This window comes from Balaenoptera ricei, chromosome 4 (genome assembly GCF_028023285.1).
Source record: "Balaenoptera ricei isolate mBalRic1 chromosome 4, mBalRic1.hap2, whole genome shotgun sequence".
Classification (NCBI taxonomy): Eukaryota; Metazoa; Chordata; class Mammalia; order Artiodactyla; family Balaenopteridae; genus Balaenoptera; species Balaenoptera ricei.
Genome location: NC_082642.1, coordinates 113,536,587 through 113,608,675, shown reverse-complemented (window position 1 = coordinate 113,608,675; position 72,089 = coordinate 113,536,587). Strand labels below are relative to the sequence as shown.

The 72,089-nt window shown below is 38.4% G+C and overlaps 1 protein-coding gene and 1 non-coding gene across 2 annotated transcripts; one reads left to right on the top strand and one right to left on the bottom strand.

The window, feature by feature from the left end:
* Positions 1 to 11,810: 11,810 nt before the first annotated feature.
* Positions 11,811 to 56,085, bottom strand: TOMM70 (translocase of outer mitochondrial membrane 70). Its single transcript, XM_059921286.1, has 12 exons — positions 55,578 to 56,085; positions 41,291 to 41,464; positions 38,925 to 39,051; positions 37,185 to 37,294; positions 34,430 to 34,578; positions 31,942 to 32,149; positions 29,248 to 29,382; positions 28,084 to 28,191; positions 27,131 to 27,247; positions 15,382 to 15,479; positions 14,669 to 14,791; positions 11,811 to 12,263 (listed from the first exon to the last, which is right to left on the bottom strand). The coding sequence occupies exons 1-12, from the start codon at positions 55,902 to 55,904 to the stop codon at positions 12,110 to 12,112; spliced, it is 1,830 nt and encodes a 609-aa protein (XP_059777269.1). The 5' UTR covers positions 55,905 to 56,085; the 3' UTR covers positions 11,811 to 12,109.
* Positions 56,086 to 65,129: 9,044 nt separating this feature from the next.
* Positions 65,130 to 65,256, top strand: LOC132365616 (small nucleolar RNA SNORA31). The gene has a single exon (XR_009503144.1). It is a non-coding gene; the product is annotated as a small nucleolar RNA SNORA31 (small nucleolar RNA).
* Positions 65,257 to 72,089: the final 6,833 nt, after the last annotated feature.

The window sequence follows — 72,089 nt, the reverse complement described above, 5'->3', positions numbered from 1 at the left end:
ATAGTTTGTCATGAATTTAGGTCTATGACCCATTTTATTTTATTTATTTCTTAGTTTTTATTTTATATTGGAGTATAGTTGATTTACAATGTTGTGTTTCAGGTGTACAGCAAAGTGATTCAGTTATACATATACATATATCTATTCTTTTTCAGATTCTTTTCCCACATAGATTATTACAGAGTACTGAGTAGAGTTCCTTGTGCTAAATAGTAGGTCCTTGTTGATTGTCTTTTATATATGGCAGTGTGTATATGTTAATCCCAACTTCCTAATTTATCCCTCCCCCCCGCACCTTTCCCCTTTGGTAACCATAAGTTTGTTTTCTAAGTCTGTGAGTCTGTTTCTGTTTTGTAAGTAGTAAGTTCATTTGTATCATATTTTTTAGATTCCACATATAAGTGATATCATATGATATTTGTCTTTGGCTGACTTCACTTAGTATGATAATCTGTAGGTCCATCCACGTTGCTGCAAATGCCATTACTTCATTCTTTTTTATGGCTAATATTGCATTGTATATATTTACTACATCTTTATCCATTCATCTGTCCATAGACGTTTAGGTTGCTTCCATGTCTTGGCTGTTGTAAGTAGTGCTGCAGTGAACATTGGGGTACATGTATCTTCTCAGAGTATGGTTTCTTCCAGATATATGCCTAAGGATTGCGATTGCTCGATCATATGGTAGCTCTATTTTTAGTTTTTTAAGGAAACTCCATACTTTTCTCATAGTGGCTGTACCAATTTACATTCCCACCAACAGTGCAAGAGGGTTCCCTTTTCTCCACACCCTCTCCAGCATTTACTATTTGTAAACTTTTTTTAAACTATATTATTTTATTAATCTTTTTTAACATCTTTATTGGAGTATAATTGATTTACAATGTTGTGTTAGCTTCTGCTGTATAACAAAGTGAATCAGCTATATGTATACATATATCCCCATATCCCCTCCCTCTTGTGTCTCCCTCCCACCCTCCCTATCCCACCCTCCTAGGTGGTCACAAAGCACCGAGCTGATCTCCCTGTGCTATACAGCTGCTTCCCACTAGCTATCTGTTTTACATTTGGTAGTGTATATATGTCAGTGCTACTCTCTCACAAACTTTTTGATGGTGGCCATTCTGACCCATGTGAGGTGACAACTCATTGTAGTTTGATTTGCATTTCTCTAATAATTAGCAGTGTTGAGCATCTTCTCATGTGCTTTTTGGCCATCTGTATGTCTTCTTTGGAAAAATGTCTATTCAGGTCTTCTCATTTTTTAATTGAGTTGTTTGGTTTTTGTTTGTATGTTTTTTGATATTGAGTTATATGAGGTCTTTATATACTTTGGAGATTAATCCCTCGTTGGTTGCATTGTTTGCAAATATTTTCTCCCATTCTGTGAGTTGTCTTTTCATTTTGTTTATGGTTTCCTTTGCTGTGCAAAAGGTTTTAAGTTTAATTAGGTCCCATTTGTTTATTTTTGTTTTTATTTTCATTACTCTAGGAGGTAGAGTCAAAAAAAATATTGCTGTGATTTATGTCAAAGAGTGTTCTGCCTACATTTCCCTCTAATAAGAGTTTTATAGTATCTGGTCTTACATTTAGGTCTTTAATCCATTTTGAGTTTATTTTTGTTTATGGTGTTGGAGAATGTTCTAATTTCATCCTTTTACATGTGGCTGTCCAGTTTTCCCAGCACCACTTATTGAAGACTGTCTTTTCTCCATTGTATATTCTTGCCTCCTTTGTCATGGATTAATTGACCATAGGTGCATGGGTTTATTTCTGGGCTTTCTCTCCTGTTCCATTGATCTGTGTATTTCTGTTTCTGTGCCAGTAAAATACTGTTTTGATTACTGTAGCTTTGTAGGATAGCCTGAGGTCAGGGAGCCTGAGTCCTCCAGCTCCATTTTTCTTTCTCAAGATTGCTTTCGCTATTCAGGGTATGACCCATTTTGAATTGGTAATTGTTTGTATATGGTGTGAGGTAAGAGTCAAGCTTTTTTTTTTTTTGCTTATAGCTATCCAGTCGTTCCACTGAATTGCCTTGGCATCTTTATTAAAATGAATTGGCCATATATATCTTCATCTATTTCTGGACTTGTCTCTTCTTTTTCATTGATCTACTTATCTATCTTTACACCAGTAACTTACTATGTTGATTACTGTAACTTTTTTCTTTTTCTTTAAATGGTTTGCCTCTTTTTTAAATTTATTTTTTTAATTTATTTTGGGCTGTGCTGGGTCTTCGCTGCTGCGCGTGGGCCTTTCTCTAGTTGCGGTGCGTGGGCTTCTCACTGCGGCGGCCCCTCCCGCTGCAGAGCACCAGCTCCAGGCGCACGGGCCCCAGTAGTTGTGGCTCACGGGCCCAGCTGCTCCACAGTATGTGGGATCTTCCTGGACCAGGGCCGAAACCCGTGTCCCCTGCACTGGCAGGGGGACTCCCAACCACTGTGCCACCAGGGAAGCCCTGTAAATTTATAGTAAGTCTTTAAGTCAGATAGTATTAGTCCTCCAACTTATTTTTCAAAATGGTTTAAACTAAGTCCTTTGTATTTCCATACAAACTTCATAATCAGGTTGTAAATTTCCCCAGAAAAAAAGCCTTTCAGGGTTTTCACTGGGATTGCATTGAATCTATAGAACAGTTTGGTGTAAAGCTGAAGTCTTACCAATACTGAATCACTGACTCAGGAACATGAGATATCTCCTCAGTTATTTAGGCCTTCCTTAATTTCTCTCAGCAGCATTTGTTAGTTCCAGTATAAAAGTAATGCAAATCTTTTGTCCATTTTATCCCTGAAGACTACAAGTGTTTTGATGCTGCAGTATTGTTTTGGAAACATTTCTAGTTTTTCATTGCTAGTGTATAAAATATTTATTTCTGTATATGGTCTTTTATCCTGAAACCTTGCTAAACTCACTCTAGCAGCTTTTTATATGTGTGTATTCCATATGATTTTTCACATAGATGATCATGTCTGCAAATACAGTTTACAAAATAAATAAGCTTCTTCCTTCCAATCTGGTTCTTTTATTTATTTATTTATTCTGGCCTATGGCATTGGCTAGAACCTCTAGTACAGTTCTGAATAGACTAGTGAGTGAACATATTTGTGTTGGTCCTGATCTTACAAGAAAGCACTTAGTCTTTCAAAGATGCCCTCTGTGAGGTTGAGGAAATTCCCTTCTATTCCTAGTGTGCTGAGAGTTTTTATCTGCAAAGGATGTTGGATTTTTTTTCAGATGTCTTATCTGCCTTATTGAGACAAGCTTATCCTTTTTCTTCTTTAGTCTATGTTTATATATTGTGAATTATATTGACTTTGGAATGATAAACCAACCTTATATTCCTGGGATAAATTTTACTTGACCATAATATATTGTTTCTTTTAAAATATATTGCTGGGGCTTCCCTGGTAGCACAGTGGTTAAGAATCCACCTGCCGATGCAGGGGACACAGGTTCGAGCCCTGATCTGGGAAGATCCCACATGCCACGGAGCAACTGGGCCCATGCGCCACAGCTACTGAGCCTGCACTCTGAAGCCCGCGTGCCACAACTACTGAAGCCCATGCGCCTAGAGCCCATGCTCCGCAACAGGGGAAGCCACCTGAATGAGAAGCCTGTGCACTGCAACGAGGAGTGGCCCCCACTCACTGCAACTAGAGCAGCAATGAAGACCCAACGCAGCCAAAAATAAATAAATTAAAAAAAAAAAAACCAAAAAACCCTCTGCTTTATTTAAAAAAATAAATTGCTGGGTTTGATTTGCTTACATTTTAAGAATTTTCTTTCCTTGTAATACCTGTGTCTAGTTTAGGAATTAGGGTCTGCTGGCCTCAGAATGACTTAGGATGTATTTCCTTCTCTTCAATGGACTGAGAATTATGTGGTAATTTGTATCTCGTCTCTTAATTTTGATTATTCTGGCCATTTATCAATTTTGTTGATCTTTCAGTAGAACCAGCTTTTGGTCCCATTGACTTTTATCTGTTTTTCGGATTTGATTTTGCTTATTTCTGCTCTTATTTTCTTTCTTCTGTTTACTTTGGGTTTCATTTGCTCTTATTTTTCTAGTTTCTTAAACTGGGTGCTTAGGGTCATTGAAGACCTTTCCTCCTTTCTAATAAAGTTGTTTAATGCTATAAATTTCCCTCTAAGTATTGCTTTAATTGCATCCCCAATCTTTGATGTATTTTCATTTAGTTTAAAATTGTCTTATTTTCCTTTTAATGTCGTCTTTATCCAAGGGTTATTATTTATGTTAATTTCAAAATATTTGGGGATTTTCCAAATCTGTTGATTTATAATTTGATTCCATTGTGGCCAGATAACATACCTTGTATAATTTGAATACTTTTAAATTTAATGAGATTTGTTTTATGGCCCAGAATATGCTCTTAGTAAATGTTCTATGTGCAGTTGAAAAGAATGTGTATTCTGCTGTTATTATGGATGGAGTGTTCTGTAAATGTCAATTAAGTCGTATTGGGTGATAGTGTTTTAAGTCTTCTATATCTGTAGTCATTTTCTAATTTTTCTATCAGTTATTATCAGAGGGGTGTTGATATCTGAGTATAATTGTGGATTTGTCTGTTTCTCATTACAGTTCTCTCATTTTTTGCTTCAGGTATGTTAAAGCTCTCTTATTAGTGCATATTTAGGGCTGTTACGTCATCTTGATGAATTGGCCCTTTTTTCATTATGAAATAACACTTTATCTCTCTATTATTTTTGCTCTAAAGGGACTTTGTCTGATAGTAATAATGCCAGTCCAACTTTCTTTTGATAAGTATTATCAATCACGATATATCTTTTTCCATCAATTCTTTTAACTTACTTGTGTCTTCATATTTAAAGTGGGTTTCTTTTAGGCACCATACAGGTGGATCATACATTTTTTTAAATCCAGTTTGATAATCTCTGCTTCTTAATTGGGTTTTTTTTTGACCATTTATATTTAATGTGATTGATATGGTTGCATTTAAATCTACCATTTAAAAATTTTGTATTTATCTTATTTGTTCTTTGTTCCCTTTTTCCTTGCCTTCTCCTTCTTGGATTAACTGAATATCACTCTTTGATTCACTTTGTCTCCTCTGTTGGATTATAAATGATAATTCTTTGTGGTGTTATTTTAATTGTTCCATTAGGGTTTGTAGTATGCATCCTTAACATGTCAGTCTACCTTCAAGTAGTATAACACTTGATATGTAAGGATCTTACAGCAGTATACTTCATTTCACTCCTTTTTTATTGTCATATTTTGTACTTCAACATATATATATAAACCCCACAACACACTGCTGTTTTTGTTTCAAACAAACAGCCAGTAATCTTCTAAAGAGATTTTAAAAGTAGGTGTCTTTTATGTTTACCAACACATTATCATCTCTAGTACTCTTCATTAGAGTAGATTCATTTTCCTTCTGCTTGAGGGACATCCTTTAACATTTCTGGTAGTGTAGATCTGCTGGTGCTTAATTCTTTCAGCTTTTGTATGTATGAAAAAAAGTATTTTGCTTTCATTTTAAAAAATATATTTTTATTGATTATAGAATTCTAGGTTCACCTTTTTTTTTCCTTTGAATAATTAAAATATTTTGCTCTACTGTCTTCTGGCTTACTTTCTCAGAGGTGAAGTGTACTGTCATTTGTACCTGTTGTTCCTCTTGTAATGTCTTTTTTTTCTCTTTCTGCTCTTAAGATTTTCTCATTACTGCTTTTACAGAATTTGATTACAGGATGTGCTTTAGTGTAGTTTTCTTCATGTGTCTTATGCTTGGGGTTCTATGAGATTCTTGTGTCCTTGGGTTTACGTTCTCATCAAATTTAGAACATTATCATCAGCTACTGTTTCTTAAAAGTTTAGGTTTCTGGGCAAATGTTCTGCTCCACTGGCACTAATTTTAAGTCTTTTATGCTGCTCCTTAAGCACTGCTGTATAGGTTTTGGTGGTGAATGGGTTTAATAAAGCCAGGGGATGGAAAGGGAAAAGACGTGTTCTGTGATGTTTGCACTCACCAAACAAACATACTGCCAGGGTGGCAGGCTTAATATGAGCTTTTCTCCTTTATGCCTTATGAACACCTTTGTGTCAGAGTTTCTTGTCAAATTATTATCTTCATTCAGGTCTACTTCTTCTTGAGTGAAGATTGGAGGGTAAGTAAAAAAAAATAGCTGTTGAAGAGACTTCACTTCAGGAAAAAAAAAATGGTCTTGTTAAAATCAGGAAGTAAAAAATTAAGCCCCTGATCTACAAATTACTAAAAACACATACATACAAGGACATTACCTCTTGTTCAATGATTACTTGGTAGCTGGTTCATAATTCACCAAATGAATAAGAATCTGGAAGACTGGAGCATGGTGGGCAAGGTGCAGTTTGTGATCCTAGCGTTTCTTGGAATATTTTAAACCCTACAAATGTATTCCTTTGTGTGCAACTATTCTAACTACTATTGTGTCTGTAGGATCATTCTGAAAGTTTCTCTCTCAAAACAAAACAAAAACCATGCCATCCTGTAAAAAACTTTTTTTTTCACCCAGTTACTTAAAGGAGTCTTTTTTACTCACCAGTTAATTCTTGTTTTTCAGTTACTTTACAGACCCTTTTAGACAGATTCTCCCCCTCACCATTCTAGTTACACTTCTCTGGCAAAGACTACTAATGATCTATTTGCAGACCTGTCCATTTGGCCTCTTGAAATGCAAGACCATCAACGTGACCTTGGTCTTACTACCTCTCTGACCACTTTTTCATTGCCAACTTTGTCCCTTAGATGTTGATGTTTCCCAGTTTTATTTTAGTCCTTTTTGTCCTGATGATGTAATCTCATCTACATGCATGGTCTTAAGTATATGCTGATAATCCTCACACAGGTAGTTCCACTATTGGTGTCTCCTAACCAGTTTAACAGCTTCATCTTGCTGGAATCTAACTTGGATGGCTTGTTTTCAGCTCAGACTCATAATGTCCCTTAACTTAGTTTTTGTGTGTGTGTGTGTGTTTTGTGATGTCCCCATCTTCTAGAAAGCTCCTTACCTAAATCCTAATTATTACTCAAGGCCTAGCAGAATTTATTACTGTCATGTATTTCCATACCACAGTGTATATAACTTTATGGCACCGAAACTCATCCTAGTTTTGGAGCTCCTTGAGCCACCCAATGGGTGCTCAGTAAGTGCTGAGTTGGAGTGAATTCATTCCTACAGTTTGTACTTGTACATGTGCCAGTTTTCTGGTTAAATAACTTCTGTATATCCTGGAATGGTTCCCTTACCCTAAGGGATTCTAATCTGGGAAGATCTAGGACATGGAATAGCTTCATATAATTTAGAGCTGGATGGGAACTTCATTTACTTAAGATCACACAGCCAGTGGAAAGCTGTGTTAGTTAGAACAAAGGTCAACTGATTCTCAGACCAATAAGACTTTTCCCTGCACTATGCTGTTGTCCAAAATAGACACTGTAATCTTCTAAACTCATGAAAGATTAAGCTCGAGGTGAATTAGTAAGAGCTAAGAACACGTAGAGATGGGTAGTTCATTCTCCATAGGTCTCTTTAGTTTCTGCATGTCTCGCAAATAGAGGCACTGATAGCTTTTATTCCAGACTGTTATTTCAAAGATGTTTGTAATAAAGTGAACAGCTTTAGAAGACAGAGACGGTCTCTTTACTAACCAGTACAATAAGAATAATGTTTCCCTCTGATGCAAAAGTTAGGCAGGTTTGCGTGTGGCCAGCTCATTAAGATTTGGGTTTCCTAAACTTGGAGTTCCTCAGCTGTGATACAAACCCACTCCATGTGCAGCCTCCACCTAGATTACTCTGGGTCACCTCTGTGGGATGTGGGGTGCAAAGCAAACATGAAGCTCATGTTGCTTACCGTGCTCTAAGTAATTAAATCCATCGTCTCTGACCCAGGATCTCACGTCTTCTGCTAGCCTTCATGAAACTGTTGTTTGGAAGAAGGGTAAAATCTTAGACCCTTCACAGTTCTTGTAGATATTCTGAGAAATAAAATTGAGTAAAATTTGCTTAATATAGCAGTTCACTGAAATTTAGACCATGGGTCATCTGTGCAGAGAATCCCACCTGTTCTATCTGGTCCCCCCTTGCTTTAAACTTTCCAGCCCCCAAAATGGTGTCCAGGAGTCTGTTTCAGTCATGGTCTTCCTCCCCTCTATTTGCTCTAGAAGCCCTATCCGCCAAACCCTCTCATGGCCTCTAGGACAGCACTTGCAGAGTCATGGTATATTCCAGCACTAGAAAAGTTGCTGGAGAAATCGAACCACGTTTCCCTGGGCTCTGAACGGTAGCTGTCATGTTGGCCTGCAGCCTCTTCCAACGTTGAACTTCCTCCCCTCCTCTGGTTAGCACCATTCCTGTCCCAGTGATCAGCAGGCTCTTTAATCCCTTCTAGCATGTAGGCCATCTAGAAGGGTCTAATATTAGCTCTCAACCCCCAAAAGAATTTGTGCACCGTCTGCTTGAAATAAACCAGACTGTAGTTTTCATACTGCCTAATTTTAAGAGTTTCAAAACACCTGGAAAGAGCATCTTACTTCTGATGTTTCTTCTAGGTATTGGCAGAGGCATCTCAACTGTTACCCTCATGAAGAGCAGGCTTTTGGCCTGGTGATTATACCATGATCATATGTATTGTACATCACAAATGCTCTAGCTCTTGACTAAACCTCCACTCTGGGCCTAAAACACCTTTGGCCAAAATTTAAGTGCATGTGAAATCATGCTGAACTTTGCGATACTCAAAATAATTGCTTTAAACTGTAAGCTGTGTTGTATACAATAACCGAAGGAGTACTAGTTTCCTGTGGCTGTCATAACAAACTGCCATGTATTTCTAGTGGCTAAAACAACAGGAACTCACTCTCTCATAGTTCTGAAGGCCAGAAGTCCGAAGTCAGTTTCACTGGGCCGAAATCAAGATGTCAGCAGGGCCAAGTTCTGCTCTAGGGCAGAATCCATTTCTTGCCTTTCCAGCTTCTGGTGGCTGCCAGCATTCCTTGGCTTGTGGCCACATCACTCTGATCTCTGCCTGTTGTCGCACTGTCTTCTCTTCTCCTGAAATCTCCCTTTTACAAGGACATTTGTAATTATATTTGGGGTCCACCTAGATAACCCGGGATATTTTCCCCATCTCAAGATTCTTAACTGAATAACACCTGCAAAGTCCATTTTTGCCACATAAATAGGTAACATCCACAGGTTCCAGGGATCAAGATCTGGATATCTTTTGGAGGACCATTATTCATTCTATCACAGTGTGTTAAGGCTTACAAATAGATCAAGTTAAAATTCTTGTCACTTTGTTTGCAGATCACTTTTGCAGAGAACTAAAGGTAGGCTTGATTAATTATTACTGCTCCCATCACCACTCCCATATTATTTCTTTATAAATACAAAGACCATACAACCCAACTTACCCAGGACAGTCTTGAGTAGTTATTACTTTATGCTCAAAAATTTCTTGGGTAAATTATATAGTCTTCCTGTTTATAAACAGCCTTAAGAAGATGACATTAGTTGAGCTCTCCTGGGAAAAAGGACTACTTAAACTACCATTTGAGTCTCCACAGGGCAGAAAGTTCTATCTGAATTGTGTTTTAAAGCCAAAGCTGCTTACTATTGCTTTGAGATCTATTCCCTATTCATACCACAAATACTCAAGGGTGGTAGATATTTTCAGGTATCCTCTCTTAAAGGCTCCAAGTGGTTGAAAACTGATCTAAACTCACTGGTGAAACCAGTTTGAGTATAAACTTAGTCACAGGCCTCAGGTCTGATTGGTAAACTTCCAGGCTGTTGTGCAAGTATGGGTAAGGTATACATAGGAATAAAGTAAGTGGCTCTACTAGCAGTTCTTAGAGCTTCGCTTCACCAGGAGGAAGGATGGGGAAACTCCATCTTTAATACCCAAAACTTATTGTGCTTCAGATACTAATGTGTCCAGTATGTCCCTTTTTTCAAAGTTAGTTTGAGCCCACAAAGAATGATTATGAATTTACCCAATACTATGGTAAATGAATAAGCTACCTATCTTTCTATTTAAAGAATAGATGATTGAAAAGCTTGAATGTAATATTTATTTGGTGAATTTACATGTGAGGTCATTTACAATAGAAAAGACACAGACAGACGCAGCTTTCAGTGCGGTTTCAAATATTTTTCAGAACAGGCAATATAGTCCATGAGGATTTGGAATGTTAGTATTGAATGGTACATGCTTCAGTTTCCTTTGTGTGTTTTCTACTGAACCCCAAGGGGTAGGAAGCGAGAAGAGAGAAGAAAATATCAGTGTTAATGTAAATACAGCCATGCAAATAAAAACTTTTTAAAGTCAGAGGTTATTCAGAGATGCAGAACATTTCTGTATTCAGGGCTTATTATAGTAGGTGCAAAATTTAAAAACTAAAATGCAGAGCTCTCAAACCAAACATTCCATTATCCAAACCATCTTAAATTATGTTAACTGTCCCCCACCAATTATTGCCCCTTCAGTATTTTCCAGACTCTGACTTTGGAAGGGAGTCATTTCTAGTAGCTTCTAAAAAGACAGCATTTTGACAAAACCTTTTGGTTTCAATAGGATAAAGCACCCTTTTAAAGAGGGGTAAAATGCTCATTTACTCCCAACAATGTAAACTCTAATTAGATACCATTTCCAGAAAAGTACAACTGAAGGCTTGCTCTTTTTATTATACTCAGACTTAAGTAAACCTCTCCCCACCCTGAATATCTCAAAACAAGGGACTCTTTAAGAACACCTCTCCACCCCACCAGAAAAATCCAGCATATAAGCAAAAGGATGATCTATAAAGTAACAATTGGAAAAAATACAAAGTGATTTCTAAGTAAGAGGGTGAGGTAAAGGTAAAATGAACAAAACAAAACAAAAATCTGCTGTCAGTAACCTTAGTGTAGTGTGGACACGGTCAGTCAGCCAGGCCTTAGAGACCAAGGTTAGTTCAAAACTAAAATGCGCTCCACGCGTCCTCAGCATCTTTGAAAATACTGGCTCAAAATCCCTTAAGTACATGTAGCCATAGTTAAGAAGCATTAAACTTGTCACTTCAGGAAATACTATGTTCTGGATCTGAGACTTTCATCCTTTTTGAACTGTTAGGCCACATTTTCTTCACTAGAAATTTTAAGCTTATTAACTACTTATCACACTTACTTCGTCTTTACATACACAACCAACCTGCATTTTCTTTAAAAAGTACACTGTTAAATAGTAATACCTATTGTAGAAAATAGCCATGGGCAATTATAAATACATTTTCATTTCATCTTACCTCTTGCCTGGTCTGCTCTCCCATTAATTCTCAGTCTTCTAGCACATACATCAATTAGAATATCTTGCTTCTGCATAACTTACTGTATGAAAACCAGCTGCTGTAGACTTTAAGAACGATGTACATTATCCATTATAGTTGAAGGGGGTCAAAGGTTTAAGTGTCGCCACTGCATCTAACGTTCTGCAGAATCAGAGGCATTGTGCATGCTGACAGTGGTTAAAAGGGTCTCAATTTTGCTGTCGTAAAAACGAAATCCCCACTTAAGCTGTTTCCTTCAAAAAAAAAAGTTAACTAAAAGGGATTAATCAAATCTAAAAGAATCTTATTTTACAGCACTTACTATGTTAATTTAAAAACCAACATGCTGTAAAACTGTAAAATACTCATATATTATACACACACACACACACACACACACACGCACGTGCACACAAAGACAAAATCATCCAGAACACACCCTCCCACCCCCCTCGAAAAAAAAAGTCAAATCAACAAATCAAAATTTTTATTTGCATGGCCAATTATCATTTGTACTCTTTGCAACTTTATTTTAATATCCCTTTAACAGGTTTCTAAGCTTTGTTGCACAGGGAATAAAAGCTGCAACACTGCAAACTTTCTTCAACAGGCACTCCCACAACACCTAAACATGAAACATGTAACGAATGACAACAGCACAAACGGAAATACTAAGTTCCACCATTCAACGTAGTTCACAACAGTGTCTTTAGGGTTCAGTTGAAGAGGGGGTAAACTCCTAAAAGAGGGTCATTTTCCTTCCCCCGTATTTTATAATGTCGGTGGTTTTAATCCGTATTTCTTTGCAACTTCTGTCTGGGCATGGGCAGCATCACAGAGTGAGTATAGATGAGCCATCTCCATTTCTGATTTGGCCAGGTTAATAGCTTTGTTGAACATGTCAATGGCTTTCTCCATGTTTCCTCTAAAACAACAAAAACTTTAAATGTTTCAGATTTAACAAGCACTTCACAGAATGCAATGAAGTTTATAAGTGAAGCTACATGGAGCCTGACCTTTAAGTTTCAACTATGACTCTAATAAAATGCTTCTTTATAACAAAATAATGCCTAGCACACAGAAAATACTCAATGAATGTTAGCTACTATTACAAATACTATATGCTTATATTATGCTACTTGTGGTCTTTGTTTACAGATAAGAACAGTGAGACTAGAGAGATTAAATGACTTATTTAAAATCATAATCATATCTGGTTCCTAAATTCTGCTTGTTTCTACTCCATCATGAGGCTCCTTTAGAAAGCAGTGACATAGCCTCAGAGAACATTACAGGTGTTCAGGGGCCTTACCTTCACAGATCTGTGTGAGCCCTACCAGCATATCCCTACCCAACACTACTCCATACACACAGGTCTCCCTGAGTTCACTCATGCTCATAATGCTCAGATTATTTATTGCTTCTCTGCCTGATTCTAGCCAAATCCTCACCTTTTTAAGGCACAGTTCAAATACAACATCCTCATGAAAACTACTCTCCCCCTCCCTCGCTAGAGGAATTGGCTGCTCCCCCCCACTGTCCCCATGATTCCATTGTCACTCTGTGCACAGTCAGATGGATATATATTGATATTTGTTACCACAGTCTTACCAGATCCTTACGGGACACCTTTCAATTCCCAGAACCTAGTACAATACTTGGTAGCTAGTATCCATTTTTTGAATAAATGGATGAATATGCTTGGTCAAAAAATATACAATTTACCTCTTACAGTCTAATTGTGATTAGGCTTTATATACTTGCCAAGAACCAAGAGCTATTTTACAAGTAACTAGTACTGGCTATGTATATATGCATACATGCATGTAATCTTACAATAAATACTGTATTAAGTCCCCACTATATATATGCCAGTTAGAATCTAAGAAGTACAATGTACCTCTGGGGTGACTGTACTCAATCTCCTACTACATATATTGATACGGTACATAATAGACTTAATTAAAAAGAAAATAACTTTGAGAGTTCATGTTCAGATATTAGGTAGACAGCAGATTTGCTAAATCCTAGGATAATCAGCAATTTCATTCATTCACATTCACTTATCTATTTGTAAAGCAGGATTCAGAATGGATTTCTTAAAGTACAATTAACACACAAAATTCATGAAACCCCATAAATCAGGGGTCCTTAACCCAGGCTCTATGAACAACTTATATGCAAAGAGTTTTTGTATGTGCATTATTTTAGGAAAAATCCACAGCTTTGCTCAAAAGATTAAGAACTATTACCCCATCATATTCTAGTATGAGAATATTTTATACACATTAACAAACTGGCAATTAAGAAATAATATTTATATGCAACTGTCAGTACAGATGGATCAAAAGGATCGCAAAAATTTCCATCAGCCTACATATATTCTGCCTACTCTGGAGCAGAAAGACAGAGGACCCCAGAAGTGACTGCATGACAGGTTATTAAGACAACTCCTACTAGTTCCTGACAAGCGATGGTAGCAAGATCGGTTACTTTTGGCATCAGTGAAATATGGGCTCATGTCCTCTTTCTACTACCTGCTCACCATGTAACCTTAATTTAACCAGTCTGGGCATCAGTTTCTACACTCTTCAATTAAATGGAGGATCATATAACCTCAACCTTTATAAAGACTGGGGTAAAAATCAATTGAAATAATATTTGGAAAGCACCTAAAGTTCAGTACCTGGCCTAGAGTAGCTACTCAAATGGATGGCAATGCCAGTATCCAGATGGTATACTACACTAAATTCTATGGCATAAACAGTTATCACCTATTAATGGTGGATCTCAAGTGCAACTCGGGATAAACATTTACAGAAAACAAGAAGTTACAAGAAAGTCAGAATTGCAAAAATTCTTATCCAACTCCCTGATTTTAAAGAAAACTCAGGGGCTCAGAGGTGATGGTGCAACTTGCCTAGCCGCTTGGCTGTAGCAGGATCTAAGTCTTCGGGCAACGTGGCCGCCAGTCCTTATGCTGCACTGCACTGCCTAAGTACACCGCACATGTTTTTTTCCCTCCAACAGAAATAATACAGGAGAAAGGAGGAAAAAACACACATCAGGTATTGGAGAAAGATCAAGTTTCCCTTTCTAATGTATATGCCTGACTTAAACAACTTTTAAGTGTGACTTTTAAACTGGAAGAATAATTAAACAAGGCAAATCAAAGCTGTATAGTTTCAAGGGAATATTGCCTCAAAAAGCACAACACGTTAAGACTTAAAAATTTAATGATTATTGTCAATAACCTGTCTATAATGAGAAGAATGAAAAGATAAATACGGAGATGCCCTAACTTTCCTAAGGACAGACTCTAGAAGTTACCTTTGTACTTCAATAGTTCCCATGGTTTCATATGCAAAATCACATTTATTGTCAATTTCAATAGCCTTGCTGATAAGCTCCAAACCTCTATCCAGATCTTGCTTCCACTGAAGTTGAAGTAAACTGCAAATGCAAAACAGCAGTCAGATGTGACCATGGCCCAGTATCAATTCGGCTCTCAATGAATTCATAATTTAATTTACAAGGAAAAACAAAATCTAAAACAGTATAGAATCAGCATCAAATTGGTTTTTTTCCCTCAATTTACAGTGGTTTTGTAGTCTAAATTCCTTAGTATGAAAAGAGTGTCCAACGGTCTAGGCTCTATTATTAACTTACTTGGCACAGCTTAATGTTTTACTCTGTATAAATTTAACTGAAGTTTTAAAATGACAATTCAAGTATACTAGGACAGGAAAAACTTATTTTGCGTGCTTCCTATTTTGATACAAGTAACACCTGACAGGATGTTCAGAAATGAAATCCTTAAGCTAGGGTGAAAATAGCATATTTACTAATTATTGTATAATAATGAAACATAAGTAAAAGAAAAAGTAACAGTGAAGCATCCACAGCATTAAGAAATTTTTCAGTTAACACTGACACTCTCTACCACAGTCCCCTTTTTCTCAGCGACCAAAAGAAATCCATCTTACTACTATGCAAGAAATTTAGTTTCTTACTGGAACAAACAGACCCACAAAAATACATACCCTTTATGAACGTATGTTGTGGCATTATCTGGTTCCAAATTAATACATTTATCATACATTTCATCAGCTTTACCAAACTGTTGTTGATCTGTTAATGCCTATGTGAAGAGATACTTCGGTTAAATTTAGTTAAACTGTCACCCTAAGCAATTAAAAGTATACTGCTTATTAATTATTAAAATTTACTTCATGTAACCATTCATTACCAAATTATTGTTTTGGGGATTAAACTTATTTAAAATGTTACATCTTAATTATTGGGGTTTTTACATAGCAGCATTATGAATATGAAATCTTAACTGTTCTCTCTCTTTATTAAGTTTGTTAGTAATTTGCAAAGGAGAAGATCTAATAAACTCTAGAATACAGAAAATCCCACTCTTGGTGCAAATTCTAATATCAGATTCTCACAGGTACATTCATGTCACTTATTCATAATTTATCATAATATATCCTAAGGGAATTACTTTAAAAACAATACTTATTTGGAAGGGTAAGTTCAGATAGGTATGTTAACTGTTATCAGAGTCATTCCTTAAAAATGATTGGTCAAAGAAAGAAAGCAGCTACAATCAACTGAAGGCAAATCCCATGGCAGAAATGGAAGGCTTGGTTATGTGGATACCAGATCATGCTGATCAAACTGTAACTCTGAGAGTTAGCTGGCATCTAAGCTCAAGCTTCAGGGTTCAAAGAAAAAAGTCATACTATGTAACTATATATAACTATATATAACTCTCTCTCTATGTATAAATAAAATTTGCTATATATAGTGAAGCAAACATCAGAAGAGGGACCAAAAGATAGAAACTTTGGTGCAAACAGACTTGTAATAATGCTAGTGCTGATAAGATGATGCTCAAGTAGGGCTTCCCTGGTGGCACAGGGGTTGAGAATTGCCTGCCAATGCAGGGGACACAGGTTCGAGCCCTGGTCCAGGAAGATCCCACATGCTGTGGAGCAACTAAGCCCATGTGCCACAACTACTGAAACCCATGTGCCTAGAGCTGGTGCTCTGCAACAAGAGAAGCCACCGCAATGAGAAACCCTCACACCACAATGAAGAGTAGCTCCCACTCGCCGCAACTAGAGAAAGCCCGCGCAGCAACAGACCCAACACAGCCAAAAATAAAATAAGTAAATAAACTTATTAAAAAAAAAAAAAAGATGATGCTCAAGTAGGCCAAAACCTGTTTTGAAGGTAACATAATGAGAGAGAAATGTACAATCATGAAACCTCTGCAAAAGAGTTGTTCCTAGTATTTGGTTTCTTTAAAAGCTAGTCAGTGGCCTTTGCTCTTTTAGCTGCTTATAGAAATCTGCACCAAAAAAGCCCTTCTGAATTTCATTTCAGTGATGAAGATGGTCCTGTCACCTTCTGGCTTGTTCCTAATTAAATATAAGCCCTAAATCCAAGTGTACCTATTCAATACAAACATCATACAATTATAATGTGTGTTTGTCCTATTTTAACTTCTATATATTCTATAAAATTTTATATAGTACATGCTTTCACAATGAACAGAGCATGTAGTCAGCAACCAATGTATCATTTTTTTTTTTTCTATCTAGGAATTATAAGAACAAAGACTGAGCAGATAAGATTTCAAACTGAGGTTAATGAATTCCTGGGTTGCAGAAGTAAACCCACACACCTATGGTCAATTAATCTTCGACAAAGGAGGCAAGAACATAAAATGGGAAAAAGAGTCTCTTCAGCAAGTCGTGCTGGGAAAGTTGGAGAGCTGCATATAAGTCAATGAAGTTAGAACACACCCTCATACCATGCACAAAAATAGTCAAAATGCCTTAAAGACTTAAAACATAAGACATGACACCATAAAACTCCTAGAGGAGAGCGTAGGCAAAACATTCTCCGACATAAATTATACCAATGTTTTCTTAGATCAGTCTCCCAAGGCAATAGAAATAAAAACAAAACTAAACAAATGGGACTGAAAAAACTTACAAGCTTTTGCACAGCAAAGGAAACCATAACCAAAAAGAAAAGACAGCCTATAGAATGGGAGAAAATATTTGTAAATGATGAGACAGACAAGGGCTTAATCTCCAAAATATACAAACAGCTCATACAACTCAACAACAAAAAAAACAAACAACCCAACTGAAAAATGGGCAGAAGACCTTAATAGACATTTCTCCAAAGAAGACATATAGATGGCCAGCAGGCACACGAAAATACGCTCAACATCACTAATTATTAAAGAAATGAAAATCAAACCTACAACAAGGTACCACCTCACACCAGTCAGAATGGCCATCATTAAAAAGTCTACAAATAACTAATGCTGCAGAGGGTGTGGAGAAAAGGGAACCCTCCTACACTGCTGGTGGGAATGTAAATTGGTACAGCCACTATAGAAAACAGTATGGAGGTTCTTAGAAAACTAAAAATAGAATTACCATATAATCCAGCAATGCCACTCCTGGAAATGTACCTGGACAAAACTATAATTCAAAAAGATACATGTGGGGGTGGAGTCAAGATGGCATACAAGGAGGATGCAGAATTTGCATCTCCTCACAACTAGGGTACCTACCAGGCACCAGTGGGGGACCATGGACACCTAAGGGGACAGGAGGAACCCCCAGCGACCGGGTAGGATGTGGGGCATGGGGGGAGTGAAGGGGGAGGAGAAGTGGAGGTGGGACAGGACTGGTGCCCCTGAGGCGCGGCTGGGGGAGTGGAAGGGATCCCACACCCGAAGGGGAAATTGGGGAACCACTGGGAGGGCAGAGGATCAAAAGGGAGTGTGGCCAGGTTTCCCCTGCCCCCTTGGGCCCCCAGGAACCTACTGAGATATGGGCCTGATCCTCTGCCCACCTAGGCCCCCTCCAGCGGGTCCTGAGGGAATGGGAGGCAGGGAAGGGGGAGCAAAAGTAAAGGCTGGGGGCTTCCCTGGTGGCGCAGTGGTTGAGAATCTGCCTGCCAATGCAGGGGACATGGGTTTGAGCCCTGGTCTGGGAAGATCTCACATGCTGCGGAGCAACTAGGCCCGTGAGCCACAACTACTGAGCCTGCGCATCTGGAGCCCGTGCTCCGCAACAAGAGAGGCCGCAACAGTAAGAGGCCCACACACCGCGATGAAGAGGAGCCCCCACTCGCCACAACTAGAGAAAGCCCTCGCACAGAAATGAAGACCCAACACACCCAAAAATAAATAAATAAATTTATAAAAAGGAAAAAAAAAAAGGCCAGACCTATGGAACTGGCACCTCTGAGGGGTAGCTGGTGGAGGGGAGGAGTTCCTACACTCAGCAGGACCTATCCAGGGTTAGGAGTCCAGCAGCGATGGGGGAGACCCTGGGGGAGACAGTGGGAAAGGGGTGCGAAGGAACAGAAGGGAACACGGCCAGTGCTTTTCCTGTCCATTTAGGCACCGGGGAGCCTGTTGGGCTCCCAGGCCTAATACTCTGCCCTCGAAGCCTCCCTCCTGCCCCGCACAGCCCAAGCCCCGCCCCGACACCCCACCCACGGCCCTACCTCTACACTCCGAGACCCCCTTCAATACGCTGGGCCTAAACCCCACCCACACACCCTCACTCAGGGCCCTACCTCCAAACTCTGGAACTCCACACTCCGGACGCCCTCCTTTGGACATACTGCCTCTCCCCTTCCTTGATCACTCAGGTCCTAAGCAGAGGCCCCGCCCCATGCTCAAATGACAACCCCCCAACCTGCCTAGGTCCTGCCCCACCCTAAACCCCGCCCCTGCCTAAGTCCCACCCCACCTAAGCTCTGCCCCAACAGCCAAGGCTTTTTTTTTCAATTTTTCTTTTTTCTTCTTTTAGATTGGGGTTCTGTTTTACCTTGTTGATTCACTGTTGTTGACTGTTTTATATTATTATGTTTCCTAATAAATCTTTTATTTTTCTAATTTTATTTTATTCTTTATACTTTGTTAGTGATCTCTCCTTTTGGCTTGTTCCCCCCTCCCCTTTTTGTTTTCTTTCTTCTGGTGTGGTTTTATTTTACATTGTTGCAGTTGGTTCAATTATAGTTTTATTTTTCCTAATATTTTTTTTATCTTTCTAATTTTATTTTCTTTGATACTGTACTGCACATTTTTTTCTTTCTTTCTGTTTTTTTTTTTCTTACCGCACCACAAAGCTTGCGGAATCTTGGTTCCCAGGCCAGAGGTTGGGCAACGAGCTCCTGTGGTGGGAACTCCGAGTCCAAACCGCTGGACTAACAGAGAACCTCAGACCCCAGGGAATATCATTCCGAGTGAGGCCTCCCAGAGGTCCTCATCTCAGCACCAAGACCCAGCTCTATCCAACTGCCTGCAAACACCAGTGCTGGACGTCTCAGGCCAAACAACCAGTAAGACACAAATACAGCACCACCCATCAAAAAAAAATGAAATGACAAAAAAATACATTACAAACAAAGGAGCAAGGTAAAAACCTACAAGACCAAATAAATGAAGACGAAATAGGCAACCCACCTGAAAAAGAATTCAGAGTAATGATAGTAAAGATGATCCAAAATCTTGGAAACAGAATGGAGAAAATACAAGAAACATTTAACAAGGATCTAGAAGAACTAAAGAGCAAACAAACAGTGATGAACAACACAATTACTGAAATTAAAAATACTCTAGAAGGAATCAATAACAGAATAACTGAGGCAGAAGAACGGATAAGTGACCTGGAAGATAAAATGCTGGAAATAACTGTCAAGGAGCAGAATAAAGAAAAAAGAACAAAAAGAATTGAGGACAGTCTTAGAGACCTCTGGGACAACATTAAATGCACCAACATTTGAATTACAGGGGTCCCAGAAGAAGAAGGGAAAAAGAAAGGGTCTGAGAAAATATTTAAAAAGATTATAGTCGAAAACTTCCCTAACATGGGAAAGGAAATAGACAATCAAGTCCAGGAAGCACAGACAGTAAGTACCATAAAGGATAAACCCAAAGAGAAACATGCCAAGACACATATTAATCAAACTATCAAAAATTAAATACAAAGAAAAAATATTAGAAGCAACAAGGAAAAAGCAACAAATAACATACAAGGGAATCCCCATCAGGTTAACAGCTGATTTTTCAGCAGAAACTCTGCAAGCCAGAAGGGAGTGGCAGGACATATTTAAAGTGATGAAAGGGAAGAACCTACAACCAAGATTACTCTACCCAGCAAGGATCTCATTCAGATTCGATGGAGAAATTAAAACCTTTACAGATAAGCAAAAGTTAAGAGAATTCAGCACCACTAAACCAGCTCTACAACAAATGCTAAAGGAACTTCTCTAGGCAGGAAACACAACAGAAGGAAAAGACCTACAATAACAAACCCAAAACAATTAAAAAAATGGTAATAGGAACATACATATCAATAATTACCTTAAATGTGAATGGATTAAATGCTCCAACAAAAAGACATAGGCTGGCTGAATGGATACAAAAACAAGTCCCATATATATGCTGTCTACAAGAGACCCACTTCAGACCTAGGGACACATACAGACTGAAAGTGAGTGGATGGAAAAAGATATTCCATGCAAATGGAAATCAAAAGAAAGCTGGAGTAGCAATTCTTATATCAGACAGAATAGACTTTAAAATAAAGACTATTACAAGAGACAAAGAAGGAGACTACATAATGATCAAGGGATCAATCCAAGAAGAAGATATAACAATTGTAAAGATTTATGCACCCAACACAGGAGCACCTCAATACATAAGGCAAATGCTAACAGCCATAAAAGGGGAAATCAACAGTAACACAATCACAGTAGGGGACTTTAACACCCCACTTTCACCGATGGACAGATCATCCAAAATGCAAATAAATAAGGGAACACAAGCTTTAAATGACACATTCAACAAGATGGACCTAATTGATATTTATAGGACATTCCATCCAAAAACAACAGAATACACTTTCTTCTGAAGTGCTCATGGAACATCCTCCAGGATAGATCATATCTTGGGTCACAAATGAAGCCTTGGTAAATTTAAGAAAATTGAATTCGTACCAAGTATCATTTCTGACCACAAAGCTATAAGACTAGATATCAATTACAGGAAAAAAACTGTAAAAAATACAAACACGTGGAGGCTGAACAATACGTTACTAAATAACCAAGAGATCACTGACAAAATCAAAGAGGAAATCAAAAAATAACTAGAAACAAATGACAGTGAAAACACAACGACCCAAAACCTACAGGATGCAGCAAAAGCAGTTCTAAGAGGGAAGTTTATAGCAATACAATCCTACCTCAAGAAGCAAGAAACATCTCAAATAAACAACCTAACCCTACACCTAAAGCAATTAGAGAAAGAAGAACAAAAACCCCCCGAAGTTAGCAGAAGGAAAGAAATCATAAAGATCAGATCAGAAATAAATGAAAAAGAAATGAAGGAAAAGATAGCAAAGATCAATAAATCTAAAAGCTGGTTCTTTGAGAAGATAAACAAAATTGATAAACCATTAGCCAGACTCATCAAGAAAAAAAGGAAGAAGACTCAAATCAACAGAATTAGAAATGAAAAAGGAGAAGTAACAACTGACACTGCAGAAATACAAAGGATCATGAGAGATTACTACAAGCAACTCTATGCCAATAAAATGGACAACCTGGAAGAAATGGACAAATTCTTAGAAAAGCACGACCTTCCAAGACTGAACCAGGAAGAAACAGAACATATAAACAGACCAATCACAAGCACTGAAATTGAAACTGTGATTAAAAATCTTCCAACAAACAAAAGCCCAGGACCACATGGCTTCACAGGCGAATGCTATCAAACATTTAGAGAAGAGCTAACACCTATCCTTCTCAAACTCTTCCAAAATATAGCAGAGGGAGGAACACTCCCAAACTCATTCTACGAGGCCACCATTACCCTGATACCAAAACCAGACAAAGATGTCACAAAAAAAAGAAAACTACAGATCAATATCTCTGATGAACATAGGTGCAAAAATTCTCAACAAAATACTAGCAAACAGAATCCAACAGCACATTAAAAGGATCATACACCATGCTCGAGTGGGATTTATCCCAGGAATGCAAGGATTCTTCAATATATGCAAATCAATCAATGTGATACACCATATTAACAAATTGAAGAAGAAAAACCATATGATCATCTCAACAGATGCAGAAAAAGCTTTTGAGAAAATTCAACACCCATTTATGATAAAAACCCTCCAGAAAGTAGGCATAGAGGGAACCAACCTCAACATAATAAAGGCCATATATGACAAACCCACAGCCAACATCATCTCAATGGTGAAAAACTGAAACCATTTCCTCTAAGATCAGGAACCAGACAAGGTTGTCCACTCTCACCACTATTATTCAACATAGTTTTGGAAGTGTTAGCCACAGCAATCAGAGAAGAAAAATAAATAAAAGGAATCCAAATCGGAAAAGAAGGAGTAAAACTGTCACTGTTTGCAGGTGACATGATACTATACAGAGAATCCTAAAGATGCTACCAGAAAACTACTAGAGCTAATCAATCAATATGGTAGAGTAGCAGGATACAAAGTTAGTGCACAGAAATCTCTTGCATTTCTATACACTAACGATGAAAAATCTGAAAGGGCAATTAAGGAAACACTCCCATTTACCACTGCAACAAAAAGAATAAAATACCCAGGAATAAACCTACCTAAGGAGACAAAAAGACCTGTAGGCGAAAAACTATAAGACACTGATGAAAGAAATTAAAGAAAATACAAACAGATGGAGAGATATACTATGTTCTTGGATTGGAAGAATCAACATTGTCAAAATGACTATACTACCCAAAAGCAATCTAAAGATTCAGTGCAATCCATATCAAACTACCCATGGCATTTCTCACAGAACTAGAACAAAAAATTTTACAATTTGTATGGAAACACGAAAGACCCCGAATAGCCAAAGCAAGAGTGAGAAAGAAAAACAAAGCTGGAGAAATCAGGCTCCTGGACTTCACACTATACTACAAAGCTACAGTAATCAAGACAGTATGGTACTGGGACAAAAACAGAGATATAGATCAATGGAACAGGACAGAAAGCCCAGAGATAAACCCACGTACATATGGTCACCTTATCTTTGGTAAAGGAGGCAAGAGTATACAGTGGAGAAAAGACAGCCTCTTCAATAAGTGGTGCTGGGAAAACTGGACAGCTACATGTAAAAGAATGAAATTAGAACACTTCCTAACACCATACACAAAAATAAACTCAAAATGGATTAAAGCCCTAAATGTAAGGCCAGACACTATAAAACTCTTAGAGGAAAATATAGGCAGAACACTCTATGACATAAATCACAGCAAGATCCTTTTTGACCCACCTCCTAGAGAAATGGAAGTAAAAACAAAAATAAGCAAATGGGACCTAATGAAACTTAAAAGCTTTTGCACAGCAAAGGAAACCACAAACAAGACAAAAAGACAACCCTCAGAATGGGATAAAATATTTGCAAACGAAGCAACTGACAAAGGATTAATCTCCAAAATTTACAAGCAGCTCATGCAGCTCAATATCAAAAAAACAAACAACCCAATCCAAAAATGGGCAGAGGACGTAAATAGACATTTCTCCAAAGATATACAGATTGCCAACAAACACATGAAAAGATGCTCAACATCACTAGTCATTAGAGAAATGCAAATCAAAACTACAATGAGGTATCACCTCACACTGGTCAGAATGGCCATCATCCAAAAACCTACAAACAATAAATTCTGGAGAGGGTGTGGAGAAAAGGGAACCCTCTTGCACTGTTGGTGGGAATGTAAATTGATACAGCCACTATAGAACAGTATGGAGGTTCCTTAAAAAACTAAAAACAGCACTACCATCTGACTTAGCAATCTCACTACTGAGCATATACCCTTAGAAAACCATAATTCAAAAAGAGTTATGTACCACAGTGTTCACTGCAGCTCTATTTACAATAGCCAGGACATGGAAGCAACCTAAATGTCCATCAACAGATGAATGGATAAGAAGTTGTGGCACATATATACGATGGAATATTACTCAGCCATAAAAAGAAACGAAACTGAGTTATTTGTAGTGAGGTGGATGGACCTTGAGTCTGTCATACAGAGTGAAGTAAGTCAGGAAAACAAATACCATATGCTAACACATACATATGGAATCTAAAAAAAAAAACGGTTCTAATGAACCTAGGGGCAGGACAGGAATAAAGACGCAGACGTAGAGAATGGACTTCAGAACACGAGGAGGGGGAAGGGTAAGCTGGGACGAAGTGAGAGAGTAGCACTGACATATATACACTACCAAATGTAAAATAGATAGCTAGTGGGAAGGAGCTGCGTAGCCCAGGGAGATCAGCTTGGTGCTTTGTGAGCACCTAGAGGGGTGGGATAAGGAGGGTGGGAGGGAGACACAAGAGGGAGGGGATATGGAGATATACATATGCATATAGCTGATTCACTTTGTTGTACAGGAGAAACTAACACAACATTGTAAAGCAATTATACTGCAGTAAAGATGTTAAAAAAAAAAAAAAGATACATGTACCCCTATGTTCATAACAGCACTGTTCACAAATGCTGAAACATGGAAACAACCTAAGTGTCCATCAACAGATTAATGGATAAAGAAGATGTGGTACATATATACAATGGAATACTACTCAGCCATAAAAAAGAATAAAATAATGCCATTTGCAGCAACATGGATGCAACTAGAGAATATCATACTAAGTGAAGTAAGTCAGAAAGAGAAAGACAAATACCACATGATATCACTTATATGTGGAACCTAAAATATGGCACAAATGAACCTGTCTACAAAAAGGAAACAGACTCAGAGACATAGAGAACAGACTTGTGGTTGCCAAGCAGAAGCGGGAGAGAGAGAGGGACGGACTGGGAGTTTGGGGTTGGTAGATGCAAACTATTACATTTAGAATGGATAAAGAACAAGGTCCTACTGTATAGCACCGGGAACTATATATACTCAATATCCTGTGATAAACTATAATGGAAAAGAATATATTAAAAACAAACAAACAAAAAAAGAATTCCTGGGTTGTACTTCATACTGCAGAATTTCAACCCCTAATAATGCAGTGATGGTAGGACTTTTACATAATAGATCCAACACAATCAATCAATCTTCTATAGTCCCTCTCAATAAACCCTCAAAATGAAAGTTTTATCCTGTGGAACTTTTCTTATAACTGGACTAAAGATAACATGAAGGAAATTAAAAACAAAACAATCAACCCTAAGAATGTCGAGTTAGGAGTCTAATACAGACGGTCATTTTTAAATGCTTCCTATTTCTGTGATGTTTGGGGGGATAAGGAGGGAGAGGAACAACATTTCTTTGGAATAAGAAGAATAAGAGAAAATATACAGTTTTGAGATGGCTGGTTTTTGAGATACCAAAAGCAGCTTTCAACTTTAAGACTAAGAAAGAAACAGTTATTCAGAGATCATTTAGTTAGAGGAAAAACTCGTAACTGTGGCTATAAGAAGTTAATCATTTTCATTTAAATGGATGATTTAAAATTAATAAATAAGTTTTCAAAGACTTCAAACTATAATTTAAAAAGTGGGGCTTCCCTGGTGGCGCAGTGGTTAAGAATCTGCCTGCCAATGCAGGAGACACAGGTTCGAGCCCTAGTCTGGCAAGATCCCACATGCCACGGAGCAACTAAGCCCGTGCGCCACAACTACTGAGCCCACACACCACAACTCCTGAAGGCTTAGAGCCCGTGCTCCTCAACAAGAGAATCCACTGCAATGAGAAGCCTGCGCACTGCAACGAAGAGTAGCCCCTGCTCGCCGCAACTAGAGAAAGCCCACGCGCAGCAACGAAGACCCAATGCAGCCAAAAAAAAAAAAAAAAGTGGAAATAATCCAAATTTAAATCCTACTTTCCATAGCTTTAATCCTAAACCAAGGAAACCTTCAAGAATTTTAAACAAACCAGAGATTACAATGAGCTGTTACAGACTATCTAACCATTTAAAAGAACAGTGATCAAATAGAAAGAAAACCCTTTCCAAGGACATTTCTCTCACCAATTGCATACAATGGATTTTCCTAAGGTTAATTAAATTTTGCAAATCCAATCCAAATGAAAACATGAGGGAAATGCTCTATTTAAGCTTCCCCATGTGTTACAAGTTTAGCGCCACGTTTTTCAAATTGTATAACATAGGAAGCCCTCTTAAGGTGATCCAGGACCATCCTGGGGACCAGGAGAAACAAAGTAGGAACAAAGCCATCTGCTTCCACAAAAGCTGCAACAAGAGAAGCATTATTTTCTGATTTCCATGCTAGCATTCAAGATGTGAATGTAGTTCTTTAAAAAACAACTGGGGGCTTCCCTGGTGGCGCAGTGGTTAAGAATCTGCCTGCCAATGCAGGAGACACGGGTTCGAGTCCTGGTCTGGGAGGATCCCACATGCCGCGGAGCAACTAGGCCCGTGAGCCACAATTACTGAGCCTGCGCGTCTGGAGCCTGTGCTCCGCAACAAGAGAGGCCGCGATAGTGAGAGGCCCGCGCACCGCGATGAAGAGTGGCCCCCGCTTGCCACAACTAGAGAAAGCCCTCACACAGAAACGAAGACCCAACACAGCCATAAATAAATAAAATAAATAAAGATACATGAAATTGCTAAAATTAAAAAAAAAAAAAATATATGGGACATGCTCACCATCCCTCCTTAAAAAAAAAAAAAAAAAAAAAAAAAACTGGCAAGAGAAAAAATATGAAAAATGACATTTACCTGTGCATATAATGCATAGCCTTCAGCACACCTTGGAAATTTCTTTATGACGTCTTCAAAACCTTTCATAGCTGCTTGGATTTGTGAAGAATTGTTTCCTGTATATGCTTGGCGATACTGTGTAAAAAAATCAAAACAGGCCTGTCAAATCAAGAACTCAAAAACTCAGGAAATGTTAACATATTATAAAAGTCACACAAAATTACATAAATATTTCCAGAGAAGGGATCCAAAGGCTATGTACAATTAGGACTTCATTGCCACTAAACAATTTCAAGATGTTCAGTATTCTAGAAGAAGACAAACTAACTTGTAACAGGTTAACTTTGCATATAAGTAGGGGAATTTTAAATTCAATATAATTTATTATCACTTTATTTATTATTTACTTAATATTTTAAATTTATTATTACTTTATAATAAAAGTATTATAAAGCTCCTTCATCTGATAACATTTTTAATCTGTAACATAAATGTGTTTGTGACCCAATTTCTTTCTTTAAAAGGAAAATCCTTTTAGGACTCAGGGTATGGGGTTAACTGAAGTATCTCATTTCATTAGAAATGGCCTTATTTTACCTGATTTTCAACTTTGTTTCTGAATATTAATAGCTCTACAAAGGCAAAATGAGAGATGAGTTATATGGTGTCATGATTGCAGAGTATTTCCTCTAAATGCTTTTATTCTTCATACTGGTTTATGGTAGAGAATTAGAGAGAAAAGTGCTGTATAGGGGGCATAAAATCAGGGACAAACATCTATCAAGATGAACCAAATAAAGCATCCAGGGAAATACTGGAGCAGAACCTCAAGTAATACACACTTCTATTTTCCTAAACTGACATGTTTTTCTCCCTGTCGGTAGATGATTTCATAGACAATGAGATACTCATTTTTGTTATCAATGGGAAATACTGATGTTCAGGAAAATACAAAAGAAAGTCGAACCTACCAATGCAAAACATTTCTGAGCTTGTGCCAGAGCAGACTCAGGTCTTAATCTAATACATTCATCAAAATCTGCTACTGCTTCTTCAACTTGATCAAGCAGTATTTTCAGCTAAGGAAAAAAAGTACATAGATAAACGCAGTTCAAAGTAACAACTACACCAGTTAAATATGTACCGTGCCTCTTAGTACAGCTCAGCATAATGCTACGTATGAAATTATTCAATATAGAATTACTTTCTAGAAATAGTGAACTAGAAAATCTTATAATTTTAAAGGAAAGATTCTAAAACTTAAAACCAGTGTCCAATTTTTTTAAAAAGCCCTATAAACCTACCATTTTTGATCACTCTTAAGTGATTTTTCTTCTAGAAAATGAAGTATCTCTGTACTTTCAAACGTCAAAGTAGATGAGACGTTAGATAATTACATTTCAAATTAATCTTAAAGGACACTGCCAGTAAGGATCAAAATACCAAGAATTTTAAGGTTATCTCAACACTTAAGACCCTTCAGACAGAAATATTAGATAAAATTCTCCATTAGAAAGAACCTGACTTTTCTGTTATTATATAGATTAGCCCATACTTTCTACTCTAATGTATTCCAAGAAGCCACATCACACAAGCAGATTTATAAAGCCGCGTTTTCTCCAGATGAGGCTGAAATTGGGAACTGTTTTCTTCACTATATATTTTTACTAAAAAGCAAATATGCATGTTATAAAACTCCATTCAGAAGAGATTTTTTTGATACTGTCTGGACAGTTCAGGCTAATATTTCCTTACAGCAAAAAGCCCACAAAAATCATTCTGTTGATTCTAGTATTAACTCAAAATGCTCACTACATTTTCTTTTTTTAATTTGTCACTACATGTTTTTAATGTTTTACTCATTGAAAACCTATGAAGCAGAAACACCTGAAAAACAAACCTGAACTGGCAAAAGCCAACATTTATAGCTTTCCTCTTCTTTTTTTTTTTTTACAAGTAAATATCAGGACAAATGTTTAAGATGGGACTAAATAAATGCCAACCCAAACTGTAAACCACTCTGATACTTTGTTCACAGCCATCACAAGTGATGTAAGAAAACTTTAAAGACATTCTCAAAATGGTATCAAATTCCTCAATGCAAAGATCAGAACTCTTTAAGAAAATTAATTTACCTGTCCTCGGTGGTGATAAACATCTGCATTCTGAGGATCGATGTCGGCAGCCATGTTAAAATCCTGAGTAGACAGCAAAGGCTGCTGCTGTTGCATATACATGCTGCCTCTTTTGATGAGAGCATTTGCTCGAAGCTGTATACCCCAAATGAGGAAAGATTCATCATTACTACTTTTTATTCTAATTTAGTTTTTTCTAAATAACAGCTTTATTGAGATGTAATTCACATACCATAAAGCTCACCCTTTAGAAGTATATAAGCCAGTCGTTTTTAGTATATTGAGTTGTGCAACTGTCACCACTAATTCTAGAACGTTTTCACCACTCCCAAAGGAAATCTCATACACATTAGCAGGCACTCCCTATTTCCTCCCTAATTCTCAGTCCCTGGAAACCATCAGTCTTTTTTTCTATTTCTATGGATTTGTATATTCCGGACATTTCATACAAACTGGAATCGTATGTAATGCAGTCTTTTTGTGACTGGCTTCTTTCACGTAGCATGTTTTCAAGGTTTGTCTATGTTGTAACATATATCAGCACTTCATTCTTTTTTTTTAAAATATCTTTATTGGAGTATAATTGCTTTACATGGTTAGTTTCTGCTGTAGAACAAAGTGAATCAGCTATATGTATACATATATCCCCGTATCTCCTCCCTCTTGAGCCTCCCTCCCATCCTCCCCACCCCACCCCTCTAGGTCATCACAAAGCACCGAGCTGATCTCCCTGTGCAGCTTCCCACTAGCCATCCATTTTACATTTGGTGGTGTATATATGTCAGTGCTACTCTCTCACTTCATCCCAGCTCATTCTTTTTTAATAGTTGAATAATATTCCATTGTACAGATATATCACATTTTATTTATCTATTCCCCAGCTGATGGACATTTGAGTTGCTTCCACTTTTTGGCTCTTATGAATAATGCTGCTATGAACATTCATGTACAAGTTTTTGTGTTGATATATGAATTCAATTCTCGTGGGTATATATACCTAGGAGAGGAACTACTGGGTCACATGGTAACTCTATGTTTAACATTTTGAGGAACTTCCCAACCCCAACTAATTTCCAAAGGGATTTTACCATTTTACATTCCTACCAGCAATGTATGAGAGTTCCAACTTCTCCATATCTATACCAATACTTTTAATTGTCCAAATTTCTGATTATAGCCATCCTAGTGGGTATAAAGTGATTCCTCACTGTGATTTTGATTTGCATTTCCCTAAGGGCTAATGATGCTAAGCAGCTTTTCTTGTTCTTATTGGCCTTTTGTACATATTCTTTGGGAAAATGTTTATTCAGATCCTTTCCTGTTTTTAAATTAGGCTATCTTTTTATTGTTGAGTTGTAAGAAAACTTCTTTAATATATTCTGGATACAAGCCCCTTATCAGACATATGACTTGTGAATATTTTCTCCCATCCTATAGACTGTGTTTTCCCTTTTTTGGTCACTTGTGCTTTTGGTGTCATGCCTAAGGAACCACAGCTTAATCTAGAAGATTTCCTCCTATGTTTTCTTCTAAGAGTTTTATAGTTTTGGCTCTTAACATTCAGGTCTCTGATCCGTTTTGAGCTCATTTTTGTACATGGCATATGACAGGCATCATTACTTGCCATTAAAACAAAAAATCATGATCATGAAATAAGAAATAGGATTCTTCTCTAAAAATTTTTTCAAGGCAACAATACATACAAATGTCTTCCTCAATGAAACAAATAAGAATGCCCTCACAACAATAACAAAAACACAGAACATATTTGTAATCATCAGGAAAATCAACAGGAAATAAAATTAAAGATAATTATTACTAGGGTATTTTCAACTTGAAAATCTATTTTGAAAGGACTTTTAACAAATACTTAGTTTAAATTACTTTTGTTTACAAGAAGTTAAGATAATTTGCTAACAAATACTTAGGCCTTGAAAACAACTCTCATTTTCCATAAAATACATGAATGAATCATTTGGAGGTGAATAAAGCCAGAGTTCACTTAATTCAACGAGGAAAAAGAGATGTTAACCATCTAAGAAGGAGTACAGTACTTTGGCAGCTAACTGCTGTTCCTGTTACACTGAGTAGAAGGCTCATGTAATTCGACAGACCCCCCACCAAATCTTAAATTATAAAAATAACTACATACACACAAGAACACTCAGAAAATGAAAAGCTGTTCCAACCACACAACTGCAAAAACTTCTGGTATATTTCAGTATATTTCTATATTATATTTTTAGATCTTGTTTTTTCCTCATGTAAATAAAATCTTTCAGAATATATTAAATGTGTTTATTTTTTATTAAATGCATTTTATAGCCTTGTACTACATATTGCACGTTATTTACAATACTACCTATAGCACTGCTACATCACCTTTACCCCTACCCAAATATAGTCCAATGCAGTAGGCAGAAGCTATACGGGGAAGCTGAAGCTACCAGATATTATAGGGGAAAAAAAAAAAAAAAATCCTTTCCTAGTTAAAGATATCTATCACTGATATTTATGATTCAGTTTCACTGCACCAACTCAATCATCATTTGGCGTAGTCCCTTCCAAAGCAAAAAATAATCTTTTGGAGAATGGCAATTGAAAGGCCAAAACTTCGGCAAAACATACCTAAAAGTCTTATTTTTATTTATTATTAACTTTTTCACATGCACACACACAGAGTTTTAAATGTACCTTCACATTAGCTTCTTTCAAGCTGATGACCTTATCTAAATCTGGTTTGGCTGCGTTGGCATTGCCAATAAGCAAGTAGAAAGTAGCTCGTAGTAATAATGCTTCTGCCATGTATTTGCCTTGGGCATCTATTTCTTTTGAGCATTCACTTATGATTTTATCATAGTTTTCTTCTTCCATATACTGTTTGGCCTTTAAGTATCCAGAGCTGAAAACAAAATGAGCATAAGAAATTACTATTACTAATAAAATGAGCATAAAAAATTACTAAAAAAACATCAAATGCTAAAACTTGCCACATTTAGTATACCTGAGTTAAACAATTGTCCTCTTCCCCTTAACAAGTTAGCCAGTCAATGTGAGACTGGAGTGTGGGTGGTGGTATGCGGGGCAGTGTGTGTAACAGATTAGGATTTTTGAGGCAGACTGGGATTTCCTTGCTGCCTTGGAGAGAGTTTTAAAAAAGGAAACAACAGAGAAAATGGCAGAAACCTAGGGTTATTGCCCAGGCTTCAACATTTAGACACACGAAAAGATGAGCTAATGACAGACTCATCTGCAACACAGGAAAGGATCCTGTCTTATTCACCTTCTTATCTGTGGCACACTGATAGCACTCAACAGTTATTTTATGACTAACAGAAAGAACAGAGAAATAGAAATTATCAAGTGAGTTTAGGGTCACAGAACCCAAGGGAAGAGGTGTGACCTGAGTTGTACTTTGTAAAGATCACTCTGGCTGTGTTGTGGAAAATGGACTGTAAGGGAGCAAGAACTGGAGGCAGGGAAATATCTATTGATAAAAGGCTCTCATCCAGAAGTTGTGCTGTTTCACCTAAAAGAACAGACCTAGAATGAATAGGTGGAAATATCAAAGAAGCAGACTCTTCCATCAAATAGGACTTAAAGAAAACACCCTTTCCCTACTTTTTAAAAAGCAGTGACCACAATATCATCATTCTTCTAAGATGGTGGCTTTTATTGAAAAGGCTTGTAGAAGGAATTTTTTGAACTGAAAAGGAACTTACACTATATGTCCTTTAAGGGGCACTGTAAATTACATTTTCTTGTTTCATTTGCTACATATTCTGAATAGAGAAAACTGGCAAGTGACTTAAAAGTTATGTCAGTCAAAGTCTTACAAACTCTGTGCTAACCTGTCCTATAATTACATTCTAATATTCCCTGCACTCTAGTTTTATTCCTCAGGTCACCAGGGTAAGACAAAATAATTATTAAATCAGACTGGAAGTAATAACGGTTCCTATTTATTGAGAACCTAAGTGCTAGATACTTACAAACATGACCTCTAAACCTCATAGTAAGCCTCAAAGGTAACTATTACTTCCCCATTCAAAAAATGATGAAGCTAAGGCTCAGAGTAAAAGAGAATTCAAAAACTTAGGACCAATTCCAATTAGTGTTCTGGTGAGACATAGCTATGTCCTGCCACCTCTCAATATAGTTTTCAGAATAATGGTATTAACTTCATTGTAGTTTTTCTGGGATAAGGACTATTTCCTAATCAGAAGAGGCAATTATTGGCATCACCTTAAACATTTACTTCCCATCTACAATTTTCTCAAAGAGATTGCTCACCAACTAACTCAAACTTGAACATCTTGGCACAATTATGCATAGTATCCTCCCTTAAAAGGTGGCCAATAATGGTAGAAAAATTGGGAGATACAAATTAAAAGCAATCTTTTCCTTTAAACCTTCCAATATGCTATAGATGAAAAATTATGCTTTGCTTTGGGAACAGTATTCCCTTTTCTTCCAAACTCATTAGAAAATGTCATGTTGGTAATAATGTTGTACCTTCTCTTAGAGAGGAGAGCTAGCCTCACAGCAAGATAAAAGTATTGATAAATATAAATGGATAAGCAGGCTAGATAGCTTATATACTACATTATATCACTTGACCTCCAGTTGTAAACACAGTATCTTGTACTTTGGTTTCAGCTGTCTACAGGAGCAAACACAAACCCAAAAAATGGCATTTTCCTAGGCATGCAGAAAAAACCTTGAAGAAAGTCACTCTTTTGGGCACTCCTAAAAATTAAATTATATATTATAAACTTCCTTGCGATAAAACATCTGGATATTGAGCTATACAATCAGTTTTTAAGTTAGTGCCCCTGTTCAAATATAATCAACCACTTGATCTCCACTAGGAGATCTCTTGAGAATATCATGTAGGACCTTAAATGCAGGGCAGACTCCTGGCAGTAAAACCTTGAGTCACCAGAGAGGTAACTCTTAGGGCGTAATAGACAGGTGTAAGAAGAGAAGTATTTTTATTATTATATTATTATTATATATTATAATTTTATTATATTTATATCTATTTATAAACAGATTTTTTGGAGATGACTCAGAGTTCCACTTTGGCTCTATGGCAGCAAAAAACCCCACAACCATGCCCCTGCCAAAAAAAACAAAACAAAACAGAACATTAAGCAGATACTATACTCAAGACACTTACTTTTCTTTTACTTCTAAAGCCTCCCCTTCCTTGTCTTTATCTTCATCAGACTTCTCCCCTTTAAGCATTGGCTGAGAAATTATATCATCCGTGAAAGAACTGAAGTAAGATTTGATAAACTGTGGAGATGGCATCAGAGGTTCACGATTCTGAAATTTAATCATATTTATACACATCAAAATAGAAAACACTAACCAAAGAAGCAGATGCCTTTGTAGAACACTGAGAACCACTGTCATAAAAACTGGCATCTCATTTTCAGATAACTGAAGAATATCAGGCTCCAAACCGTAGCGCAATAGACAGTGGAAATGGTAATGCTGCCAGTCCCAGCTGTTCAAAGTAGGTTTTAAATGAGAGCCTTTCCCTTCTCCAAAGATGTAAAAAGTCAAGAACTCTTAGAACCACTCACTAAAAGAAGGTGAAATCTGGAACAAAGGTGGTAAATAATTGCTGAGTTAAAATTATCTCCTTCTGAGTTAAAATTATCTTCCTGTCCTAGAAGATTAACATCTCAATTTACTACTCAGGACCATGTCTTACACAGGTGCTAAAATGTTAAGTCCATCTACCATGGGCTTTCATTTGCCCCCTACTTATTCTGCATCTGAAGATCTCCATTGTAGTAAGCGCCACTGAAAGTCAGAATGAAATCTCATTTCCTCTTTTAATTATTACTTTTTCCCATGGCAACCTGATTCATAATCATAGAAGTATTTTGTTTCTCCTTATTGTACTTAAGATGATAAAGTTTTAAAGGAAGAAGGAAAAGGGACTAATGTCACCAAAGGGCTCTCATAACATATTTTGGATCCTTTGCAAAATTCAACCCAAAGATTTTAGAGTGGAAATATGTTATTCTAAATTGTATGTATAACAAATATCATTTCTATTATTTTGGTAGATTTAATGTCTTTGTATTTGAAGGAGGGGAAAAAAAATGAATCTGGCTTTGTAAGTATATGATCTAATCTAGGATAGATGAGAGTGGGGTAAATAAGAAAACTGAATAGAAAAATCTAAGGAAAAACACTCTTTTTTTGGTGCTCTCTCTGGGGAGAGATTCAGTGTGTCTTAATTACCATTTTAAATCAAATGGTCACCCACCAAGTGTTAAATACACCTAACTTAAGTATTTCACCGAAGACCCTGTGTTGGAATATATAAGTGGCAATCATCTACCACTTCAGGGAAAAAGCTTAAATAGAAATTTAAATAGCCCTTACTGAAGCTGAATAAATCATTAATGTCTTGTAGTTTCCTATTTCAGCTTAGAAATGAAGTTACCACTTCCCTGTCTTTCACAGAGTTACAAATTTAAAATGAGAACAATATTTTAAAGGATTGGCCTTAAGTATCAAAGGAACAAGATATAAATTCTAGCTCTGCCACTTATTAGCTATGTGATCTTACACATGTCATTCTCAGTTTTCTCATCTCTAAAATAGCAATAAAAATACTATCCTTATTTATCTTATAGGGTTATTGTAAAAATAAAAATAATAAAATGAAAAGTATTTTGCAAAGTGGAATTTACAAAGTGGAATATGAACAGGTTAGAAAATATATGTGGAAACTAATTTGGAACCTATCTAAATGTAGGTTATCATATTTTCTTACTACTCTGCAGTCCAACCAGTATAATTACTCAACAATAGCATTATACTCAAGGAAACGAGGTTTCTTCAAAGTTCAATTTGTGAGACTCTAACGTGGTATTTTGCAAAACATTTTGAGGAGCACCAGTTCTAGTTCCTCAAAACAGCATGTTCTACCAGATGCTGAAGGGAAGGAAATAAGTTCCAGAGTTTAAAGAGACTGAGAACCAGTATAGCTGTATTTGGAGATTCACAACACATATTAGCACATGAAAGTCCTGCAGTGAAGAAACCTGTTTTAACTCTGTTTAACTCAGCTAATATTCAGAGATGTAAAGTTAAAAATACAGAGAGATTATTAAAATCAACTTAACAGAAAAGCAAGTTACTATTAAAGAAGAAAGAAACAACTACCTCAATATCATGAAATTTAGCAGAAAACCTCTACCAATGTTTAGTGATACCTGTGGTACTACCACAGCCCTCTACTTATATCCCTCCATGACACTTTACCAATATCATGCCTTTTATACTTATTATGGTCTCTCTCATTAAGGACTTTGTAAGGGCAAGGACCAGGTCTTTGTACCTACCCTTCTAAAATGCCCATTATGGACCTCTGTTCAATAAATGTTTCTTGAATTAAACCATCTACTAACTGTGTAAAACCAATGCCAATGTATACAGCATATCTTCAAAAACTTTAAAGAATGGGAGTTGGCAATTTTTTTCTGTAAAAGGCCAGATAGTAAATATTTTAGGCTTTATGTGCCATACAGTCTCTGTCACAACCACTCAACTCTGCTGTTGTAGCTTAAAAGCATCTAAAACAATGTGTGAGTGGCTGAGTTCCAATAAAACATTACTGGCACATTATTTATAAAAACAGGTGGCAGGCTGGATTTGGCCTGTAGGCCATTGTTTGACAACTTCTAATATACATGAATTCTTTCAATATCCTCCAGGTGCAATATTGGACATAGTTTACATTCTTATTTTAAAAAGGTAAGCCACAAAAGCCCAAGATTACAGGAAAAATAAATATAATCCAGATCTAATTTCAATTGTAACCATCATGCCCAAGTTTAAGCAGTACAAATTAGAAATGACCCTTCACAATGTATACTTCCTCTATTAACCAATTCAGATTAATTTACCTTGTATTTTTCTTTGGCTTTCTCTTTTCCAAGAAGTTTAAGAACTTTATCAGCTAACAGCATGCTTTGCTGATTTTGGAACCCTTCTAATATACACACAGCAGTGACATCTAGAAATGATCCAAAAAACAAGAGTAAGTATGAAATTATCGCAAAGATGATTAGCAGCATCAAATGGGCTCAATGTTACCACAGAAAGCCAAACTAAATGCATAGCTTTATGTGCCTATCATTTCCAATAAACTGATTAACACTTTAGTTTTACATACTTCATGACCAAACTCAAATCTCAGAAAGTCACTCTACTTCTCCAGAATTCACTTTCCTCACCTGTGAAATGAAAGGGACTATACTACACCATTTGTGATGTTTCTCATCACTCTAACATTGTACATAGCAAATAAAACAAGTAATCCAGGAATATTCTTTTCTGGCCGGTTAAGTATACGCCAAATCAACATAATGTGGCTCTCTCATGTCTGGTCTTTTTATAGGCCTCAGGGTTACTCCTCGTCTCCAAAGCCATCTTGCCACACAGCTCTCAATTAAATCTGCTTCAAAATACTATTTTAACCTGGCTATGCTACAGCTCAACACACAGTGGTTTGAAATTTAAAAGATCAATGTTTCCTTAACCTCTCAACTTTTCATTCGAAGTAGTGAACAATGGCTGTCTCTCTCTTTTTGAATTCAATGTCTCACAATTCCAAATCCTTGCTCCTCCAAACAAGTCAATCTGCTGTATGTTCCCCTGATAATCTGGCTAGTGCCAATGTCAATGTCTTTTCCCCATCCCATTTCTCCATCTAAAATCCATTTAAACTCCTCTCTACAATTATCGCTTAATAACTTCAAAGTCTGGTTCAAAACTCAGAAGTCTCTTTTCCAAAGCAACACTCCTTCCACCCACCACCAAAGTACATGATACCACAAAACCTCAAGTTTTTCTAAAATGTTCTCTAAACCACTCTCAATTGGTAATCCAGATTTTAAATAAATAAATAAATAAAACAGCTTTTCCCTTTTAAATAATAATGTTATTTTTAAAAAAATATGGCTAAATTTACGATTATTGATGCTTTTAAAGCAGATTTAAGTATGTAGTAGAAAGTACTTTTTGACTGCAGAAATTGCATTTTGGTTTAGCTCTACATCACCCAGAAGAATGTACTTTATAGGTCAGTGGCGGATACCCTAATTGAAGTTTTGGCAGCAGATATGGCCAATTACAGGCCAAAGAATATTTATAATATTTACTGAGAATAGGCAAATTCACTTGATACTTTGTATCAATTACATAATTTCTAATTGAGTATAAGATAATGTTTGAAAATTGCAAGGGCAAAAAACAAATGTTTTCTTTAATGATTCCTCTCAAAATTATTTCATATTTATATAGGATATTAACTGAAAAATACGTAGAATCTTAGAAACACTATCGCTCACTAAAACCTCTCTTCTGATTTCTTATTCATGAAATTACACTGATGCTCATTAATTGCCAAGTTTAAAATGTGTGGTATATAAACTCTAAATCATTTAATTCCATAGTCGGGAACCGAGACAGTACTCAAGTATCTGCAATCTCAATTTAAACTAGAAAACAAAGTCTCAATTGGGGAAGAGTAAAACTTTTAAACACAATTGATTTCTCTACTCATAGGCAGAGTTTCATATAAATTTACCAATGACTACGAAGCCTTTAGTAATTTTCATACATAAACACAAAAATACCCTCACCTTCTAAACATTCCTTCTTATTGTCTAGCTTCTCGTGGGCTTTTGCACGCCTAAAGAGAGCTTTCACATATTTGGGATTAAGTTCAACAGCCTTTGTACAATCTTGTGCCACCTCCTTCCATTTTTGCTGTAATGAAAGTATTAAAAAAAAGTCACACTAAAGGAAGCACTGTTTGACAGAAATCAGTTTTCTAAACTCAGGAGGCCAAGTGTTAAGAATCCCACACAGAAAAAATATTCCCAATTCATACAAAGAGTTAATATCCACAATATATTATAACAGCTCATATAAATAACTGTAATAAAGATTAGCAACCTAATTTTTAAAAATAGGTAAAAGACATACTTAAGCCATCTTTCTACCACCGAGTCTACAACCTACCTGCACCTATGTGATCACATCATCTCCTCCTCCCCTCCTGTTAAACCTGAGGAAGCACTCCCTTCACCAAAGGCCAACCTTCCACTTGGGGTATGGATCCACATTCTCCCCACGTCAAGGACTTCACTGTTAGCTATCCTGCCTCTGCATCAACCTGCTTCTCTACTGAATCATTCCTATTAGCATAAAAACACTTGCTTCAGTATTTTCCATCTTTTAAAAACACTCCTTTGATTCCATAATTCCCTGCAGTTATTATCCCATTTCTTAGCTCCTGTTTATTGCCAAACCTCCAAGGAGTTGCCACTCTACTTGATTTCCATTTACCTCACCGGCTGCTCCTTCCCAATTTCTGTAGCTGACTTCTTCCCCTCTATCTGATTTCTACATGCTGGAATGCTCAAGGACTCATCCCTTCTCTCTCTTAGGTGATCACATCTATTGTCCTGGTAGTATATAACATCTAAAATTAGATGACTCCACACTTTCTCTCTTTAACCCAAACCACGCTCCTAAAATAGAGACATTTCTCAATTCGACTGTCAGCTGACTCACTCCTTCTTCACTCCACTATTATTAAAACTCCTGCTTCTCTTCACGCTTCACATCCAATACAACAGCAAATTCTGTTGGTCTTCAGCTTTCCTTCAGGTCTCACCTAGGCAACTACAACAACATCCTTCCTTAGTCTCCCTGCCTCCACTCTTGCCTCCCTCCAATATATTCTTGACAGAACAGTGAGAACAATTTTAGATGATGTTCCTGCCCTATTTAAAACCCTTAAATATTTCCCATTACACTCAGAATCAAATCCAACCTTCTTACCATTGCAAGGCTTTGCCTGATCTGGCCTCTGCTACCTTTCCAGTTTCATCTCTCTATACCCCAGGATCCTTTATACATACTTCTTTAATCATGGCAAACTCTTGCCTGCCTCAGAGCAATTACATACACTGTTCCTCCATTTGTAACACTCATGGAGTGTTACACCAACCCTACTCATTCGTCTATTATAGAATCAAAGCATTTATCAAAATGTCATTTAATAGTTGTTTTGCGATCCTTGAGTTCTATGCATAATTGTTTGCTTTTATAGACCCAGCTCCTACTATAGTAACCTTTCATATATGAAACAGTCAATAAAATTTGGTTGAACAAAAAATGCAGAGAATATAAATGCCCAATAAACATAGAAAAAGATTGTCCACTTCACCAACATCTCAAAAATTGCAAATTAAAACAATGAGAAATTTTCTCCTACCAGAGTGGCAAATATTATTAAGACTGATAATACACAGTCAGTGAGATACTGGAAAACAAACATGTTCATATATTATTATTAGAATAGGTATTGATACTATCTCTTTATGTTTCCATTTCTAGAATTTTATTCTCCTGAAAGTATGCAAAAAAATACTTACAAAAATATTTACTGCAACACTGAATGCAATAGGGAAAATAGGAAGCGATTCAAATGTTCATCAACAGGGAGATGTTTTCCACTATACAAACATGTAACAGCTACTTATAGCCTTTAAAAAGAATGAAATAGATCTGTGTGTGCTATGAGAAGCTGTACAAGATACAGTGGCAACTGAAAAAATATGTTGCAAACAATGTAATAGGAATTCATCTTTTGGTCTCCCCCCCCCCACATATGCTACTATTACATATATGGGAACAAAAGTTGAAGAAATAAACTCAAACTGTTGAGGAGGATGGGGTCACCAGAAACTTTAACTTTCTATATTATCTAATTTCATAAAATCTGATATATACAACTTTGGATTGTGTATGTGATGAGCAAAACTAAAATTTGTTCTTAGAAAGCTATGTAATTAAAGGATATAAAAACCAAACAAAAATCCTGTAATTTCAAAACAACTTCAAAATGTTTATTAGATTTATTTGAGTGGCATTAACTGAAATATTATGCAAATAAAGAGAAACAAAACAAACAGAAAAACCAACCTAGGATACATACCAACTGCTCAAAGGCAGCAGCTCTGTTTTGATAAAACGTGGAAAGGTCAACATTCTTCTCTGTAGGGCACAAACTGATAGCCTCGGTATAGCACTGAATAGCTTGTTCATATTTTCCTGCTTTAAAATATTTGTTGCCTTTGTTCTTGGCTGCTTGGGCTCTATCAAGAGAGTTCTGAAATATGAGGAAACAATTATGAAAAACTTATCAATACTCAGTAATAGATTCGGATCACAGTGATTAAATGACACACTGAAGGAAAAATGGGAGGGCAGAATGGCTGTTCACAATTCAAGTCACTCATATAAATATCGTCATGGGATAGTGTCTTAGTAACAGGATTGCTTAGCCAAAAGGTTTATATATTTTTAACTTGAAAAACACTGACTTCTCCCAAGAAAAGGCTGTAGTGCTTGAAAGTACCACTTTTCTGCCATTCCTGTCAGCAAGAGATATGATAGCTGTGTTTAGTTTTTACCAGTCTAATGAGTATAAAACAGTGGTTCTCAATCAGGGATGATTTTCCCTCTAGGGTACCTTTCACAATGTCTGGAGACATTCTGATTATCACAGCTAGGGTCAGGAGGAGGTGCGACTGGTATCTAGTAGGTAGAAACCAGGAATGCTGCTAACATTCTACAATGCACAGGACAAAACCCGCACACCACCACCTTGATCCAAAATGTCAACAGTGCCTAGTTTGAAAAACCCCAGTGTAACATAATTCTAGTTCACATATTATTGTAATTCACATTTTCCTCACTATCAGTGAATTTGAAAATCTGTTCATGTTTCTTTATTGGCCACTGGACTTTTTCATTCTGCAAACCACTTATTCACACGTATTGCTGTTTTTCTATTAGGCTGTTTGTCAACAGTGTAGAAGAGATACTAGAAACACTTTGCCATCTTCATTACAATTGTTATCCCAAATCTATTGTTTGCTAATCAAATACATTTGGGGGACTCCTATATTTGTCTCAGAATCTGCTTCCTAGAGGAGCCATCTCACATACTTCATGAGTTGGTAGTTAATACCCACTGAGGACAGTTGCAAGAGCTTCAGTCAACGTTTGGGAAGCATCTTTGTAGACAAATCCAGTTATCTAGGTTCCAGCTACTAGGTCCAAGAGCTTCATGGCACATCTTCACCCCAAACTTTGTCAACATCATTCAACTTTAACAAATACGTGATTACGAAAGAACCCGTATATCTCCAACAGGTAAGCATTGACAAAGCAAAAGCAGAAGCAGCTACCCCCACAACTAACTTACAGGGAAGGCTATGTTGCTTGGGGCCCAGGGCATCTCAGTCACAAAGAGACAATGGGATAGCAAACTTCTGTATCTGCTCTTTTCTCCCTTCCTCTTGCTTCATTCTTCTTTGCTACCTGTCCCCCTCCATTTACCTTTTGTTTCCCTTCTCCTTTAGTCTGAATGTAGCTATAATTTTTTGTTTTTCTTGTTTTTTTGTTTTTTTTTTATAGTGTGCAAAGAAGGATGTGTAGGAAACTTTAAGTTCAGAATATAAAACAGCTAGTTTAAGTTTGCTAGTGTCAAGAAGAAACATGCTCATTTTAAAATAATATGTGGGAGGATGAAAGGAGCCAACTAGAACACAAACAGAGTAACAGATAAATATGAAATCTTCCACTTGTAAATAGCCTAATCACCTTCCAAAAACTTTGACAGTAAAAATCCTCAGCACCAAACATTCATACTAGAAGACAACTAGGACTCTCTTATGTAGTTGTGGATTCTAGTTGCTGGAAAACTGCACTTGAAGCAACCTCATCAGTCCTCCCACTCCACTAAGAGAGAGAAGTCAGACTGGAGTAGGGTTGTATCATTCAGAAGGAGTGAGGATCCCCTCCACCCAAGAGACAAGTGACAAGCATACCTTGCCTATCTTCCAAGAGACCATACTGTCAAGAATTGCTAACATAAAGGAAAATTAATACCATAAAAGAGAGGCACCTGATTCAAATAAAAAACTAGTATTTGAGAAAGCGGGATAAACAAAGCAAACAGAAAATTTAACATCAGAGGAATAAGAGGTTACCACAGTCATTTTTAAAAAGGCTGCCTCTAAAGAGCACCAATTAGACATCTTGAAAATTAAAAAGGATTATTACAATAAACTCAATGGATAGATTGTATATTAGAATGGACATAACAGAGGAGCAAATTAACGAGTAGAAGGCAGAGCCAAGGAAATCTGCCAGAATACAACAAGAACAGAGGACAGGGAGGTGAGAAGTCTGGAGGAAAAGTTAGATGATATGGAGTATAAATACCAAAGTTCCAACATCTATCTATCTGAATTTTAGAAGGAAAGGCATAGAAAGGAGTGTTTTAAGAAAATATTAGAAAAATTCCTGGAGTTGAAAAAAAATGACACACATTTTTAGACATATCATGGTGAAATTTCACAGTAAAAATCCTTAAAGTTTTTAGGTAGAAAAAAACCAGATTACCTACAAAGAAAAAAAGAACCAAACTGGGGTCATACTGTCACCAACATTAGGTATTTAAAAACAATGAAGCAACAACTTTAAAGTCCTGAAGAAAGATTATCTTGAACTTAAAATCTTATGCCTAGCTAAATTAGCATTTAAGGTTGAACACAAGAACAGAAACAGAGGTGTACAACTTCCTTACCACTAAAAATAAACCCCAAAGCAGGGGAGATGATCAATAAAACAAAAAGCAGGAAGAAGAGGGTAAAGGAAGAAACAAAAAAGTGGAGTACATATGGCAGGAATCATTAAACATGTCAATAATAACAATAAATGTGAATAGGTTAAGTCTCCCTATTATAAATAAACTATCTATCTATCTATCTATCTATCAATTTATTATTTTTGGCTGCATTGGGTCTTTGTTGCTGCGCACAGGCTTTTCTCTGGTTGCAGCGAGCGGGGGCTACTCTTCGCTGCAGTGAGTGGGCCTCTCACTGCAGTGGCTTCTCTTGTTGCAGAGCATGGGCTCTAGGCACGCGGGCTCAGTAGTTGTGGCTCGCGGGCTTAGTTGCTCCACGGCATATGGGATCTTCCTGGACCAGGGCTCGAACCCACGTCCCCTACATTGGCAGGCAGATTCTCAACCATTGAGCCACCAGGGAAGCCCAAATAAACTATTTAAAATAAAAAATAACCACATGCTACCTATAAGGCATGACCTAAAACAAAATGACAGGTCAAAAAAAGAATGTAAAAGTTACAGAATGTAAAAAACAATATAAAAACGTTACAGGGGCTTCCCTGGTGGCACAGTGGTTGAGAATCTGCCTGCCAATGCAGAGGATATGGGTTCGAGCCCTGGTCTGGGAAGATCCCATATGCCGCGGAGCAACTGGGCCCGTGAGCCACAACTACTGAGCCTGCGCGTCTGGAGCCTGTGCTCCGCAACAAGAGAGGCCACGATAATGAGAGGCCCGCGCACCGCGATGAAGAATGGCCCCCACTTGCCGCAACTAGAGAAAGCCCTCACACAGAAACGAAGACCCAACACAGCCATAAAAATAAATAAATAAATAAACCCAAAGTTTAAAAAAAATTTAAAAAAAACAAAACAAAAAACGTTACAGAATGCAAATACTTGCAAAAGAGAAGGCAGTGTCAGAAAAAAAGGCAGTATGAGACAAAATACCATCACATGCCTCAGATGGAGCACTTCTGTGGGCAGTTTTATTGATAAAAGATACAATCTGCCAAGAAAACATCATTACCACAAACCTTTGTGTGCCTAATAAAACTTCAAAATAGTGAAACAATTACTTTTGTTAAATACAAAAGCAAGAAAAACATTATTTCAATTTCTTGTAAAACGTTTACAATGTTTCTAAGTCATTGAGAACATAGCTAATACACATTCTAACAACACTAGGGGCTGTTGATAGAGAAAATAATGTGTCAAATGCCTGTGAGAAGTATGTTCGGCTACAAACATATTGAAATTCTATTTAGTATTTTTACTAAAGATTTGCAGATTAAATAAAAAGAACGTTCTTCGGACAGAGTAATGACCTTGTTTCATTAACACAAACAGGCAATGCACTCTTTCCTGTCTACTGGAAGTTTAAAGCTACAGGATGTCACACAGAATTCAAGGAGAAGCAGTCATGGTGAAGGCAGACAAGTTAAAAGAGTAGAGAGAAAACTGGATAGGTAAACAAGGCTTCCTCTCCTTAGAAAGATGGATACTTCCAATTTTTATTCAGCAAGGTCTAAATCAACCTAAAACCAACCAAGAGAATTTTTCAATTACCCATTTCCCTCCATTCAGTCAAGTTTAACAATAGATTCCCTTTAAAAAGTATTATAAATTCCTAGGGGCTTCCCTGGTGGCACAGTGGTTAAGAATCCACCTGCCAATGCAGGAGACACGGGTTTGAGCCCTGGTCCGGGAAGATCCCACATGCCACGGAGCAACTAAGCCCATGGGCCACAACTACTGAGCCTGTGCTCTAGAGCCCGTGAGCCACAACTACTGAGCCCGCGAGCCACAACTACTGAGCTCACGCACCTCTTAGAGCCCATGCTCTGTAACAAGAGAAGCCACTGCAATGAGAAGCCCATGCACTGCAACGAATAGACCCTGCTCGCCGCAACTAGAGAAAGCCCGCGTGCAGCAACGAAGACCCAACACAGCCAAAAATAAATAGATAAAATAAATTTTTAAAAATTATTATAAATTCCTTATCACCTAAGGCCTAAATCAGAACCTGCTTAATTTCCTTTCCTTACTGTACTGGAAAAAAAAAAAAAAGGTGCTATGACATTGAGTGAAAAAGGATCAAATTACATAGGCAAATCACCAAACTGCAAATTTCCTCCCACTGTCACTCCAGAGCGCTACCAAACCATGTTTGGGGAGAACAATATCTCAGTTAACCTCCCTAACACCTTCTGCTCATTGCACCCCCCCACCACCACCACATTACTTTCTGTCCAACTGCTTCCCTTCATTAACAAAAATGCAGAGAAAGAATGGCATTACAACAGGGACAGTACAGAAAAGCTAATTATTTTGGCCCACCGGTAAAATTTAGGACAAAAAGCTACTTAGCACAATGCCCGCTTATCAATCAACACCAGCATTCTGCTGTGTCAGGAATTAGACATTTTTTTCACAAGCTTTGAGGCCAATTTGAGGTAGAAATCAAAATAAATGCACGGGAGAAAAAAGTTTAAATTAGAAAATATACAACTACCAATTCTTTATACTATAAGGGATTTTAATTCCAACTCAGGAATCCTTTGCACTGCTTTTCAGTCACTTTCTCCCCCACTCAGTCTACCTTCTCAAGTTATAATAAGAACTTTTGGAATTAAAGGTTGAAGTTGGAAAATAAGCCCAAAGACAGTTTTCAAAGCATATTTTATAAATTGAGAAATGAAGACACAGCTCTAGAATGTAATGGGAACACCCTGAAATGCTATTATCTTTTCATGTGGTCTATTTTCATATCTAAAAGCTACTAAGGAGATTTAAAAGACTATCAAGACATTATGTTACTGGAACTCACTCTTGGTTTTGGTAACCTTTTTAAGGTTTCGAACGTTCCATAATATTTTACAGTAAAATTCTGTGAAAATGCATCTTTCTCTTACTTTTCTTACAACAAATTAGTTTCTGATTGATCTGAAAGCTCTTCTTAAGTAAGCTGGACCATATCACTCCCTGCTTAAAACCTTCCAGTAACTTCCCACTGCTATTGCCTATACACAAGCCTCCAAACTCCCGCTACTCCACTCCTGCCACTCCCGCTTCCCGCATGTAACTTTGGTGGATTCAAAAAGTACTAATCTCGGGGCTTCCCTGGTGGCGCAGTGGTTAAGAATCCGCTTGCCAATGCAGGGGACACGGGTTCGAGCCCTGGTACGGGAAGATCCCACATGCCGAGGAGCAGCTGGGCCCGTGAGCCACAATTACTGAGCCTGCGCGTCTGGAGCCTGTGCTCCGCAACAAGAAAGGCCGCGATGGTGAGAGGCCCGCGCACCGCGATGAAGAGTGGCCCCCACTTGCCACAACTGGAGAAAGCCCTCGCACAGAAACGAAGACCCAACACAGCCATAAATAAATAAATAAATAAAATTTAAAAGAAATAAGCAAAACATTCTTTAAAAAGGAAAAAAAAAAGTACTAATCTCTTCCTAAAAGAAAACAGTTTGAAAAGATTAGGTACTATGTATTCAATTTCCACAGGCATAAATTTAAACTTTGTGAATACTGGTAAGAATACAAATTATAAAAAAGAAAAGAAAGACATTCACTTCTGCCTAGTATGTCACACAATCAAAGTATTATTTAAAACAATCTATTAGATAACTTAGCTTTTTTTCCATCCAGGATTTGAATTAAGTTTCATCTCTTCATAATGAATAACTGTCCAGCAGAGTCAACTCCATGACTCCATGTGATTCTGCTAAGTGAATTCAAAAAATATGTGGAGCTGAAACTTGTACAGAATCCTGACATTAATGCATGAAGCAAAAATCAATTGTCAAAATTACTTCTGAAAATTCTTCAGAAGAGTAACACACAGGAAATGCAAGGTAGGTGCTATTATTATCCCCATCTTACACATAAAGCAACTGAAGCCCAGAGAGATCAAGAAGCTTGCCCAGGGCAAGATTCAAACAAGCAATCTGACTCCACATTGCCGAAACTTTACTTCTATACTGCACGGATTGTCATCCACACTTTATGAAGAATGAGTATCATCAGAATCACATCCAGACTCACACTCTGGAACTGAAACAAAGGAAATAGTTCAGGTATATCTTGCTCACTACTGACCCCAGAGCAAAAGGACAAAGAGAATCATCAGCATAATTAGGTCTTTTGCTTTTTGTCAAGCAAGTGTAATGGATTTCATCGTAGTTAAAAGCACATTTGATGTGACTCCACTGTACAACGATCAACAGGATAGTCTTTATCCTGAAGGAACTCCAGAGACAGTGCAAGAAACAAGTGAACTGCAGCCTCTCAAAAGAACTACCGCTGATCAAACACTGAAACCCCAATTCACATTAAGAAAATGTACATTAGGTGATTAGAAACTTGTGTAGCTAATAACTAGAAAATTTTTAGTTCGAAGAGTAGCAACTGCATATATACACACACTTACATACAAACTACGTGGGTAAACCATAAGGATTAGGAACAAATAACTCAAGTAATAAATCTAAAAGGAAACAACGAGAAACATAGTAAATACTATGTCTTCTCTCTCTACAACAAACACTGCTGAAACTCGTCAAAGAGACAAAACCTAGGAACCTGCCCCCCACCTCCTGCAGAGGTAAATAAATCTACTATTGAAAACAAGTTACATTTAAACACAAAGCAACAAAGTATTGATACAATCCCCGGAAATTTATTAGAATACAAAGTAAGAAAACAATCAGGGTTTGAATCATCAGTCAAGGTTACTTCAGTGAAGGTTACTTAGAACAATCTGCTCTGGAACCAAAATGACTAACAAAGGACAGTCAGGAAAATACTCCAAGGAGGAAAAACAACGCCAAAAGGGTTATTCAGCACACAGACACAGAAGAAATTCAGGAGACCAGAAAGGGAGCTCTAAAACAATTCCTGCAACGGTAACATGACTATGTTACAGACGGCTTTCAATGACATGAATTGGTAATAAGGAATCACTGTAAATTCTTAGCAAGTATTTATAAAATATTATTCTGATGATCACACACATATAGTCACTAAAAGGAAATGAGCTAGAATCAGGTACATTAATCCATGTGTAAGCAAATAAAATAGGTACAGTAATCTCCCCTTTATCTATAGGGGATACATTCGAAGACCCCCAGTGAATGCCTGAAATTGTGAATAGTACTGAAACCTATATATACATTTTTTCCTATATATAAGTATCAAGGATAAAGTTTAATTTATACATTAGGCACTATAAGAGATCCGTAACAGTAACAATAAAATCGAACAATTATAACAATATACTGTAATAAAATTATGTGAATGTGGTCTCTTTCTCAAAATATCTTATTGTACAAATTTAATGCCTTTTCCATCTTAACTAAACACACACTGTGGCTGTAACTTTTAGTTTGCATGTGACAGCAAAACTAGCACAGATTTCTCTTTCTTTCTTCACAGTTCAGAAACAGATCTATTCTTACCATAGATCTCAGCAACCTCACCATATGATTATTTTTCCTTTCCCTTTAAGTCAAGCACATTCACCTTTTCACTGAAAAGAAGCAGTTTAATGGCTTCTCTCTAGCATATCTGAATTGCCAGCATCACTACTCTTGTGCTTTGGGCTATTAAGTAAAATAAGGGTTACTAGTGCAAGAGTCAATCTGATAGCTACAAAGTGACTAACGGGCAGGATATGCTGGACAAAGGGATGATTCACATCCAGGGTAGGATGGAGTGGGACTGTGTGAGTTTTCATAATGCTACTCAGGACGGCGCACAATTTAAAATTTATGAATTGTTTATTTCTGGAATTTTCCATTTAATATTTTCAGACCACAGTTTACTGTGGGTAACTGAAACTACAGAAAGCTGAAACTGTGGGTAAGAGGGAACTACTATATTACTTATCACCATAATTACACATTTACATCCAGTTAAACTATATATGAGGTGGTTCCATAATGTTTCTCTTAAATGGTTTTATTCCCTTAAACTTATCAAATTCCAAAGGCATATTTTAAAATTTGGATCCCAACTTTATAGAAGTAGCAATCAACTCTGGAACACTTACCTCATGAGAAACAATCTTTCAGTACTTAATTAACCAATTGTTACTTTTATAAGAATCAAATCTAGGATAAAACATACCTAAGATAATAAGAAAGTCCTTTCCCTATTACATCCTGAAATTTAAAAATCTACAACAACCCCACCTACTAAATTGTAACACAGAGAACTCTTTACCTAAGAAGAACCTACTTGTAAGAATGCTGCTTCCAGGGCTTCCCTGGTGGCGCAGTGGTTTAGAATCCGCCTGCCAATGCAGGGGACACGGGTTCAAGCCCTGGTCCGGGAAGATCCCACATGCCGCAGAGCAACTAAGCCCGTGCACCACAACTGTTGAGCCTGCGCTCTAGAGCCCGAGAGCCACAACTACTGAGCCCGTGCGCCACAACTACTGAAGCTTGTGTGCCTAGAGCCCGTGCTCCGCAACGAGAAGCCACCGCACCACAACAAAGACCCAACGCAGCCAAAAATAAATACAATAAATAAATTTATAAAAAAAAAAAAAAGAATGCTGCTTCTGCAGGATTATGGTTGTAGTTCATACAAAATCACGTGATTTATAAAAGGAATGCCTAAATGAGGTTTACGACTGGTAAACCAATTTCTAGGATAAACTGGTAGAATACAAACGAAAAGCTGGAAATTTTGAAAAAATATTCAGTTTGTGGGAATTTTTTAAAAATGTCAAATAATGAAGCTTCATCAGTTCATTCACTCAACACCTGCTCTGTGCCAAGTTCTGAAAAATGGTGAGAAAGACAGAGCCAGTCCCAGCCTTCACAGAGTCAAGAGTTTAGTAGGAAAAGACATGAATAAATGACTCTAGTACCATATGGTAAGTGCTGTGGAAGAGAAAAATTCAGTGTTATGTAATCACATAACGGTATGCTTAGGTAGAAGAGTTTCAGAAAAGGTGAAATGACCTACATGTTGTGACTTGAAGGATGAGAAGGTAGGGGTACTGGGCATTGTTACAGAACATCCAAAGGCAAGAAACAAGAAGTGGCAAGAGATGAAGACAACACGTAAGCAGGATCAAGATCACAGAGGGTCTTAAATCATGATGAATTTGAACTTTATCTTGGTGAGCAATGAACAGACCACTTAACAGTTCTAAGCATGGGACTGTTAAGATTTACTCTAGTACTGACAAAATGGATTGGAGGAAGACACTAATGAGAATATCAGTTATTCAGTCAAGAAATAGCAGTGGGAATGGAGGAGTAGTCAGATATTTAAGAAGCAGAATTTTCTGGACATGTTTCTAGATTGGATGTGGAGAACATGGAAAGAATAGAAAGTTAGGGATGATATCCAAGTTTCTGGCTTGGGAAACTAGTTAGATGACACGCATTAAATGATAAGGAATAGTCTCAGGAGAAACAGGAGTCTGGTGTGAAACACTTGTAAGGTAATGAGGTGAAGATTTCCCTTAAATCTGGGCCTTTTGAGAGGTCTGGGCTATAAACAAGAAATTAGGGGGCCATCAGTATATAAGTGTTAAGTGAAGCTTCTGGAGGGCAAGCAAGCATCCAGTGAAGGTATGGAATATAAGAATGCCTATGACAGAACCATGAAGGTCACCAAAAGAGGCAGAGAAAAGAGCCTGGAAAGGAGACTGAGAGGAATCAGCAAAGAGAGGTATCAGGAAGTTTTAAGAAAAGCAAAGAAAATCAGGAGAACATAGTGTCTCAGAAGCCAAAGGAAAAATTATGAAATTAAGAGAAGACAATGTGAAATATTGCAAAGCATCAAGTAAGATAAAGACTGAAAGGTGTTCTCTAGACTTAATTATATAAGAATGTCACTAGTGACCCTGACTTAAAAAAAAAAAAAAAGATTAGAAACAGATCATTGAGGGGGAAGAATTATTTCATTTCAATCATGACTGATAACAGCAGGTTACTCAGTTTTTGACCCCTTTATTAAAATGTTTAGGTACATCTCTCCCTTCCTATTCTAAAGGACTGACTTAGATTAGTGGCTCCTAAACATTTCCTGTTGGGTTAACTCCTGCGTAACATTGAAAAAACTTGAACACTAGAATAACTGCTTTTTAAAATCATCAAATTAAAAACAATTGGATAAAACACTACTATAAAGTCAATAATAAATACATGCACATTAGAAAAAAAAATCACAGGGACTTCCCTGGTGGCGCAGTGGTTAAGAATGTGCCTGTCAATGCAGGGGACATGGGTTCGAGCCCTGGTCCGGGAAGATCCCACATGTCGTGGAGCAACTAAGCCCGTGTGCCACAACTACTGAGCTTGCACTCTAGAGCCCATGAGCCACAGCTGAGCCCGTGTGCCACAACTACTGAAGCCCAGGTGCCTAGAACCTGTGCTCCGTAACAAGAGAAGCCAGCGCAGTGAGAAGCCCGCGCACCGCAATGAAGAGTAGCCCCCGCTCGCCGCAACTGGAGAGAGCCCACGCGCAGCAACTAAGACCCAATGCAGCCAAAAATAAATAAATGTATTAGAATAAAAAAATCACAGGTTACTTGAAAAAAGAAATACCTAAGACATTTGTGCAACCAGATACCATGCTTGGTGAATATGTGGGCATGATGCTCCCCTGTGATAACTCTGGCCCAAAGTCTGAGAAGTCCTGTGGATTAGATGATTGGCAAAGAACCTTACCAACTTTGTAAAATCTGTAATTCTCAAGTTTTCAAAATAAATTACTGAAGCAAAATGGCACATCATGGTAGATTTTATAATGGCCCGAAGTGGAATATGATTTAATACTTTACCTCTATCTCACACACTATCAACTGTGATTAGACGCCTTTCTCTGGTGAAATCCTAAAATCCCCATTAATTAAACAAAAATATGAATTTTTGCTTTTGCTTTACAAGTATATGCTATCCCAGAAAAAAAAAAAAATTTGCTATAGCCTGCTTGCACGTGAGTATCTCAAACCCAACAGACAGAAGCCCAGTTATTTTATTAGTTCATTTTTACATTAAGGCAAACATAAGCCAACAGACAATAACCACTGATTTTCCACTTTATTCACTGATATCGAACCCTGAACTGACAATATTTGTCCATTCCTTCATTGCCTTAAAAATTACAGCTATTGCTCAGGTGGAGAAAGAACAGTCACAGCATCAGGATTCTGCCAGTTTTTCCATCAGTTCAAACAAATGCTTTCTTGTTTACAAAACCCACTGAGGTTGACAATTTAAAGGTGCTATTCAAATATAAAGCAATTTCTCCAACCACAGATAATAATAAATTACAATTTGTGGTCAGTTATATTTAGATAGTCTAATAATAACTCTGAGGGCTAGACTATAAAAAAGACAAAAAACAGTCTTTCAGTATTTTTTGGTCACCATCAGTTAAAATACAAATTTCCATTAAAAAAACGGCAAAGACATTCTTACTGTTGCTTTACTCAAGTATCATCTAGTAACTCAAAGCAAGACTACAGGTACCACCCCACAAATTCCACAAGAACAGTATATGCAAGTGTTCTGCTCAGTTTTATTTTGGGGCAAAAGGAACCATTTTAAAGCAGTTCAAGTTATACAAAGAAGTCAATGTTAAAGTCTAATTTTTAGCGGCAGTCAGGTGAATTAAAAAAAATGTTCTGGGCTTCCCTGGTGGCGCAGTGGTTGAGAGTCTGCCTGCCAATGCAGGGGACACGGGTTCGAGCCCTGGTCTGGGAAGATCCCACATGCCGCGGAGCAACTGGGCCCGCGAGCCACAACTACTGAGCCTGCGCGTCTGGAGCCTGTGCTCCGCAACAAGAGAGGCCGCGATGGTGAGAGGCCCGCGCACCGCGATGAAGAGTGGCCCCCGCTTGCCGCAACTAGAGAAAGCCCTCGCACAGAAACGAAGACCCAACACAACCATAAATAAATAAATTAAAAAAAAAATGTTCTGATAAAACTACAATACACCATGAAATTTAATAATTATCACAGTGTTGACCTAGATCATGCTGAAAAGGTGAAAATGGGATTTAAGGAAATCTAAAATCTGAAAGTTTGCTGAATTCTATCAAATACCAAAGAGGTGAGGTGGGGTAGTATTTGAAACTGCAATGAAATATCAAAGCCTTGTTTCTTTTATAGAAGTTATCTTTATTTTTGGTGATTATTATAAAATAGAGAACTTTTATGTATTTTTCATTCACCTACTATTCTTCTGTGATTAAAATAAGCTAATGAAATAGGAAATGACCAGAGAATTTCAGAAATATGAAAACAAGACAAATGATGACAAATTCAAAGAATCACCTTGATTACCACTCTCATTAACAGCACTCAGAATCACCAATTTTTAGGGCTGGAAGAAATATAAGAGATCCAATACTTTAATTCTCTTATTCTACAGGGATGACACTAACGTCGAAGAGATAAAATGACTTTCTCAAGGTAACCATGCTGGAGAGCCCAATATAAAGCACACTTCTCCTGGTTCTCACAGTCCTTGGGTTCTTCCAGCATACTTGTACTGCATCTCTTTTGTATTTTTTTTTTAAAGCAGTATCTTACTCTCCTATTAGAAAGACTATTTGGCTCTCTCAGGGCCTAGCACAACGCCAGATATATAGGATGCACTAAACAAAGGTAGTTTGCTTCCACATCAGAACTTCCTTTAAAATTAATTTGACTACTTAGTAAAAACATGTCTTCAGTCTGAATAGTATAACGTGGAAATAACTTGCAAATGTATATAATTGGGAGTTTTTTGACCATAGGTTACTGTGAACTCTGATTTACTCCGTAACCGCCATTGTACAATCTCAGACTCAGATACAATCCTCCACCTCACGTTATCTCACCCCAGTATTGTTAAATGCAGCCAGGCCAATTCCCCCCACAGCTGTCAGATACCAGAAGGATTTAATAGTTGAATAAAGCCATACAAAGCAGTTAATTCACCAGACACTCCGACGCCTGGCTTAACCGTATGTCAGGCTTGGTCATGTAAATTTCCAGGTAAAATTTAAAAATGAATTTAAGATGCTTCTACCCCAAAAGTTTAAGAACTCATGCCCACAGATGAAATAAATGCCACTGAACATCATTTTACTCTTGTCAACCAACAGTCACTGTATTTACCTATCCCCAACCCTAAAATACTTCAAAAAAGGGGATTCGCTTGTTATTAAAAGATTATTACTAATTAAATCCTAGGCCTTAGACATGACCAAGGCAATTCATATCACAACGTACCAATAGTTAAGGGAATTTGGCCTCCTTCATTAGTTAGTTAAATACAATCATCACATTTGCAAATGTCCCCGTACCCACAACGCTAAGGGTAAATGCTGTGTCACTGAGAAGAAAAGCAAGTATTTTTCTGAAACCAAAAGGAAGCTCTCAACGAATGTTGCTAACCTGTGCCCTCGGGCTACTCCATTCCCTATAAAGGCAGCCAGAACTGAGTTTCCCTAAACCCATGCGCTGCCTGTTGGCAGCTTCCGTCTGATGGGAAGCCCCCTGAAGGGCACAACCCGTCAAGGAAAGGCTGCACACGCCGGGTTCTACCTCCAGGGCTCGGAGCTGCTTCTCACCATTTCCAGGTGAGTACCGGGGCCCTCGGGGTGTCCGCTGCCCGGGGCCGGACTGGCCCTGCCCTCCGGGGTCTTCCGTTCACTGTTGCGCTTCAGGCCGCTGGCGTCGCCTCGGCCCCCGGTGTCCCGGCGCCGCCGCTGCCGGCTCCACAGGTACATGGCACCCGCGCCCAGCAGCAGGGGCGCCCCGACCGCCAGCGCCAGCTGCCATCGCGGCAGGCCCCCGGTGCCCGGGCCCGCAGTCGCACTGCCGCCGCCCACCCCACTCCCGGAGCCGGGAACAGTGGCTGCGACCGCCGCCGCCTCCACAGGCTTAGAGGCGGCCATGACGACTGTCCTCCGCCACCTCCTCCTTGCTGTTCACGGGCGCCACAGTCACCAGGCAGCGTGCGAAGAAAAACGGGAGGGAGGCAAGGACGGAAAGCAGTGAGCGAACAAGCACGCTAGGCAGCAAGAGCGGACGACAGAAAAAGGCCAGAGGTCACCGGAAGCCCAAGGCATGCCGGGCCAGACCTGACCGTCCTCTTCCCTTCTCAACCAGGGAGGGAGGAGTGGGAAGGGAGGAGGAGTGGTGAATCACTTCCGGGTCAAGGTAAACTGGGCGTGCGGTGAAAGTCCCAGGCAGCCTTTTTTGTTTTTTTTCGTTCCGCTGCTGTTTGTGAGACTAGCTTCTGGGATCTTGGGCCTCGGGTGGTAGCCGATGCCGTTCCCTACGCCTTCAATAAAGAAGGGCAGAGGGCTCTCTGGTAGAGCGAAGTGGAAGAGGGACGCACATACAGCGGGTTTTTGGTGCTCGGGGGAGCAGAGCAAGACGGGAACAAGCTCTGAAACTGCGCTAAGAATGGGCGGGAGTAGCAGAAGAGTTGTGAAGATTATTGGCTGGCAGGAGTGGTGGGCGGGGCATAGGCCGAGCTGTCTCATTTATTGGTGGAATTTGGACCCCTCGTTTTCTCGTTACTGCCACGTTGACGCTACTTAGAGCCCGGCGGTGTTTAGCTCCGTTGTCTGTCCCTGTGTCCTCGGAAACCAACGGATTGGAAGGACTTTTAAAAATATGGGAGGAAAGAGCCAAAAGCTGAAGATAGCGCGCTGTATCACCGATCTTCTTAGCTCTACCATGGCCAGATTTTAGTTTGGACGAATTTGAGGTTATTGGGGGCAACAGCAGGTGGCACAAATCAGGCTCGGTGGAAACGGGCAAATACAGGTTGGCTCCAGTTGAAACGGCTTGAACGGCGTCCCTGCGACTCACCGTCTGCACCAATTACGAAAGCGATGACGTCTGTGTGTTGTTATGAGGTTCTCGAACTGAGTGGGTAGAAATGCGAAGACCTAGAGTTCCCACATTTCCTGTACGTATTTGTGTCATACCGGATTCGCTTGACACCTCGCTCCCTGGAATATCCGCGGCCTCGCCAGTGCTCTGTTCCGCCCACTGTCATGTCGTTTTGCACTAGATGTCTCAGCCCTCTTGCCACATCCCAAGTAGAAATTTCAATTCATAGCTTTTATGTATCTAATAGCTTTGTCAAATCCTTTCCTCATGTTCTGCACCAGACCTCTTAAAATACAAAAATTTCCCTTGCAAGAAATTGTTTAGAATTCTTGATAGAAAATACTAAACAAGAAATTGTTTAGTATTATCAAGAATAAAAGACAAGTATTAATAGAAAATCAGAATCCAGAACTATGGCTCCCCATTTCAGATATACTGATTTGCAGACCCTCATATTAAAAATTTATGATGATTTTGCTTTTGGGTACAACAGAGGATTTTCAACATCACTATAGCGGTGAATAAAAATCGAGAGGAGATAATTTAAACGGCACTAAAATAGACTTAATGGCCTACTTAGAAAGCTTCAGCATCATTGCTTTTCTCTTGCTTCATATGGGTTCCTGTGAGTACATTGCTTTCGGGCTGTAGGGTTCCTTAGCAACAGGCTCAAAAGATGAGCTAAAAATAATAGCAATAGAATTGGTTTGATCAAATAGTGATTGTTGCAGGCAATGACCTCTCCCTTCCTGATTCCCAACCCCCAAAGGCAAGTCTTCTGTTCTTAAAGTAATTTTTCCCTTGCCTTTTCAGAACAGAGTTAGGATTTTTCTTTCTTGAAATTTCAATTTTTCTGCAGCCTCAGGGGATTGTAGAATGCTAGTAATTACAAACTACCGGTAGGAACTGAAACATACAAAGTTTTTAAAAGAAACTTTATTTATTGGAAGAGGTAATAGATTGTTATTGTTAAAATTCAAAAGTTACTGTGAAAAGTCTCCTTAAAAGCCTGTTCCCAGCCACCCAGTTCCCTCCAAAGGCAATGTTAGAGTTCCTTGAAACATTTTGTTTAATTAGCAATTATTTATCTAAAGGGTTGGTTTTCTTTGGTTTTATTTTTAAGATTGGCATGTATATGAATTTTTCCTTGTTACTTTTATACTGTGTTAAACATCTAATTTCCATTCCCTAGCCTATTCATCTTTTTTCTCCCATTTTCTCCACTATTTCCTAATTGATTATAGTATAGAACTGAGTAAAAGTGTCACTACCTCTGTGACCTCACTGACCTGATGCATAAATTTCTAAGCTGTGAATTACTGAAAACAGGTTATATTAAAAATTTAATTAGGTGATATTTAAGGTCTTTTTAGTGTAATGTTTGTTACAAAATAGTAGGCACTCAATGCTTAGTTCTGTTTTTCTAAATTTTAAAGGAGAGAAGTTAAAAAATTGTCTCTTTTTTTTTTAAATTGAAGTTTTATATATGTGAACATAGATATTTTCTTGCTAGATTAATGGAACTCAATAGAAGAAGCTTTCTTCACTTCTCTGGTCTGTGTCTTAGGAGGCATTTGAATGAGGCTGAACATCTAATGGCCTAGGATGCAGAACACCTGAGTTCTTATTCTAGCTTTTAATACTACTAAGCTGTGGGTGTGACTGGGCACCTGCTTTCTATATAATGTGACCAGTAGATTAGATGATTCCTAAAGCTTCTCATAGCTTTAAAATTGTATGATTCTATCCCCTCAATTGTCATCACTACATCAAAGCCTTTTTTGATTGATAGAGTTAGTGGATAGCTGGTTGGTTGATTGGTAGCCAAGCCTTCCAATGAGCCCACGAACATGCTTATCTTAGGCACATACATACACAGCTTGATTCTCTTTCAGTTCTTCCTTAGGTTTACATTCTTTCTGTTTTTCTTCACTGAAAAGTTACTTGAAAGAATTGTTTATACTTGTTACCTCTACCTATTTATCACCAATTTCATCCAAAATCTCTTATAATCTAGTTTCTAACTTTTTTACTAGTCTGAAACTGCTTTAAGAGTCACAAGTTATTGTTTGTTTTTAGCTTTCATATGCTTTTATTGGAGCACTTAATACCATGGGTCATTCTGTACTTGAATGGCTTTCAGGAGACTAAATTCTCCTCTTTTTGCTACTCTGATGAATCTCTAGGTACATACTGTCCAATAGAACTTTCTGTGATGTTGGAAATGTTTTATAACTCTGATATTCAATATCAAGTAGCCACTTGAAATATAGCTAGTACGACTAACTAAATTTTTCATTTTAATTTAGATTGATTTAAGTCCCTTCATGGGGCTAATGGCTACCATACTGGACAGCGCACCTCTAGATCTTCCTCAAGTATGAGAATCCATAAAAATATATCCTCTTCTTTCTCTTCATTCTCTTCATTTGTAACCAAAGTACATCTCATTGTTTCAGGTACCATATCTCTGAAGATAATCTCTATCTTCACATCTCCTGGTATGACTTATCTTTTCACCTGTAGCCCTGTAATTTCCTACTGTTTATTGAGCAGTTTTGCCTGGATGCCTCATTTTAAAAAAATATAACACCTTGTCCTCCCTCCTCATTCTGTTCCTTTGTATAATCCTTTTTTCTCATGATACCAGTATTACCTTGCTGGTTACCCATACTTGAAACCTTAGACCTTTTTGAACCTTTCTTTTTTCCAACTGTATCTACCCAAGTACAAGTAAATGTACCAGTATACACATACATAAACACAAAATCAGCTGTGAAGTCTTGATGATTCTTTGTAATATCTTTTTAATATTTTTCTTCCTTTTCATGCCCCCTGCCACTTCCCAGTTCAAATATATGAAAACACTTAAAAGCGTGTCTGACACATAGTAGGTGCTCAATAAATAGTTTCTTCCCTTCTTTTCTCTCTTTTTTCCATTTCCTTCATCTTTCCTGAATGCTGTATTAGCTTCCCCACCTGTAGTGCCTCTCTTCTATGTGTCACTTTGCACCTTGATACTAGATTACTCTTCCCAAAGCATAACTCCAATTTCATTCCTTTTTTCTTTCTTTCTTTATTTGGTTGCGCCAGGTCTTAGTTGCGGCAGGCGGGCTCCTTAGTTGTGGCTCACCAGCTCCTTAGTTGTAGCATGCGAACTCTTAGTTGAGGCATGCATGTGGGATCTAGTTTGCGGACCAGGGATCAAACCCAGGCCCCTGGCATTGGGAGCACGGAGTCTTATCCACTGTGCCACCAGAGTCCCTCCAATTTCATTTTTGAGCTCAAAGACTTTTAGACTTACTCTACTTCCTATAAATGTCCCTGCCCACCCCCACATCCTTTCTTACACTTTGTCTTTTTCCTTGGTCCACATTCTTAGCAGTTAGCATTGTTTGAAATTATTTATTTATGTGACCCTGCAATAGGGCATAAGCTGCATGAGGATAGAAACTTTGTTCACTTTGTACTCCCAGAGCCCAGAAGATAGTCAGTATAATGGTTGATTTTATGTGTCAACTTGGCCACGAGGAACCCAGGTGTTTGGTCAAATATTATTCTGGGTGTGTCTGTGAGGGTTGGTTGTTGTTTTTGTTTTGTTTTTTTGTTTGTATGTTTTTCTGATGAGATTAACATTTGAATCAATTCTACTGAGTGAAGCAGATTGCCTTCCCTAAAGTGAGTGGCCATAATCAGTTGAAGGCCTGCATAGAACAAAAAGATTGACCCTTCCTTGTGTAAGAGGGAACTTCAACTGTCTGACTACTTTGATCAACTGTCTGACTACTTTGAGCTGGGACATTGATCTTTTCCTGCCTTTAGACCTGAACTGAAGCATTGGCTCTTTTTGGGTCTTGAGCTTGCCAGCTTTCACACAGGTATTTACACCATCAGGTCTCTTGGGTCTCTGGTTGTAGACTGCAGATCTTGGGACTTCTCAGCCTCTATAATTGCATGAGTCTGTTCCTTTTATAAATTTCTATATAAATTTCTGGTTCTGTTTTTCTGGAGAACCCTAAGTAATACCAATACATTTTGGTACTAGGAATAGAGTACTGCTGTAACAAATACCAAAAAATGTGAAAGTGGCTTTGGAATTGTGTGATGGGTAGAGGCTGGAAGAGTTTTGAAGCCCATGCTAGAAAAAGCCGAGATTGCTGTGAAGAAACTGTTGATAGGTATAAGGACATTAAAGATGATTCTGGTGAGGGCTCAGAAAGAAAAGAGGCAAGCAGGAGACAAAGCTTCCATCTTACAGAAATACATGAATAGTCATGAACAGAATGTTGGTAGAAATATGGATGATAAAGGCCATTCCAGTGACAACTCAGATGGAAATGAGGGAGAGGTTATTGGAAATTGGAGGAAAGAAATCCTCGTAATAGAGCGTCAAAAAACTTGACTGAATTGTGTTGTACATGAATTTGTGGTGAGAAGGACATCAATTTGGGGGGGCTGGGGGGCCTCATTCCCTGTACCAAAACTTGTGTTAGTCTACTAGGACTACTATAATCAAATACCATAGACTGGTTGGCTTAACTAACAGAAATTTATTTCTTACAGTTCTGTAAGGTGGGAAGTCCAAGATCAAGGTTCTGGACAGTTAGCTTTCTGGTGAGGGCTCTATTCCTGGCTTGCAGATGGCTGCCTTCTCACTGTGTCCTCAGGTGATTTTCTTTCTTTTTTTTCCCCTCACCAGAGGGGAGAGAGAGCTGCAAGCTCTTTAGGGTCTCCTCTTATAAGGGCACTAATCCCAGTGGACCAGGGTCCTACCCTCATGACCTCATCAAAAATATTCAGTGTATAGCAGGCACTCAATATAGTAGGCACTCAATAAAAATTTTTTAAAGTAAACTATATTAAAGGGTATCAAAGAAGGAAAAAGTGGCATTCAAGATTGAATAGGTAGAATGCACCTTAAAACAATATTGAGTGTCTACTATATGCAGGCTTTCCTTTAAAAACCTAAAATACTTTTTCTGGAACTTTCTAAAACATATCACTTTTCTTCTTGTTTTATAGAATTACATTTGTTCTACCTCATCGACTGGACTATAAGCATCCCAGGTCAGGATCTATGTCTGATTTATCTTGTGTCTTCTACAGTGCCTAACACAGTGCCTGCTCTAATGCTGTATGTCAAAACAAGGGAATATGTTTTCTCTCTTTTCATTGGACTATACAGAAGTTTATATTTCTTTTTCACAGTTACCACATTGCCATAATTATTTGTTCTCATGTGTGCTCCCCATACTCAATTTTGAGCGTCTGAAGGGTAGGGACCATGTTCTAGTCATCTTTGTACTCTCACATCTATTACGGGGCTGGGCATATAATGGGTATTTGTTAACATTTATTTATCTACCCAACATGATACCAGAAATGTGGTCAATGCTGAATAAAGAGTTGATGAAGTATTTGACAGTTTCCTGACTACTGCTTTATCTCCATTCCTGTTGCCAGCATTAATGGTCTGGTGCCACCACTGCCGTCCAATATCACTGGTATCAGCTGGGAAATCAACTCAGTCACTGCTACTGCTGCCATCACCAGAAATAGTCTGCTTGCATCACCACCATCATCATAGCTACTTGTTCCCAGTCCTAAGCGTGCGGTAGTCACTGCTACCATCTCCACCACTGCAGCTGCTTTCACCAGGACCTGCTTGGTTTGTCCTTCATATTCCACTCATATATAGAAGTACTTGTTTCTTCTGAGCCCTCATGCTGTTAATTTTTCTCCAGTCTTTCTCATAATGGTTTCTGCCTTATTCAGCTTCCATCAGAGCATCAGTTGAGTGGGTGGTACTGCTTTGCTTCTCAGGGGGAATGGCACTTTAATGATTCAATCAAGTAGTTGCTCTTTTTGCTGTCAGAAGAAGCCTCTGTATTATCTTCAGGGAACAATCTACAATAACCCTAGATCCCTCTCCTTAGCTGTGACTGTTAGCTCATATGTATACTTTATGCACTCACTTGCCACCTTTCTGCCCACTCACACAGATTCATAAGATCTTTCCATCCTCATCAACTTAGTTCATTGCCACCCACAAGAATCTGTCATTTGCAAATGTAGAAACATTGCTTTGCACTTTAATTTATAAAGATATTGCATATAGGTTATTATACTAATTGTGCCCTGCACAAGGATGCTGGGAGAAGTGGGGGCTGAGATTCAGCCTGCACTTTGTTCATCACAGTCTAGTGTTAGGCAGTGCCTGCCAGGAGAAAGGTATTCCTTTTTCTGATTTGCATGAAGATGCTGGCCCATCACTAAGTGACCCTGGTCATGCAGACCTGATCTTTGCATTGGTCTAGCACTGAACCTGAGATCCTCTATGCTATGCTTCCCTATTACCTTTTGTTGTTTTTCCTAACCAGTGGAAAATTGCCTCAACTCCAGTAATGAGGAGGAGACTAAATTTTGTTAAATTTTGAAAAAATATAAAACCGTAAGAAGTAGTTTCTATACCTATCTTCCAGTTATCTATTGCTGCTTGACAAACTGTCCCAAGTGGTAGTGGTTTAAAACAACTATTTTATTACATCTCACAATTTTGTTGCTGAGGAATTTGGGCAAGGCTTGATTGACTCTTTTCTTCTGCTGGTGTCAACAGAGTTTACTCTCCTGGTGGATGGCTGGTCTGGTGGGTTCAAGATGGCTTCATTCAGTGTCTGACACCTTGGTGAAGATAGCTTGGAGACTGGAATCATTTGAGACTATCAAGTGGAGCACCTTCTTGTGGCCTTTCCAGCATAGCAGTCAGGGTAGTCAGACTTATGTGACAGCTCAGGGTTCCCTGCTAGAGTGTCCTAAGAGTCCCAGGCAGAAGCTGCAAAGCTTTCCAAAACTTCACTTCTACCATGTTCTGTGGGTCAAACATGTTAGTAAGAACAGGACAGATTCATGGGGGAGTGAATTAGACTCCAACTCTCAATGGAAGAAGTAGCAAAAAGTTGCAATTATTTTTAATCTACCATGATCTTCTACCAAGATTTAACCAAAGTTGTATTTTGCCATATTTACTTGTGATGCAATTAGAAAAACATTTTCATTATAGAACCTTGATAAAATAAACATCATATCTAAAAGTGAAATATTAGTAGTTTTCTTTTTGAAGTCAAGAACCAGTCAAGCTTTTCAGGTTTATTGCATGTTACTGAAGTGTGAATAAGACAAAAAGGGAAATTAAAGGATAGTGGAAACATGTAACTTTTTAATATTTATAGACAATATGTCTCCATAGAAAATCCAAGAAAATCTATAATCTAGGTCTAAAAAAATAGTTCAGCAACATTGTGGATAAAAGGATAAAGCGATTCTCAAATTGGTCCCTTGGGCTTTCTAAACTATTGGCTATTTTGTGATCCTCTTGTTCTTAGGTCTGACGGATGCCCTTTTGCTTCGTTCTTCCTTCAGCATGGACAACTATATCAGGTCTTAGCTGTTGGTTGTGTGACCTCACACTTTCCACTTGGGGGTGGAGGACATCCTGTTGCCAATATTTGTTGCAGAGTTGTCCATGGGTGGTTTTTGTTTTGTTTTGTTTTTTATTTATTTATTTATTTATTTTTGGCTGTATTGGGTCTTCGTTTCTGTGCCAGGGCTTTCTCTAGTTGTGGCGAGCAGGGACCACTCTTCATCACGGTGCACGGGCCTCTCACTATCGCGGCCTCTCTTGTTGCGGAGCACAGGCTCCAGACGCGCAGGCTCAGTAGTTGTGGCTCACGGGCCTAGTTGCTCCGTGGCATGTGGGATCTTCCCAGACCAGAGCTCAAACCCGTGTCCCCTGCATTGGCAGGCAGATTCTCAACCACTGCGCCACCAGGGAAGCCCCATGGGTGTTTTCATTTACAGTTGCGCTATTGGTTTTTATGTGGGGATTCAGAGAGATTGAAAAGCTATGCTATCTTCATTATTATCTTCCCGGAATACCTGTAGTTCAATAGCATTTTGATCTATCGCTACCCATTTGTGTAACTCCCACTGTTTTATATATATATGCTTCATTAAAGTTTTTCTTTTTAGTACTCTGAAGATTTCCCATTGTTTATTGACTCAAAATTTAATTTTTCCAATTTATTTTTCTAAATGTCATAAGTATTTTGTCACAATTCCCTTTAAATGTTTGGTGATCCACTCCTTTATTGTACATCGCAAAGTATTGCCCCTATTAGAAGTGAGACTCACAAGAGTCTAATTCCCCCAGCCCAGTTCTTCTCTGGAGCACTTCTCATGGGGAGGCTTATGGACTCAAGTTAAAAGAAAGTGCTGAGGTGCATCTATTTGACGGGCCTGGAGCAGTTCCTGTTTGCTAAGGTTTCCACTACAGATGCAAGAAAAAAGTGCCCTCACACTTTCCGTCTGTCTGTGGCAGCCCAGATTGAATGGGGGAATACAGGAAAAAATTGCAACTCACAAATTTAAAAAAAAGTACTGAGGCACTACCCTTAGACTCTGAAATTGCACTGTGAAATTAATAACTGGGAGGAAGCCTTTTCTGAAGTATAACACACTGGTGAGCTGAACTGATAAAGTTTTTTACATAGTGGTAAATTTTAACAAACTGTGTTCAATCTCTTATAGAATAATAGGTGCTCAGGGATCAAAAAGACCTTGAGAGGTCATACAATTAATAACACTGCTGGAGTCAGAGCTGCACAGAGTCCATCTCTGGCAGATGAGAATCAATGCTGTGTTTAAAGGTCTCTTGTGAAAGAGATGAGGTATTGTTTTTATAAAAACCTATTACAGTATCTAAAAACTTTGACTCTGATGAAGGCTACCATTAGCCAGAATCCTGCAGAACTCAATGATGCTTAATGCCAAAGTAACTGGATATTTATACAACAAATATTCCAGTAGGCAAACCTCGAAAAACATACCTTATTTCCCTCACATATTTTTTACATCAACAGTGGTATATTTTTAAAATAGTTTTCATAATATAAGCTACATAGCTTTTTCGAATAAAAAATGATAATTATGTATCTTCACGTACATGCTTTAGGACACTTGGTTAAGCAACAAGGAATCTGTGTCTTGATAATCACCTCAGAAGGCTTGCAAACTTCACAATGTAACTGGACAACGATTATGGAGATGGTTGATTACATTAGGATATGTTGCCTGCAAAAGAACATTCTGACAGTCAAGACATTAAGTAGAACATAGCACACGGTTTCAGGCACTGCTTTCTGGCAAGTGAAAACTGTCTAAAAACCACTGATGTATTTTGACTACAAAAAAAAAAAGAGAAAGAAAGGGAAAAAAAGAGATGTAGCAGCGTAGTTCTTCTGTACATAGCATTTCTTTCCCAGAGTGAGACTGGCTTGGGCAAGCTTGAAAGCAGTGTGAGGAATAATTCTTCCCTTTAACTGTTAAGAAAAAAAATGAACTAAAAAATACATTACTATAACATATAGGGGCTGTGGAGAATGAAATAAATAAAGGGAATGAAATAAAAGGAAATGAATGAAAGAGAGTGAAATAAAGGCAAAATCGTGTATGCATTATTGCAGTCTTCTGAAGCAGCAAATGTGAAAGAGGGCCCTGCAAAGCCACTTCATTTTTACACAGGCCAAGGATCATTGTCACTGATTACCTGGGCACCCTTGATGTCTGATCACCTTATGAGAACACACACCACAAGTTTCCTACCCTCTAAGAGAAAGTAATTCCTTTCCTATTAAGTACCATAAGAAAATGGACAATCAAACTCTAGAAAACTGTAGCTATCTCAGCCACTTGACACTTTGCATAAACACTGGGCTTGGCAAGGCAGAGCCTTAGAGCAGGGTCAAAAGGGCAGCTCCCTTTGGTCCCATGCCCCTGGCAGCATCTCCTCAAGGCAGGTGTCCAAGCCCCTGCCAGGGAAAGCTGGCAGCTGGGCTCCCAGGGTGTGGCATGGCCTCCTCTCACGCCCTGGCTTCCCAGACAGGACGGAAGAGCAGTTCTTCCCCAGCTGCCAAGACTTGACACCTGCTGCTGCTCCTTTGCTGTGCTAGGTTTGTTATAAGAACTCTAGGACAGGCAAAGTGGAGAGCCATCTTTCTCTCACACTTTAAAAGAGATGGGCTTAACTAGGGAAACAAATGGAGGTGGACTAATTTTACATAATGTAGACCAAATTCTTTTTCTTTTGGTGGTAAGTTTATATCTTGTTACTTTGGGAAAATTTTTGGCCCAAGGTTTGAAGAGTTCCCTTTCCTTCCTGCATTGGGGTCCCAGAGACCACCCCCAGGTTTGGTGGCTCACTAAAAGAACTCACAGGGCTCAACATGTACTCATAGCTAAGATTTATAACAGTGAAAAGATACAAAGCAAAATCAGCAAACTGAAAAAGCCCTTAGGTGAAGTCCAGAGGGAACCTGTCTCAAGCTTCCAAGAGTCCTTTCCTAGTGGAGTCACACATGATGTGCTTAATTCCTCCAGCAATTGTTGTTTTGTGACAACACGTGCCAAGTGTTTACCAGGGAAGCTCATTGGAGCCTCAGAACCCTAAGCTTTTATTTGATGCTGGTCATGTAGGCATGCTCCGCCTGGCAGGTACCAAAACTCCAGACTTTCAGAAGGAAAGCAGTTGTTCAGCATAAATCACCTTGGTTGTACAAGCAGTATAGGCCACTCTTATCAGTTAGGGAGTTTTTTTATCTTTCTTTCTTTTTTTATTGAAGTACAGTTAATATTCAATGTTGTGTTAGTTTCTGGTATACAGCAAAGTGATTCAGTTTTTTATATATATACATTTATTAAAGTATAGTTGAATTACAATGTTGGGTTATTTACTACTGTACATACAGCAAAGTGACTCAGTTATATATACATATTTATATATATATATACATATATAAATTCTTTCCATTATGGTTTATTACAGGGTATTGATTATAGTTTCCTGTGCTTACAATAGGACCTTGTTGTTTATCTGTTCTATATATATGTAATAGTTTGCATCTGCTACTCCCAAACTCCCAGTCCAACTCTCCCCTGCCCCCTCTCCCCCTTGGCAACCACAAGTCTGTTCTCTATATCTGTGAGTCTGTTTCTGTTTTATAGATAGGTTCATTTGTGTCATATTTTAGATTCCACACATAAGTGATATCATATGGTATTTGTCTTTCTCTTTCTGACTTACTTCACTTAGTGTGATAATCTCTAGATCCATCTGTGTAGCTGCAAATGGCATAATTTTGTTCTTTTTTATGGCTGAGTAATATTCCATTGTATATATAAACCACATCTTCTTTAACCATTCAACTGTCGATGGACATTTAGGTCGTTTCCGTGTCTTGGCTGTTGTAAATAGTGCTGTTGTGAACATAGGGGTGCATGTATCGTTTTGAATTATAGTTTTGTCTGGATATATGCCCAGAAGTGGGATTGCTGGATCATATGGCAACTCTATTTTTAGTTTTTTGAGGAACTTCCATAGTGTTTTCCATAGTGACTGTACCAATTTACATTCCCACCAACAGTGTAGGAGGGTTCCAGTTAGGGAAAGTTTTATATCACTACAGGGGACTGGTTACCAGCCAAGTTCCCAGATACCAGTTAAGGGCCAACCTTGCAAGGAGGCCTTTCTAAGGATAGGCAGTCTCAGGCTTCTGTGTTACCTCTTTTCTGCAGAGTCCACCTTCTTGGCCAAGGCATTTTTAGAGCAAAATTATTTTCAGTAGGACCCCATGCAGCAGGGTGAAAGTATCCTGTAACATTGACTTTTGTTATGCCCTCTAGGGGTCCTGGATTTAGCCAATTTAAACAAATCCCATTAAAAATAAAGGTCATTCTTAGAAAGCTAGGTGGCTTTCTCCTTAAGTTTTTGTATTAACCTTTTCTTAACCTGGCCTGAGCCATCGATTCAAGCACAACACAATTCTGACTGGTAAGTTGACGCTGACCTGCGTGCCTTCCAGGACAGAAGCGGTCCATGATAGTCAAGGTACACACAGAGAGTACCCTTGGAAACAAAAAGTGTGCAACTGTTAAGTCACCCCAATGAGGACACACATTAGTCAGGCAATACAGGTTAACGAGGCTTCCAGTGTGGCTTCCCACTGTGGATCCTTCTGCATTAGGGCTCTCTGTCCAGTCCAAATAATTCAGTTGAGTCCCTAGTTTTAGAAGGATTTCCAGAAGGCAGTCAGTTTCAATCAGTTTTGCTTGTCTTTGACATCAGTTCATTTGCCTCATGAGTGGGGACAACATCTACAGGTGTTCTTCATGGAAATTGAGGAGCTGGGGACATTCCCTGTTGTGTCACAGTCAGTGTTGTCAGGTGTGCTCACAGGCTCAGCAGTCAGTTTGAATTCAAGACCTTACAGCATCTTGGGAAGGCAACATTGGCATTCAGGAGTGGTTCTTTTTTTTTTTTTTTTTGGCCGTACTGCGCAACTTGCGGGATCTTAGCTTCCAGACCAGGGATTGAAACTGGGACCCCGGAAATGGAAGCGCCAAGTCCTAACCACTGGACTGCCAGGGAATTCCCCCAGGATCAGTTCTGAAAAACAGCAGTTATAAAAAACAGAAATCATTAATGCCCACCTTTCCCTGCATCTCCCAGGTGCTGGCTTTTTGTTTTTTCTGTTATTACAAAATCAGTGTGTCTCATACAGTAATCTTAACTTTACATTTTTTTTCCCCAATCATTTTTTATTCTCATCTAGACCTTTCAGCAGGAAGTGTTTGGTATAAAGAGAGTGTTGAGAATTTAGCTAAGCTCCTCCATGCTGTTGCTGCCTCAGCATCTATTTTGTTTGGCCAAGCAGCCAGCAGTGACCTTAAACTGACACTAGTCCCCTCAGGCAAACCCATGCCCTAGATGGCAGCTCACAGAGTCACCAGGAAATGTAAGTTCCTGATATGACTTCCCCAACAGCCCTTGTGATCAACAATCTCCCCTGCTTCCCAGTGCCTTCCCCTTATATGCTCCTTAGATAAGACCAGTAAGACCTTTGTGGGATTTATCAGAACCCTGGCTCTTTTGGTTTGAATTGACCAATCAGGCCTTAGCCCGGGAACCACAAAGCACTCTACCCCTAGACTCTAATAAAAACATGTTCCCCAGGTCCTGCTTCTCTCTGTCTGCACTCTGCCCTGACCTCCCCATGTGCTCCCTCAAGGTATGTCAGGTACTTCCTCCAGGACCTGTGAGTAATAAACTTCTCTATTTTAATTCCTCTTGTGATCTACTGTTGAACTGCAGCTCACCATCTGCTACCCTGCACTCCACTTAATAAGTATTAATTTAACAAATCCAAACAGAGTCATAGAAAAATTTATAACATAGAAAAACAATTTTTTTTATTTATTTATTTATTTATTTATTTATTTTGGGCTGTGTTGGGTCTTCGTTTCTGTGCGAGGGCTTTCTCCAGCTGTGGCGAGCGGGGGCCACTCTTCATCGCGGCGCGCGGGCCCCCCACCATCGCGGCCTCTCCCGTTGCGGAGCACAGGCTCCAGACGCGCAGGCTCAGCAGTTGTGGCTCACGGGTCTAGTCGCTCCGCGGCATGTGGGATCTTCCCAGACCAGGGCCCGAACCCGTGTCCCCTGCATCGGCAGGCAGACTCTCAACCACTGCGCCACCAGGGAAGCCCTAGAAAAACAATTTTAATAAACTTAGCCAGAAAGACACATCATGTTCAGGAACTGGTAGGACAAAATCCTGAATTTTCAAGAGTTTTCAGAATGTGTTTACATAACTCTGACGCCTGTCATCCTGATCATTTATTCAGTAAATAGCCCAGAAAAGACCAGTGTCTGTCTGGGGACAGCTATGTTTAATAATCAGAATTCCTAACTAAGAAGAAATGTGAGTGAAGTAGAATCAGGTTATCAGTCCATTGTAAATTTCAAGTAATCTTAAAATCCAGACACAAGTCAGCAGCAGTGAGACATGCCTGGGAAGGGGATGAGAACCCTATCCGTTAGGAGTGGGTGCAGAGGTCCCACTCCCCATAACGTGCTCTCTCCCAACTTGGAGCTTTCGACAAGAATCACAAGTTAGGTTTCTTGTGATTAATCATCTCAGATGCAATTAGTTTCTGCACTATACAGATGGAGCCACTAGAAGCTTGGTTTCATATGGTCCCATCAGAGAACAAGCACTTTCCCATGGGCATCTGCAAGAGACCTGTGTGGTCCAGTCAGCATCCATAATGTTTTTTATAGTTTATGGCCCCATAAGGGGGGAGGGTCTTAAATCTGCAATAGTCCCAGAGTCTGAGTTCTGTTCATTGAGCCTATGTCTGCTTTTAGAGGTCCATCACAATCCTTATGGACCAGCACAATCATGAGGTTTCATCCCACTGTTAGGTCCAGGCAAACAGGATTTCTGAATTCAGGATTCCAAAAAGGACTTTTCTTCTTTAGCAGCAGCAAAGCGAAGAGACTACTGGGCCAGACAATGAGGTTTCAAGTCCTTCTAAGCCCCTTTTATCTTGTCAAACTTAAAGTCCAAATTGACCCACTCAAAAACATGCACATTAGGCTGGAAAGTCATCAGCCTCTAAGGGTTAGACATTTGATTTTTTAAAAATATCTTTATTGGAGTATGATTGCTTTACATTGTTGTGTTAGTTTCTGCTGTACAACAAAGTGAATCAGCTATATGCATACATATATCCCCATCCCCTCCCTCTTGAGCCTCCCTCCTACCCTCCTTATCCCACCCCTCTAGGTCATCACAAAGCATCAAGGTGATCTCCCTGTGCTCGGCAGCAGCTTCCCCCTAGCCATCCATTCTACATCTGGTAGAGCATATATGTCAGTGCTACTCTCTCACTTCGTCCCAGCTTCCCCTTCCCCCACTGTGTCCTCAAGTCCATTCTCTACATCTGCGTCTTTATTCCTGCCCTGCCACTAGGTTCATCAGTACCGTTTTTTTTGATTCCATATATATGCGTTAGCATACGGTATTTGTTTTTCTCTTTCTGACTTACTTCACTCTGTATGACAGACTCTAGTAGACATCTGATTTTATAAGAACTTATTAGCAAACTAAAACCTGCCTTTTAAAATGCAAAAGTTGATTTTCCTGTGGAGATTTTCTCTCCTTTTATGTTGTCTACCTTTTCCCGTAGACTCCAACAGGCAAAAATCTTAGCAAAAATAATCAGTTGTGAGATTTTGATACCCAAAGAGTTTAAATTTTAACCCATCCACCAGCAGCAAAAAGCAAGGAATTTATGTTCTACTAACACCTTTTATTGGGCAGCTTTCCCTGACTGCAATAATT

Excerpts from the sequence above, each read along its gene's own strand:
- TOMM70 (XM_059921286.1), bottom strand. The coding sequence starts at position 55,904 with ATGGCCGCCTCTAAGCCTGTGGAGGCGGCGGCGGTCGCAGCCACTGTT. Across the intron at positions 34,579-37,184 it reads AAGCCAAAGAAAAATACAAG|AATCGTGAACCTCTGATGCC; the intron begins GTAAATTAATCT and ends ATTAAATTTCAG. Across the intron at positions 12,264-14,668 it reads GGAACTATTGAAGTACAAAG|AGGAAACATGGAGAAAGCCA; the intron begins GTAACTTCTAGA and ends TTGTTGTTTTAG.